Source organism: Nicotiana tabacum, chromosome 18 (assembly GCF_000715075.1).
Source record: "Nicotiana tabacum cultivar K326 chromosome 18, ASM71507v2, whole genome shotgun sequence".
NCBI classification, from domain to species: domain Eukaryota; kingdom Viridiplantae; phylum Streptophyta; class Magnoliopsida; order Solanales; family Solanaceae; genus Nicotiana; species Nicotiana tabacum.
This window is the reverse complement of record NC_134097.1, coordinates 8,899,669-8,971,757: the sequence shown is the minus strand read 5'-3', so window position 1 is coordinate 8,971,757 and position 72,089 is coordinate 8,899,669. Positions and strand designations below refer to the sequence as shown.

General features: G+C 34.7%; 4 protein-coding genes across 4 annotated transcripts; 2 read left to right on the top strand and 2 right to left on the bottom strand.

Moving 5' to 3' along the window:
* Positions 1 to 33,400: 33,400 nt before the first annotated feature.
* Positions 33,401 to 35,167, bottom strand: LOC107769442 (CBL-interacting serine/threonine-protein kinase 6-like). Its single transcript, XM_016588658.2, has one exon. The coding sequence runs from the start codon at positions 34,824 to 34,826 to the stop codon at positions 33,528 to 33,530; it is 1,299 nt and encodes a 432-aa protein (XP_016444144.1). The 5' UTR covers positions 34,827 to 35,167; the 3' UTR covers positions 33,401 to 33,527.
* Positions 35,168 to 39,540: 4,373 nt separating this feature from the next.
* LOC142172410 (uncharacterized) lies at positions 39,541 to 40,053 on the top strand. The gene has a single exon (XM_075236016.1). The coding sequence runs from the start codon at positions 39,541 to 39,543 to the stop codon at positions 40,051 to 40,053; it is 513 nt and encodes a 170-aa protein (XP_075092117.1).
* Positions 40,054 to 40,886: 833 nt separating this feature from the next.
* LOC142172409 (uncharacterized) lies at positions 40,887 to 41,399 on the top strand. Its single transcript, XM_075236015.1, has one exon. It carries the CDS (start codon positions 40,887 to 40,889, stop codon positions 41,397 to 41,399), a length of 513 nt encoding a protein of 170 aa, XP_075092116.1.
* Positions 41,400 to 47,594: 6,195 nt separating this feature from the next.
* On the bottom strand, positions 47,595 to 47,906 carry LOC107820346 (putative mitochondrial protein AtMg00820). Its single transcript, XM_016646610.1, has one exon. The coding sequence runs from the start codon at positions 47,904 to 47,906 to the stop codon at positions 47,595 to 47,597; it is 312 nt and encodes a 103-aa protein (XP_016502096.1).
* Between the last annotated feature and the right edge of the window lie 24,183 nt (positions 47,907 to 72,089).

Sequence of the window (72,089 nt, the reverse complement as noted above, 5' to 3'; positions counted from 1 at the left end):
GTCAAGTGATCGCAGGAGCGGAGTCAGGCTTTTAATGAATTTCCGTAGAAGTGGAGCCCGGTTTGCAGATGCGGTTCCGCAGGTGCGGAGCTAGGACCGCATGTGCGGTTTTAACTGGGCAGAAAACCCCAGTACCAGGCTTGTCTTCTATTTTCACTTTTGGACTTGGGGAGCTCAGGAGAGAGGTGATTTTACGAAGGTTTTCAAGGAGGACGTTGGGGTAAGTGATTCTAACCCGTATTGGTCTAATTTTCGTGAATCTATGGCTTTATTCATCATTTAATTAGGGATTGGAATTGAAAATTTGGGGATTTAGGGCATGGAAATTAGAGAGTGAACTTTGGGGTTTTGGAAAGGCAATTGAGGTCGGATTTTGGTAAATTTGGTATGACTAGACTCGTGAATGAATGGGCTTTCGAGTGTTGTAATTTTTGTTGGATTCCGAGACGTGGGCCCGGGGGGCCGGGTTTGAGCCGATTTCGAATTTTGGCTATAATTTGGTATTTTCTTGTGGAATTGGTTCCTTTAGCCTATATTGATTGTATTGTATTGCTTGTGGCTGGATTCGGGACGTTTGGAGGCCGATTTGAGAGGCAAGGGCATCGCGGAGTAGGATTTTGCTTGGTTTGAGGTAAGTAACGCTTCCAAACTTGGTTCTGAGGGTTTGAAATCCCAAATTTTATGTTATGTGATTGGTATTGAGGTGGTGCACATGCCAAGTGACGGGCGTTCGGGCGTGCACCGTGAGAATTATGGCCTGGTGATTCCATGGCACCGTTTAGTGACTCTATTATGTTAATATCCATGCTTTCATCATGTGATAAAGTAATTGAGCTGTAAATTATGCTAGATATCATGTTTAGGCTTTATGCTGGTATTGTCGGGACCCTTAATAGTCGTTTCTTGCTGGCATCTCATTATTTTCATTCATATTCCGTACTCAGTCATGTTCATGTATTTTTATATTTTATCTCAGTCTCGATTAGTTATTGAGTCATCATATCATTGTTCCGGGTTTATTTTCATGACATTGTGAGCCCGTGGGTGAGGCTGGAGAGGTTGATGACTGAGTGAGGCCGAGAGCCTGGTTATGAGTGATAATTATGGGATCGGGCTGCACGTCACAACGGTTATATTGATAATTATGATAGCGCTTGGGCTGTAGGAGCCCCTCCGGAGTCTGTAACACAACCCCAGTGAGCGCGGATAATATTATTGAGGGATGGATTTCCCTGGACATGGATTTGTCCGAAGTACTTGATACCTGGAGATGGATTTCTCCACAGGTTTGGATTGCCCCTTTTCCTCGGTACTGGTGACTTATAGTCAGTGTTGTATATGTTCCGGGATGGATCTCCCTGGGCCGAATGGCCATATACAGTACTGAGTGGTTGAATACTTGAGAGTGGAGCACATGGTGCATTTCATACATTCTGTGCATTGGCATGTAGCGATAGCTGAGTTGTATACCTTACACTGTTTAGATATGTATTTCCTTTATTGTTTGAGCTGTATATTTGACTTGAAAGCATGCCTACGTTTCTACACATTTATTTCGGTTATACCTGTTGAGGTTGAGTTCGTCACTACCTTTTAGTCCAAAGTTTGGACTTGTTACTTACTGAGTGGTGTACTCACGTTACTCCCTGCACCTCGTGTGCAGATCCAGGTGATACCGGTCGTAGCGGCGGTTGCTGATTGAGGATCCTAGAGGTTTGGAGACTATCAAGGTAGCTGCACTGCATTCACGGGCCTTGACTCTCCTTCTTTATCTTTGTCGTACTTTCAGTTTATATCTCTAGACACTGTAGTAGACTGTAATTCTGATCTAGACGCTCATGTATTCAGTGACACCCTAGTTTTGGGCTGGATTGTATCACTTTTGAATTTTCTTATGTTTCAAACAGTTTTTCTTTAATGTTAAATGCTTCCGTTAACGTTTTTTTCAAACTTATTATTGGTGTTGGGTTGTTGAGTTGAGGCTGGCCTAGTTCCACAATAGGCGCCATCACGACGGTTGATTTTGGGTCGTGACAGTGATGGTGAATGATCTCAGTTTATATGTGCTATTGGGTTAGAAAAAAAATTCTTTCGGTTAAAATTTCGTTGGCTCTATTTTTTCCGACGTAGAAAAGATTTTTCGACGATATATATTTTTTCGGATCTGAGTATATTTTGTTTTGCATATGAATAAATCTTTAAGATTCACCAATTCGTCTAAATTTCAGGACAAAGTATCCTGAATTTTTGTATCCTAAATTGTTGAGCTGTTAATTTGAAATTCATGACCTAAATTTCTAAACTGTTAATTTGAAATTCAGGACTAAGTTTCCCGAATTTCTGAACTATTAATTTAAAATTCAGGACATAAGATTCGAATTTTTGGACACAGTTTTCGAACTTTAGGACACTATGTCCTGAAATTTGAGCGAATTGATCAATCTTTAAATACATTATAAATTGTGAATATATTTTTAAACTAACATATTTAAAAGCGACTATATGGGGTTATTTCCTGCAATCTATATATATCAAGAAAAATAAATAATGAATCGATTGCAAAAGAAAGGAAAGAAGGAGAGTGGTAGTGGTTGCATTAGATAGCCGCAATTCTTGGTGAAAAGTCTCAATCAAAGATGTTCAAGATCTTTAGTAACATCTCCCCTAAAATTATCTGTTAAATCACAAGTCTTCTAGAGGCTCTAGCCTCCACTCCCTCCAATTTTTAATTTAATTTTATAATTTTGTGTTTATAACTTTTTAGCTCAAAGACTTTCATATCCAAGTCTTTTTGTCGAGTCAATGACTTTGTCAATGATGAAATAATTTGGCATTTGACATATTATTCCAAAAGCTCCTTCCACAATGTATTGATGATAACAAATTTGAAGACATCTCTAGTTTGTTTGCCAATTATTTGACAATGATGTCACTACAATCATAGATATTATATCTGAATTTAAATACACGTCTAATTATTAAGATAACATTATTTTATTTTTGAATACTAATAATTAAAACCGTTATTTTCTCAGTGGAGGCAAATGGTGGTCTTCTGATGGTGGTGGTTGATATAGCCAGAGGCGGAACCAGGATTTCAAGTTTATGGGTTCGAAATTCTAATCGTTTTAAGTTACTGAGTTCTAAATTAATAATTTATACATATTCAATAAATTTTTTAAGATAAATACAGAGTTCGGACCAAAATTACTGAGTTCAGCTGAACCCGCTGACTACACTCCGGCTCCGCCCCAGATATAGCGATGGTTTTGTGGTGGAGACGACTGGTAAATATAGTATATAATGGTGGTTGGTTGTGGAGATGGTTGGCAGTAGTAGTGGTTAGCTTGATAATAAATAGATTAATAATAATATATGTTACTCATTCACATAAACTTTTAAGGAGTCTGTGTGGTTTGAAGGCAAGTTATGATATGAGTAGTTATATTGGGATTAATTATTTTGATATTATTTCTTATTGATTGTTTATTATGTATATATATAAATTCTGGAATTGTTAATTTTATTGTTTATTTTGGAATAATTTATTTTATTGTATACCCTGAGATGAGCTAATCACTAGTTTCTTGATTGCCGCCCTCGCCTGGTTTCAAGGAGCTTGGCTAATCACTACCTTGGATAAAGTACTGCTTAAATTTCACTTTAACAATTTTTAATTTCAAAAAAGCAAAACGCATGCCCCCTCTTTAGAATTGCACGTTACTCTCTCCTCAATCTTACTCTCTCCTCAATTTTACTTGGCATATATATTAAAAATATATTTTTATTTTTATTTGTCACTTTACACATATCAAAAAAAGATAATTTTTTTTTCCTGTTATACCCACAGTATTTATTACTCATTTTAAATTATTTTCTCAAATCCAATAAAATATGCATCAATTAATATGAGTATCATGATAAATTATGCATTTCATTTATTATTTTTTAAGGAGCGTGAAAAGTCAAAACGTGTCAAGTAAAAGTAAACGGAGAGAATATTTTCCACAAATAAGAAATACCACTATATTATCTTTATCAATTTATGTGATGCTATCACAAGGACGGATTTAGAATAACCTTATAAGTTAATTCAAACTCAACTTAATTCTTGTATATGCGTTAAAAATACCACTAAATAAATATATGTAATAGACTTCGAATCCAATATATCAAATGACCGGTAATGGAATATCAATCTCGAATTCATAAAGTGCAACTCATCGATCCGTCTCTGATATCACTATTTAAAGATGCAAAGGAGCTTTTATTTTACCATAATATCTTTTAGGTAAAATGTCCTATTTTGCTCTTCGGCTATTCAAAATGGGCTAATTTGCCATCCGTTTTATTTTGGCAACAAATAATCCTTATCGTTAATTAAATAGTTCAAAAAAATGCCCTAGCTGTTAGATTTTGTCCCCAAACTACTTGAAATTAGACAATTTTTTTTTCGTTCCCTACAGTTCAGTCAATATTAACCCCAAAACTTTGAAACCAATAAAATTGGACCTCTAATCATTTTAACATTATAAAAATCATCCGTAATAATTTTTTTTTCATTTGCCTCGTGGTTGCGTAATGAATATTGAATCGGTATTAAGTTTTTGTTCTTGATTGTAAATCTTCATAAATAAATTTCGATTTTAAAAGAATACTTTTAATTAGGGCGACTTATATAATACTTCACTTATTATGTAATTTTTAAAAATATAAATTCTATTTAAGAATTTTAAGAATTGCATTTAGATTTACTCAACAATTCAAATAATTTTATCTTAGAACCTTGAGTCAAGCCATATATCGTATGAAACATAGAGAGTAAAAGATGGATTAAAATGGAAAACATTAGAAAATATATAAAAGGAAAAGTGGGGTTTTTCGCATTAAAAAACATAATTGTTGGGTGCTATTTATTTATTCTGTCTCCCTGGGATGACGCAGCCATAGCTGGTCCAACTTCCGATGATATATTCATGCGGTGGTCCCACATCTCATCAACGGTCACGAATCATCCACAACAGTAAGTCAAATATAGATATAGGCTTGTTTGGTTCGAGAAATTTAGAAAATAATCCTAAATAAAATCTCATATTAAAATATACTGTTCCTTTTTTTTTTTTATCACTATTTCCTTATTAATCAGTTAAAAATAATTTAACTTAACTTTTATTTTATTCTTAATGATAGATTTCTATAATAACACAAAGATTATAACATGTTTAAGATCATATTTTTTAAAAGTTTTATAACACACATAACTGCTATAGTGTATTTAAGATTTTAAGATTACAATTTTAAAAATCTTTTTAATTAAACTTTATTCCCATTCAAATTATACCATATAAATTAAAACAGAGAGCATAGGTTTGGCTGGATTTTGGAAGGACAAAAAAATAATTTATGCATAAATAAGGAGTAAAGTCCAATGGTGTATACTATTACTAGTTGAGTGGGTTGAAGACTATGAGATTTTAAGTTCAAATTCAAACAAGGTAAAAATATTAGTAAATAATTTATGTTATTTGTTCAAATCTTAATGAACAAAGTTGTCTGATAACTTTATTGATTGAAGAAAAGTAATAAATACTCGTAAAATTAGTTGAGTTGCAGAAATAACACGATTATCAAAAACAAATTAATAAAGGAGTATAGTGTTTCACTATCTTGTATTCAAAATTTACTAGTCCAACAAATTTACAATTATGTTGCACAAATCTCACTAAAAAGTCGTACTCTATTAATTTTACGAAATTTGAGATCTAACATCTCCACAATTGACATTTGTGGGTTATGTTTTTTGTCCTTTAACTAATTGGATGAGATACCATATCAAACCAAAACAAATTAGTCAACTAGCTAGTGGTGAGAAAAAGAAGTCATTTTGTACTACTACTGCCCACATGCCACAGTACCCCATTATCTCCTTCCCTTTCTTTCTTCCCCCCTTACATTATATTTTCTCTATCTGTCAAAAGTTTCGTTTCTTTAATGGGGTTTTGTGTATGTTCTGTCCACTGCATGTACCTAGAAAAAAACACATCATACTGAGAGAAAAAAAAAAGTAAAAGATCTTTTTCCTTTCTACTACTACTAGTACTAGAGTTTAGGGTGTGATGTATTCCAACACAACTCAGATATACTCATAAAACCCTAATTGTATCTCCTGCTAACATAACGGGTAGCGGGTAGCAGGTAGCAGATTCAGAATTTAGACGCTGTGAGTTTTAAGTCAGTAGATGTATGTTCTAGGTTTTTTCCATAAAAGGGGTTTGTGTTTTGGTTTTAGATCTGACTTCAGCAACACAATTCAGATGTATGGTAATGTTTGTGGTTGGGAGAGAAGCAAATAAGAGAAGGGGGGACAAGGAGAATCAAGACTGACAGAAGAGAGTGAGCACACGCAGGCAATTGTATAAAGATGTATACACACTGTCATTTGCGTGTGCTCACTTCTCTTGCTGTCACCTCTCTCTATACTTTCCCCCATTTTTTTTGTTTTGCTTTGCTTCCACCACTCAAACCACTTACACTTGTTCAAGATAGCAGCATATATGATCTGTCTTAAACTAAGGTCTGTATACACTATTCTTTTTATGCCGAATTTTATTGTTATTGTCAGTATTTTTCGTTCTGATCTTCTCGTGTTAGCTATCTAACATCTGACTCAACAAAAAAAAACAGTAGCTATAGATGGACACGACATTCAACACTAGCACTGCCATATATGCTATGTTGTTAACTTGTTAACCAATAAAAAAACTGCACCACAATAAAAATTGACAGTCAAGATTGTTGACGTGTTTTTCTCTTGTTCTCTCTTTCATTCTTTCCTTTATATTATTTATGTACCAGTTTGTATTTATCAATTCATGTTCTCTTGGTGGGTTTTGGAGATTAGACAGAAAGAAGCTGAAGTTGAAAAAATCAGAACATTTATCAGATCAGGTAAGAGTCTGAGACTTTTGAGGTTTTGGGGTTTTATTATGTAGGTAAATCTCTGTTCCTTTTTAAAAAAAATCCCATTTTAATATTGTACTTAGCGTGTCTTTTCATGTAGTTATTACTATCTCTGAAGAAGAGGACGGATTTAGATTTGGGAGGTACGCCTGTTACTGTTTTGTCTTAACGGATAACTAATTAGTTATCCTTCTAGAGTACAATTCCGGTACATCTATATTTGCAAAAAATATATAAAATCACTGTTCTGAATCTAACAGAAAATTCTCTTCTTTCTTCCTTTTCTCATGTAAAAGTTCATTGATCTATTTCTTGATTTAACTCTTTGTTTTCAGGCTTTATTTTTTTGTATCTCGAGTGTAATCTGAGACTTAAATGAGCATAAAACTCGGGTAAAAGGAGGACCCTTTTGGAAGTATACTTTATTTGTAAAGATATTCTTGTTTCTTGTATGTGTAATTTGAGTTTGGAAGTTGATGATTCTTTAATTCATTCTTTAAGTATGGGGTAATTTGGCTAAATTTATGTGGGTTCTTGTAATATTTTATGTAGGTTTTTTGAAACTCTAATTATCTGTCTTTAGATTTAGGAAATGATATGCCTTAGTTTATTGTTTGAGGATTAGGAAGAAAATTACAGTAAAGCGTAGAACTTTAATTTGAATTCGACTTCTATATTTGATATGATTTTGCTTCCAGCATTTTCGATGAAGGTTAGAGAAATATAAATAATTAATGAGCTTTAATTTTCACAAGTTTGAATTTGATTTACTATTTTAAAGAATTCATTTGTTCTTTGTTAAGTGCAGTCCTTCGTTGTAATTACACTTAAATATTCTAACCCTTTTTGACAGCCACTATTGCCTGCCGGGGGCGACATCAAACAGCTTTACTATTTCTTCTTTTGATTTGCAGGTATTTAATTTAATCATGCTTTTCCTCTATTCCGTTGTCTTAGTAAATTTAAAATCTCTCAGAATCCATGCAAATTTAGTGAATAATAGGGTACAAATGAATGAAAATTAAAAGATCTATATAACCAATATCAATTAGTTGGGATTAATATGTTTAGTTTACAAGGTAGGGTAAGGTCTGCATACATACTTCCGTCCCCAAACCTCACGGTGTGGAATAATACTGGGTATGTTCTTGTTGTAATATGTTTGGTTTAGGTTCAATGCTTTCTTGAGTCTTTTAGTCTCGTCAGAGAAAATGTGAGAACTTCTAGAACTTTTTATTTTTATTTTTATATAGTATTGGGCTTAGATTAATTAACTTAAATGAAGTGATATGAATTCATCTAGTCTACCCCTTGTTTGGAATAAGCATTGTTGTTGTCGTTGTTGTTGTGGCATATGTTTTTCATTTTTCTCTCACTCCTGCAATTGGTGAATTGTTTGATAACGGGATTGGCTTTGCACCACTTACATTTTTGTGTTCTTTCTATTTCTTGTTGAGATGTAGTATTCATAGAGCTTTTTTTGGGGTCAGTTTAGTCCTAGTTTATATTCGGTGACTGCATATGTTTGACACTATATCAGATTTTAGGATTGTAAACTTGAGCTATTACTTTCTTGAATAGATTAAGTTATATACACCTGACATTGTAAGATTACACTACTCTTAGTGAAGTTTAGCCTATTATATCATGCTAGCAGATTACCGATTAATGTTTATCGTATAAATCTGTTTGTAATTATCTTTTAAGTGACTTAATTGTGGAAATATTTATACATGAGTGCATAAGGGACTTAGAGGGTGTTTGGCTAAGCTTATAAGCTGGTCAAACTGGCTTATAAGCACGTTTTGGTTTTTCTACGTGTTTGGTAAACATCCAAAGTGCTTATAAACCAAGTGCTTATAAGTTAAAATCAGCCATAAGCCATAAGTTGGTCACCCCCAACTTATGACTTTTCAGCTTATAAGCACTTTTAATTTGACCAAAACTTTTACTAGTTTATCCTTAATAATATTTTTTAATTTACAAAATATTTTTTCCAAAATAAATTTTTTAATTTTCTCTTCATTTCATATTCGTTGTTTATCATTCTCTCTACAAAGAAACTTTTGAATTCATAATGTTTTATAAAAACTTTAAGAGTATTTTAGTCTTTTTAACAAAATAACAACTTATCAACACTTTTCTACCAAACATATCAACTGCTTATTATCAGTTTCAGCACGTCTATCCAAACACGTAAATGCTTATTTTAAAAATCAGTTTCAGCACTTAAAAATGCTTTTGAACACTTCAAGCTTATCAGCTATTTATAATCAGGTAATCCAAACGGGCTCTTATACGCTTTCTTGAATATTTTACAAGTATATAAAAGGTCCAAAAGGAGTCTGATAACTTTTGCACTTGCTCTAAGTACATGTTGTTCCATCAATTTTCAAAAATTGTATTATGAAAGTAATTCCACACTTCTCTCAAGTAATTGTTTGGCTTCATCTAGTTTGTATGTTGAACAACTATAGATACTGCATGTAGACTTCCAAAAGTATTTAGCAGATTATGAACTTGCTGAAGTGAGTAATTTATGAGTCTCCATATGTCTGAAATTTGGTATTGGGACAACATCTCTAGAAATCTGGTATATTTTATTTATTTGTTTTAGTAGTAATTGACTATTAGCTGTGACTATTGGGAGGGGTAAATGGTGTTACTGTAGCTTGTGATAGTAAAGTTGCTTATTCACACCAATCTATTGGAGAATATGTTAGATATATAGGCATTTTGTAAGGACTTGGTGCAATTTTTATAGCATCTTGGTGGAGGAAATATTGTTTGAAAACTATATTTGGCATGGTGTAATGGTACATCTATAAATTCCTAGTTGGGAAGTTCTTTACGCCTAACTCAATTTTCTTTGAGGGAGAATTAACAACTATAACTTTTTACTGAAGATGGAGAGCTAGCAATGAATTCTCTCAACAAAATTAAGGAATTAAAAACATTCGAATATGGGAAGCAGCTCCACTCCAGTAGAAGTGGGATGTTTGTTATACTCGTGTGAGTGTTAGATGCCGTGAATTCTAATAATGTCCTTCAGTACACAATTTTTATTGTGATCTTTGCTCGTTGGACTCGGATAAGTATTCTCACTAGGTTAGCAAGAATTTTGTATTGCCAGAAAAGAGACGATTTATATAGCGGACACCCCAACTTGTTTTGGACCGAGGCATAGTTGTTGTTGTAAGTAGCTTTCTCCCGGCCCTAATGTTATTGGTAACCAAGTAGCTCTTGCTTGTACATTGCAGAATATAAAGATGAACTATAGGCATGCCAAGCATTTCATATTAATGATAAGATGAAAGGCAGCCAGGGAAAAATGCGCGAGGTTATGCTGGCTTTATGGAGGAATTTTTTGATACGGTAAACCTCACCCGCTCCCCCTTAAACCCCTTACCCAGAAGCTTAACGGTGACCTTTTTCTGCTTTGTTCCCTCGTTGATACGAATACCGCTAGGCTTTCCTCCCTCCTTGGCTTGTTTTTTAGACTTGTTGTGCAAAGATTCATGATTTGATCCTCTAACACTTTAGGTAGTAGTAAAGCAATTTCAATTTAATTAGCTCTTACTTGAATTAGAATTATTATCTTCTCTTTTGACTATCCGACATTTTTTTGGAGCTTGAAATGTAAGTTTATACCATTTTACTTGATTTTAGAACTTGTCATCATGCATTGCTAAAATCTCTCCACTCTAGCTAGTCATACTTCCAACATCGTCTCTCTTGTAGTTCATTGATGTACAAGAGTACAATGCTTGATAGCATGATGATTCATTTAGGGGTCGTTTAGTTGGGAAACAAGTTATCCCAGGATTAATTATCCTGGGATTGTTATCTCACCCTCCAATAGGAAAACAAATAACACTATAATTCCGTGATAACTAACCTCGGTATTAGTTATACCGCAATTTTATCCCAACCAAACGCGGGATAAGCTCATTTCAAGTTTAATCCGAGAATTAATTATCCCTTATCCCTCGTACCAAATTAAATGAGTCCTTAGTTTCTTAGTTTCACTTAGGTGAATCTGACGAGATGATAAATATCTGACCACTTGTTGTCAAGACCAGTATAACATTGATGTGACTTGCAAATTTTTGTATAAATTGTTCTGTTAATCCATCAATCAATTAAACTACACCCCTAGAATAACTAGTTGGTGGTATCTATACAAATCTTGGATATTGTTAGGTCTAATTTAACTCCCAAAGTTAGCTCATGAGGTGTGATTTACTCGATTAGATCATATAAGGAGAAAACATCCACTCCGTCAACCGATGTGGGATGCTATAACATCCCCTTGCACGCTCAGAGATGGATAATTAGAGCGTGGTTATATAGGGCACAAACATTAGGAAACATATCAAGGGAGGAGCCTGGTGCTAATACCATGTTAAGAAAATTGACCTTTAGTATATGTCAACCCCAAAAAGATAACTAATGAGATGAGAAGTGTCCGAAACTATATGAGGAGACAGCAAGTCTTCAACCAATGTCTGATACCTTAACATATATCAATAAAATGATATTTGATTAATTAACGAAAAAATTGTCTCTTTGAGCTACTGGTGCTGGACCAAAATTGATTGATGATCGCATTTGTAGCGCAGAGAGCTATATAAACATAGATAAAAGACAGCTCGGTGCACGAAGCATCCCAAATTTCATGCAGGGTCGGGGAAGGATCGCACCCTAAGGGGTGTGACGTAGGCATCCTACCCTAATGCAAGTATTCCACGGCTCGAATCCGTGACATATAGGTCACGTGTAGACAACTTTAGCAATGCTTCAAGGCTCCTCTTCAAGCTAAATAAACATAATAGGAGTAAAAAGGACTAATAGAGATGGCTTTTGCATATGGCTAGTAAAGAGTTTCTCTCAATTCGGGGGGAGGGGGCCGGGAGGCGCGAGGAGGGGGAGTTACTTTTTAGCGAGATTATGGACTGAGTGGCGGGGAGAGTGTTTTTATTTACCAACTTCAAATGTTGGATTCCAAGATTGTTTTCTCCAGTTGTTTCTATTCTTTTTTTGTTCTTTTTCTAAATTATGCTACTTTTTACTGCGCTAGGATACTTCTGGCTACCTATCTCCTTGGCTGAGCTTGGATTGTTCTTGAATCTGTAAGTTTGTTTGGCATCATTTACAAAGTTGTTACAGGAGTATGTGTAATTTAACATCTATCTGAAGTTACAATTGTTATGCAAATAGCATAAAAAAAGTAAACTGCAAGATAAGCATGTAAATTTATATTTTGTCCTTCAAAATGCGTAAGTTATTTTTGGTCATCCAATTACTCTGAAACTAATTGTCCCCTTAAATCAAAATTAGATAACTGCAATGAGTCATTGGGATGACTCACTAAACATGCCCCCCCCCCCCACAATCAAATGGCCCAAACTCACCGTATTGCCAAAAGAAATATAGTCCTATTGCTAGTTTATGCTAAGTTGGAACTTGGAAGTTGAATCTTTTAAAATCCAAAACTGGATGTAAGTTCCTGAAACACAAAAAAGGGAAAAAAATTCATGCTACTGCTAGAGATGTTGCTAAGTGGTAAGAGAATCCCACTTCTAATGAAGCGATTCAGAGTTCGAGTCATCAAGGAGAAAAAAATCGGGAAAATCACTATTATCCCCTTGAGAGGGGGTTTGTGGGGTGGGGTTTACCAAATGAAAAGGAAAAAAATAAAGAAGAAGAAACACAACATTTGGGCATTTTGCGGTTGGGATCTACTAGATGTCGTATTGCCAAAAGATATATACGGTCAAACATCTCTATAACGTCATCCTTATATAACAATACTTCACTATAAAAGTCAAGTTTTTTCCAGAACCAAATTTCATGTTGTATTATAATCTATGTTCTCTATAACAACAATTCGCTATAACATAAAAAAATATCCAGAACAAACGAGATTGTTATACAGAAGTTTGACTGTATAATCCTATTGTTAGTTTAATTATGTCTAGTTTGTGGGGGTGAGGTTTACAAAATGTCGTATTGCGAAAAGAATATATTCCTATGGCTAAGATGAAATTAACAATCCATCTCACTTGGATATATTCAAAGGTCTATATTTAGTTCCATACTATGTTTGACTCTTTAGCAGTTGATTCTATGTTTTCATGCCCTATGGTACTCGGACTCTTCAAAATTGTTGTTGGGTATGTGTCGGATCATCCAAATTTAGTGTATTTTTGGAGGATCCGACACGGGTGCGGCAGCACTTTTAGAGAGAACATAGTTCATGCCTACACTTGCTGGTGTAGAATGGTTTTAAACACTGTAATGCCTTCCTTTCAATTGACTTAAAGTTATGATTGCTTCGTAGAATATACAACAGCAGAAGATAATATACAGGTTAGGAAGGATATAGAGTATTCCCTTCACTTAAGTGGAAAAATTTAATGATGATTGGTGTTTTGAAGGAAAAAAGAAAAAGGATCAGCAGGTTGTTAATCTTACGGGAAGTTACACGTTTGGCCGCTCGACCAAAATCATTTACATTTCCTCGTCATCATACATTTATTATACATCAATTTATACACAATATATACATTTTTTGGCTATTATTTTGCGCAGAAAGCTATTTAAGTTAGTTTCTGTTTATCTCTTATGCATTAATTTGAGAATGTATATATAGCTAGTTTCTGTTTATCTCTTCTCCTACACTCCATATATTCTCAGTGGCAATCACTTAATAAGGTTAGGATCACTGCTAGCAGTGTTTAAGCAGAAGAAATTCCCATTTTCAATGTTTCCTAATGCAGCAGATTTGTTGTAAGTTGAGGCGTTAGAGTCTTCGGTGTTTGCTCTTCAATGGTCGTTACTTTTCAATGCAGCAGATTCAAGTTGCTACTTTTCTTTTCAGGGGTCGTTTTGTGCGAAGACAAGTTATGCTGGGATTAGTTATACCAGGATAAGTTATCCTGCTATTATTTTTTATTGACTATTTGGTATGTTGTATTAGTCGTGCGATTATTAATTTTACTGCTTTATCCAGGGATAACTTATCTTGGGATTTTTATTCCACCATCTGGCAAGTATAGTTATTCTGATACTATTTTTTATTTTGGGATAACTTATACTTGGATTAGTGCCAAACAAGGAATAAGGCGGTCTAAATTTTTATCCCAAGCAAACGACCCCCCCCCCCCCCAGTTTTATTAATGTCTCACTTGCTTTACTAATTTACTTCATCTTGCTGCTGTAATTTTGTTGATTCTTTTTACTGTGAAATAGAACATAACCTTTGGAGTAGAACATACTAAAGCACAAATGTAAATTTGCCGGAACATGAGGCATAGGCGTATTTACTACGTATATCTAACTGGACAAAACTTTGACTTTGAAAATTGTTTGTAAATTTGTAGGGTAAGAGACGTATAAGCCGTTTCAATCAATTTAAACTTCTTGTATTTGGTACATAACCTATCACTATTAGTAACTCGTAAATTTCCGACAAAAAAAAATTATCGAAAATTTCCGACGGAATCAGTCGGGATTTTTTTTAAAATATCAATTGTATTTTTAAAAAATATTTCTGACCATATTTCCGACCAAATTGGTTGCAATTTTTGGCGCAAAAGCCGGGAACTTATTTCTGACCGAATTTGTCTGTATTGAATTTTTAAAATTCTGACCGTTCGACTCGTTTGACTTTTATAGCGACCGATTCGGTCGGTAGTTTTTTGTTAAAAAAAGATATATTTAATGATATTTCCGATAGAGTTTGTTGGAATTTTTCTAAAACCCTACCTAGCCCCCGTTCCCCAAAAACAGAACCCATTTTTTTCTTTCTTCCTCCTCTCATCCTCCTCCTCTCGCCCTCTCGTCCTTCTTCACAATTCTCCTCCTTATAGATAGTGTATTTTCGCTATCTCTCGGTCTCTCGCTCTCGTTTCCTCCTCACTCTCCCTCCTATGTTTTCCCCTTAATTTTTTAACTTATTTTTCTATTTTTCAGAAGTGGTTCCGCGGAGACAGCGACATCTTTCTTCTCCGACATTTTTTCCGGCGAGGTAAGTACTTTATTGACATATATCTAGTTTTCATTGTTAAATTTGTAGCTATTTTAATTGTTATAGGCTTATTAGATTTTCTATATATGAACATCCTAGCTAGTTGAATTAGGTATGGTTGAAATTTTAGGGATTTTAATTTTTGTATGCTTATTTGGTTTAGGTATGGTTGAATTGGCATTGTGTAAAATTTAATTGTATATGTCTCTTTGTATGCTATAAGTTTTTAGGGTTCCCTATATGAAAAATATAACATCATTGCCTTGAATTTATCTATGACATATATCTAGTTTTCATTGTTAAATTTGTAGTAATTTATAGTTGTTGTAGGCTTATTAGATTTTCGATATATGAACATCCTAGCTAGTTGAATTAGGTATGGTTGAAATTTTAGGGATTTTAGTTTTTGTAGGCTTATTTGATTTGACAAGAGTGGGTTGCTCTAGTGGTAAGCACCCTTCGCTTCCAACCAAGAGATTGCGAGTTCGAGTCACCCCAAGAGCAAGGTGGGAGGTTCTTGGAGGGAGGGAGGTGAGGGTCTATCGGAAACAGTCTCTCTACCCCATGGTAGGGGTAAGGTCTGCGTATACACTACCCTTCCCAGACCCCACTAGTGAGATTATACTGGGTTGTTGTTGTTGTTGTTGTAGGCTTATTTGATTTAGGTATGGTTGAATTGGCATTATGTAAAATTTAATTGTATATTTCTCTTTGTATGCTATAAGTTTTTAGGGTTCTCTATATGAAAAGCATAACACCATTGCCTTGAATTTATCTACGGAATGATATATTAGCTTTTAGTTTATTGATTTTATTGTATTAACTAGTTATAGTTTAAAGCTTTGGTGTAAAGCTTGTTGTACTAGGTTCATTGTTGCTTGTTAGTTTTACTATTAGAATGATATTAAATTTAAATTTTTTCAATTTCAACATTAAAATTAATTTGTAAATTTGAGAAATCATTAGTTAATTTAGATTATATGAATATTTAAGAAGATATTCAAATTTAATTATTATAGTTAAAGACTTATATAATTTAGAATAGGGAGTAATGTGAGATTTTGAGTGTTAAAATTATTAATTTAAAATTAAAATATATCAAATAAAGTGCTTTGACACAATGATACGTATATATCTAAAAGGAGATTTTGAAAGAGTATAACTTTGTAATCAGTTTAAATAAATCAAATTGTTTTAAATATCTCATTTCTAATTGTGCGGGATTGAGGGATGAATTTATTGAAAGGATTACTGAGTTTATTGCTAAAGCTCAAACACTTGATGATTTTCTTATTGGAGGAAGGATTAGGTGCCCTTGTGTGAAATGCAAGTGTGTTAAGTTATTGAAAACAGACGAAATTAAAGTTCATCTCTACAAGAAAGGATTTGTAGAAAATTATTATATATGGAGTGTTCACGGGGAAAATCATACTAGTTTAGATGATGTTAACTTTCAGAATTTCTTTTGGTGGTGAGGGTAGCCCCATAGCGGAGTGTAATGTTGAAAATTCTTGATACACTGAAATGATGAGGAATGCTTTTGGGATGTTTCCTGGGTTCAATCCGAACCAAATGATGAGGCTAAGCGCTTCTATGAATAGTTAGAGGAAGCTAGTCGTCCATTGTATGAAGGCTCGATGCATTCCAAGTTGTCTGTTGCGGTTAGATTGCTAAATATTAAATCGGATAGTTCTATTTCCCAAGCGGTCATGAATTCTATTATTGGGCTTATGAATGAACTTAATTTGAGCAACGTTGACTTACAAATAGATTTCTACACTGCTAAAAAATTGGTTTCTAAGTTGGGCTTTTCATTAGAGAAAATTGATTGTTGTGAGAAAGGTTGCATGTTATTCTATAAAGATGACGCATCTCTAGAGAACTGTAAATTTTGTAATCAGCGTCGTTTTAAGGAAGTCACAAATGCCAATATAAAAAAGAAGGTTCCAATTAAAACGATGCATTACTTACCTCTTATACCTAGGTTAGAGAAGTTGTATGCATCAATGAGCTCTGCTCCTCATATGAGATAACACTATTAACATGAAGGCCACCCGGTATTCTATTCCATTTGTTAGATGGAGAAGCGTGGAAGCATTTTGATAGGGTGTTCCCCGAGTTTTCTAGTGAACCAAGAAACATTAGGTTGACATTATGTGCAGATGGATTCACTCCATTTGTTGTCTCTGCTGCACCATATTCATGTTGACCAGTGTTTGTTACCCAGTATAATCTTCCACCCGAGTTGTGTATGCCAAGTCCATATATGTTCCTAACTTGTATTGTTCCAAGTCCACGCAATCCGAAAAGTTTGTTTGATGTATACTTGCAGCCTTTGATTGATGAGATACAATTATTGTGGCATCAAGGTGTGGAAACATATGATATATCAACAAAACAAAACATCAGATTGCATGCTGCTTTGATGTGGGCTATAAATAATTCCTGCTTATGGAATATTGTCTAGGTAGTCGACTGCTGGAAAATTAGCTTGCCCTTGTTGTATGGAAGACATAAAAGCATTTACTTTGAAACATGGAGGTAAAAATACATGGTTCGACTGCCACCGTAGATTCTTGCCAATAAATCATGAATTTAGGCGAAATACAAGTGCATTTATAAAGAACCGAACTGATTTTGAGGAGCCACCGACCTCCTTGTGTTCAGAAGAATTTTGGAACAGAGTAAGGAATCTGCCTAAAGTAACAGAGTCTCCACCATCTAAGATACCAGGTTATGGTGTCACAGATAACTGAACTAAACAGAGCATATTTTGGGAGTTACCTTATTGGAAGCATCATCTTCTTTGGCATAATTTGGACCTCATGCATATCGAGAAGAATTTTTTTGACAACTTATTTAACACTGTTATGGATGTTACTAACAAGACCAAAGATAACTTTAAGGCCATGATGAACTTAAATGAATATTGTAGGCAAAGTGAGTTATATATGACATACTTTAACAACAAGATTCAAAAGCCCAAAGCCAGTTACACGTTCATTTTGGATGTGAGAAGAGAGATTTGTAGTTGGGTTAACAATTTGAGGATGCCTGATGGGTACGAATCAAATTTATCCAGGTGTGTTGACATGAAAGAAGGGAAGTTGGCGTCAATGAAAAGCCATGATTGTCATATTTTCATTGAAGCATTGATTCTTATTACATTCAATGCATTGCTTGATCGAATATGAAAACCGATTACAAAGATAAGTTGCTTTTTCAAGGATTTGTGTTCTAGCACATTGAGGGCGGAGAACCTAATTTATATGGAGAGTAACATTATTTTAACTTTAAACAAGCTGGCAAAAATATTTCCTCTTGATTTTTTTTTATGTAATGAAACATCTTCCAATTCACCATGCACAAGAGGCACGACTTGGAGGGCCAGTTCAATGTAGATGGATGTATCCCTTAGAGAGGTAATGCCATTTAATCATTTACCTTTTGTATTTGCTTTCAAGATTGTTTCGTCTAAAAATCTCACTATGCAGGACTATTGGCAAATGTAAACTGGTCGTAAAAAATAGATCAAGAATTGAGGGTTCGATATGTGAGGCATATGTGGCTAAAGAAACATCTTATTTCTGCCCATATTATTTTGAACATGATGTGCCATGTTTGAGAAATAGACTGAATCGGTATGATGATGAAGGCGAAATCGATCCTTTGGTACCACCCTTTTCTATTTTTAATCAATCAGGCAAATGAGGTCCAAAAAATAGTCCAAAGCGAAGGTTGTTTGAGATGGAGCTAAAGTCAGCTACAACACATGTATTGTTGAATTGCCCTAAGGTCCAACTTTATCATAGGTAAGTATATATATGTATATATTACAGACTTTTATATTAGATCTACCACTGATTTAACTAATAAAAGTAATAATGCAGCTACTTTGTGGGTACATATAGGCAAGATATTGTTTATCCCAAGTTTTTACAGGTTTACAGAATTTGTAAGTATTACTTACGATTATTTGACATGATTTTTATTATATGCAAATTAATTATATGTATTTTAAAAATTCTAAATTATATTTAATTCTATATATAGGTTCATGATCCAACTAATTGCATTAATGACCTATTTTTACGTGATATATCTTGGGGACTTGACTCTAGAGTCAGAATGATATCTAAATACTTGGTCAATGGGTACAAGTTTCATACAGAAGAATGGTCTAAGGGAAAGAAAACCAACAATAGTGGAGTGTGGGTGAAAGGTGATGGAGATGTTGATTATTATGATATGCTTCAAGATATTTTGGAATTGGAGTATACTGTAAGTTGGTTGAAAAAAAAGTTGGTACTCTTTCAATGTAAGTGGTATGATCCAACACCGAATAGAGGTCCAAAGGTGCATGTTCAGTACAAAATAGTTGAAATTAAATACATGGAGCAACATACACTTTATGATCTCTTTATCATTGCACAGAAGGTGAAACAAGTGTATTATGCTCCTTATCCTTTGAGCAAGAATAGTTTGCATGGCGGTTAGTTTTGAAAATAAATCCCGTGGGTAGAGTGGAAGTCGAAGATGCATTAGATGTGACGTACCAGAATGACATTTCAAGTGTTGAATCAATATTAGATGATGAATTAGCAGATGAATTGCAGCATAATAAAGGGATATATGAAGAATTTGATCCTTCTGTCCTTGGACCAAATGATGACGAAGATAGAGGTGTTGAATATGAAACAAGTGACGAGGAAGAATTACTAGATGACAATGAAACATGCGATGATGAAGACTTAGATGATTACTATATAGATAGCGATGGGGACTGACTTGTTATTCTTTTTTATGTTGTTCTTCCTTCAATCATTTAGTATATTCGAAGAATAGTTGTATGTTTTTTATGACATGTTGAGGTTTTTATGTTATTCCTTTAATTATCTATTATGTTTCAAAATTATTTTATATTTTTATGACTTGTTAGGTGATTTATTTATTTATTTAGTCATTTAATTTGTAGAATAATTATTTTATATTTACTATCACTTGTTGTATTTTTGTTTTGTATTTTATTATGATTATATTAAAGATATGGCATCTAAAGGGTAGGAAAAGATGAAATCTAAGAAGAAAAAACAATCTGTTCCAACTACCTCAAGTATGCCAATATGACTCCTCCTCTTCCTCGCCATTCTCTTCTTCGTCCTCCTCAGTCGACTTCATTGCCATCTACCATGTTCACTATCCCCCTCAATCTAATAATTTAGTTCAGTATTATCTATGCCTGCCAAAGGAAGGCAAAGTAATACTGTTTTTAACTTTATACCCACACCTTCTATACCATCTTCTTCATCGGGCTTTTATGGTAGTCAGCATGGTGGCTCACCAGCTGCTGCACCCCCGAGCTTTCATGGTAGTCAGCATGATGGTTTGTCTTTTGTTGCTCCATCATCTTCCACTCCATCATCATCATCCACTCCTAGCATATCTAGGTTTGATATTGGAGGCTCTCGCCCAATTACATCTAGTGCTATTTCTACACCTTCTAGTAGACGCAGGCAGAATCTTGAAAGGGATGTACAATATGATAGTTATAATCGATTGATAATCGTCCCCTATGAGGATGGGTAAGAAGGTTCTTATACCATTTTTAAAGTTTTGAATGTACTTTTAGATATGTTAACATTAAGGAATATTTATTTATAATTAAAACTTTTGAAACTTTAAGATGTTTATTAATTATATATGTTAACTTTAATGCAGGTTTTCGCTATCCTTTTAGTCTACACATTTGGTTGTGGATTCTATGAAGCCATTTTATCATGAGTCGCAGAATTCTTGGAGACAGATACCGTACAACATCAGAGAGAAAATGTGGATTCAATTTAGGGTAAAAATTGATTACATTTATTTAATAATTATCGTCTTCATCTAATGTTACTTCTTTTATATTGCAGACAAAGTGTATATGGCATCCTCAGCATCAAAATGAAATAAATGATATTTTCGAGAAGAAGGCTGCTAAGCAGATTAAAGATACTCCGTTCGCTGCTCGGCATGCTGTTAAAATGCCGGAGTGGTTGAGAGAAGTTGTTTGGAAGAAACTTCTTGCGAAATGGAATACCGATGAATGGAAGAAAAAGTGTGAACAAGCAAAGGCAAACCGTACCTCCGAGGAAAAGGAAAGAGGGCGAGACATGATTCACCCATATTTTTTGTTATGAAGGAAAAGGAAAGAGGGCGAGATATGAGTCACACTGAGATCTTCGAGGGGACGCATAAGAAAAAGAAGAAGGACAGTACAAGAGAACACTGAGTGGAGACGCGTGCGTCAGACACATATGTAAAATCCTAACGTCATAATTATTTACTGTTTATTAATATTAGTTTGTTTATATAATAATTATGTTTTCATTTAAGGAAGATTATCATAAAAAGGTGGAAGAATGACAACAAACTTAGCCTCCTTCAACTCAACCAACCCCCGATGATATGACTTCATTGTGGACAGAGGCAGCGAGTGGAGTAACAAAGGCAGAATCTACAGACTTGGAGTACGCCGACCTACATGTCATCCAAACCCATTCTTAGCCAATTCTTCTTTTTCGCAAAATCAAGAACAAATGGAAGATATGAGAAAAGAAATTCGTGATTTGAAGCAACGATTGGACTCACAAATCGGAACATATATTAAGATGCAGAAATTTATGAGAAAACATGGGCATGATCTATCTGATGATGAGGATGAACAAACTGATTCTGATCTGTAGTAGTTTAGGTGTATGGTTTTGGTAGATTGGTAAACTTGATTGTGAGAGACAAGTTTATGTTTTGTTTTTAAACTTGAATATGGGCTACTATTAGGATGTTTTTATGCCCAAAATCATTATGTTTAATGGATTTGTTGGTTTAGATTGTGTTAATGGTTGAATTTGTTGGTTTAGATGTTATATTTATTGATTGGTTGTTGGCGTTTGTATTGTAATTGTTTGGCAAATGGTGTAGCTCAAAATTGAGCAGAATTCTGCCCAATTTTACAGAAAATTCCGACTGATTTACGACGGAAACAATCAGACAATTGCCAAGTTTTTTCAAAAAATATTCATATTTCCGACCGATTCGGTCGGAAATGATAAAAAAAATTAATTATTTTTAACAGTTTTCGATGGATTTAGTTGGAAAAAATTAATTAATTTGGCCGGTAAATATTTATTTTTATTATTTAATTTTAAATAAATATTTATTTTAATTTAAATTATTACGACTGATTCGGTCGGTAAAATGCCGACCACTTTGGTCGGATATTTGAACATAATTTGGTCGTCTGACCTTTTGAACGTTCCGAGTATTTTGGTCGGAAATCACCGACAGATTCGGTCGAAAATTATTTTCCGACCAACTGTTTTCTGACTAACCAATTTTGGTTGGAAAGTAGTCGGAAATTCATGATTTCCGACCTTTTTGGCGGTCAGAATTCTGACGTTTTCTTGTTGTGTATGTTAATATGATAGTTTATTATTGTAGGGTGTGCGACTGTGGGTGGTATTATGGTAAAATGACAGTCCGGTGCACAAGGTATCTCGCATTCACGCAAGGGCCCGGGGAAGGGCCGTACCTCAAGGAATGTGATGTAGATAATCTATCCTCCAAGTATTAGTGTCTGCTTCCACAACTTGAATACAGCTTTACCATTCCATATAATTGACTATTGTTGTTACACAAAAAAACGTTACATTGAACTATTCTACTTAATAAGCAATAGTATGTTCCTACTAACATATGTGTAGTAATACATTTTTTGTAATAACCTTTTCCAAATTTTCTTGTTGCTATCTCTGTAATACTGAAATAAAGATGGTTAAATTGGGATGAAAAGAGTTTATAATATGATACTAACTGTTTAAAGGAAATATGGTTAGTAAGTTTTGTGACAGGGTGAGTATTTTATAATCTTGCTTCTTTTATTCGTTCGGGGTAGAGAATCGACAAATTGAATGACATTTATCAGGCGAGGCTTGTACTTACCTCATATTTTGGACACTCTTTTAAAGAATGCCGAAGAATTGGGCCTTAAACTTAATGGGTATCTACTTGGACATTTTTGGACCTTTTTACTGCAAGTTGGGCCTTTTTACTTTAATTGCATATCGTTTGTGGGCTGTGATGTACATTTTCTAAAAATAATTTGATGATTTGACCTAAATAGCCAACCGACTAAATAAAATACTATTGTGTGTGTGTGTGTGTGTGTGTATATATATATATATATATATATATATATATATATATATATATATATATATATATATATATACACACACACACGAAAAAGTAATAGTGAATCCGGCATATTATTTGTGTAGTAAACTTTTTTTATTTTCTTCTAAGTTCTTATTTTTATTAAAACTATCGGATTAAATTTAGGTCTTTTAACATATTTATCCGATCGGTCAAAAATAATTATAGTCATATATTTGGCTAGTGACTATAATTATTTTTGACCGATCGGATAATCATACCTAGTCTATAATTAAATAGAACAGTCCAACTTGTTGAGGTCCATAATTGACAGTAGTTTAAGGAGATTGTCAAGCTCAATTAAATATTTCAATCATTGCCGTCTAAATAATTATTATAATTCTGCTTAGCTTTGAATAAAACCTGCATCGTCCATTTAAAAAACTCCTTATAATATTCCAAATACATAAATTTAAATAATTGACTGTTAATGATAAGCTTAAGTTCAAAATATATTATTAATAAAATTGTCACCTCAGATCTAAATATCTCCCCAAATTGAAGATTATTGACCACAAAAGCATTCTGGCCTTACACCTATGTACTTTCTCTATTCAATTTAATAAATTTATGAATAATTTGATATTTTTAAAGTCTTAAGAAAATGATTAACGTAAACGTCATGTTTTGTTTCAAAAGTACAAGGTATCATTGTTGTTTTGAGTAAGTATAATAATGAAGATTCTTTGTCGCCTTAGCGGGCGTTTGGACATAAGAATTGTAAAATTACAAAATAGGGTAAAATATTTTTCAATTAAAAATAGTATTTGAAATTTAGAGTTGTGTTTGGACATGAATATAATTTTGGGTTGTTTTTAAAGTTTTGTGAGTGATTTGAGTGAAAATTTTAAAAAATAATTTTTTAGAGTTTTTCAAATTTTCAAAAATTTCTAAAATACATTTTCAAGTGAAAATTGAAAATTTTATGAACAAACGCTGATTCGGAAAAAAGTGAAAAAAATTTTAAAAAAAGAAAAAAATTTCTTATGTCGAAACGGGCTCTTAATTAGATTGTCATTTTCAGGAGTCTAATACATGAATCCAATTTATATTTATATTATGCCATATAATTGGTCCATAATTTAAATTTCTGGGGGGGTGAGGTGTGGTAAAGGGTTACATGTTAATTGCAGAATATAAATGGAAAATATTGAAACCCGATTAAATGGAATATGAGCAAAAGAAGTAATGATTTACATATTGAAATATTCAAAATTATATGGGAGTGAACACCAAATATAAAAACCATTGCATTTTTATATTCCCCTGTGGCTTCTATACCTTTGTCTTATAATGAAAATACTATTTTAGGACATTCATATAAAATAGAGATGATATGCCTAGTGTACTATTTGATGCACAAACAAGTAAAAATTAGAGATATTTTTAGAACGAGATTTGTTTTTAATACACCAATAGTGTAAAGTACTTCTCTATTTTATACCATTCCATTACCTAAAAAAATAATTGTAAATAGCTGTTCATAATAAGTAGAATCAATAATATAGAAAATATATATGATAATTAAGTAACCCACTACAACAAGTTAAATTACATTAATAATATAAATATTCTTTTACTCAATTATATAAATATAAGTTAAAACTGCTCTGAATTTAAAATCAATGTGTTCAAGACCAGTTTATCAAATTGTCTGATTTTTTCGTTTGTGCTGTACATATTGTTTCTTGGTTATTAAATTTTTTTCGTTTGTGCTGTAATATCTATGTCTAGATCTACCTGTGATATAAAAGATCTAAAGTTGCACAATTGAGACAATTATACCTCTCTTTAAGAGTTGTCACATTTAGATTTTTCACAAACAATAAAATGAATCACTACTAGAAATTCGGAAAAAACCGACCAAGAAAAATCGACCAACTTCGGTCGGTCAAAAAACCGGCCAAAAACCTGACCAACTTTGATCGGTTTTTCAAAATATTTTATTTTTTAACTTTTTTTTAAGAAATCGACCAACTTTGGTTGGTTTTCTTTGGAGCAAAAATGCGGGAAACTATTTTTGAGTCCCGCGAAATTTATTTTTCAAGAAACCGACCAACTTTGGTCGGTTTTTCAATTAAAATAAATAAAAATTAATATTAAAAAACCGACCAAAATTGGTCGGTTAATTCGGCCGGTCATTTAAAAAAACCGACCAACTTTGGTCGGTAATTTTTACTTTTTAATAAAATCGACCAACTTTGGTCGGTTATTTTCGTGCGAAAATACAATTAAAGAGTATAAATCAAATAAAAGACAGTCTTAAAACAAAATGTACCAATGGTCTAGTGATAGAATAGTATCTTGCCACAGTACAGACCCCGATTCGATTCCCAAATGGTGAATCTTTTTATTACATAATTAAAATACCGACCAACTTTGGTCGGAAAAAACCGACCAACTTTGGTCGGTTTTTTTTTTTTGCAATATTTTTTTTTTGAATTTAATTGACCGACCAAAGTTGGTCGGTAATTTCCGACCAACTTTGGTCGGTATGCCTTTCCGGCCACAAAAATACCGTCCACACGTAAATGGTCGCGTTTTGGTCGGTTTTTTTGGTCGATTTTTACCGGATTTCTAGTAGTGAATTCCGACCAAACTAAATTATATTCCTTTCAATTGTTTAGCTGTTTGGATCATGAACAACAACAACAACAACAACAACAACAACAACAACAACAACAATAATAACATACCCAGTATTATCTCACACCGTGGGGTCTGGAGAGGGTAGTCTGTACGCAGACCTTACTCCTATCTTGTGAGGATAGAGAGGTTGTTTCCAATAGACCCTCGGCTCAGGAAAGCATAAACATCACATTAATGAAAATATAGACAAGAAGGGACAGTACCAAAAAGTCATATAAAAGTAGAATAAAAACAACAAGATAGTAAGATGATCAACAATGAAAAAAAAAATAATTAGTCATAAAAACATACTACCAACAGAAAACGAGATTGCGTGTCAATACTATTGTTATGAACACTCTAGACTACCTACTCTAGTATCTTAATCCTCGATCTCCATACCTTGTTGTTTAGCTATTTGGATCATGAAGTTTAGGTTTATCAAGCTTGATTCATTACGCACTCCCATTATTAAAAAATTAATCCCTAGTTTTATAAGTATCCAATGTTCAGTTTTACAAGTAATTTTTGGTATCAACAATCCTAAATAGTAGGACGATCCTCTGAATCCTGAATCTTGAACCTCTCGCTATATTAGTATATTTGAAACTTTTTAATCGGCTAGTTATAAATAGCCCCAAAGTTATGCCACAAAAGATTATCTTAAATTTAGATAGAAGTATTAATGGTGATTTTCTAATCTCGGTAGAATTATACGTGACACAATGAGATAGAAAATGATAGAAATAAAGACAAAAAACGGATACGGTCAATGATCCCCTAAATTATGAATTAAAGAATTCAAATCTATCATATCTCAGGAGCAGTAGAGGCAAATCAAGGATTTTTAGAATAATGGATGCACTGCTAAAAAAGGAGAGAAAAAAGTATTAAGTGAAAATCGATTCATGTTCCTTTCGATCAGGGGAGCTCAAGAACAGTAGAGGCCTAAAGCCAAAGTTTATTAAGAGGCCTTTTTTAACAAATATTAAGAGGCCTTAAACTTTTAAAAATATCATATTAAGTAACCAAAAAAATAAAAAATATACTACTATAGGTAAAAAAAATTAAATTCAAAGAAAAAGATAGTAGCAAGTTAGAATAATCGAACCTAATTCTAAATATTGATAACTTGATATCAGAATGAGATTTTAATAATTTTAATTTGTTTGTTGTAATGCTTAAGAACCAGAGAAAGAACAAAAAATACAATTTTAATTTATTCAATGCCTTTCGTTTGTATTTTTTTTAGAAAATAGACAATTTATTAATGAAGAAGGAGAATTTAAAATACAAGATCTATTATGAGATAGAAAAAAAAATATTAGTATTAAAATATAAATTAATCACCAGTCACCAATAATCACGTTGATTAAGTAATTCATCTTTTTTTTATATAAGAATCTTATACTTTTACCATGAATATTAAATATTTTCTACAAAAATTATCATAGATTAACCTATTTTTACTATTAATTAAAACAAATGTGGCCCTAGAAACTTAGGGGCCTAAAGCCCTTGCTTCAGTCGCTTGGCCCTTGAGTCGGCACTGCTTTCGATAAATAACTTCAACCATTTTGGAGCATAAGCCCAATAAATAATAATTAAATCAATACTAAAAATACGTATATAAAATATCTAATTTGACGGAAAGATTAAGGAGCCCTTTAATATGAGCTATAAATTCATATGCTAGTAGGATACAAACTTACAATCAATCAGTTAACAATCGATCGCTAAACCACTGAGTATATATATAGCTAAGAAACAAGAGGAGATTCAATAGAGGTCAATTCTAGTGGTGGTCGGTATTTTTATGTCTTTCACTTCTTCAGTTCAATATACGAAGGAGATGACTACCAGTTCAATAATCAACAGATTTGGCTATACATTGCACTCCTTCCTCTTAGCATTTTCATACGATTTTCTAAATTTCTACTCCTTTGTTCTGCATTGTTTTAACTTCAAACAAAGCAACTGTAAGTGTGATTTGCTACCGAACTTTGTGTTCGCTGAAACACTGGGGTTTGAAGTACCGCTACACCAGTGTGTGATTCGTTCTATCCTGGGAGGAAATAATCCATTACCTTGGGTACTAGGAGGGGATTAAATTCCTTAAGGAAACACTGTGAATTCAGTGGGCTCGAATTAATTACTGTTTCATTACGTTAATTTATATTTTGCAGAATTATTATTTATAAATACAGCAATATTGGCGGGACTAACACAATATACCAATCTAATTTCGTATATTGTTCACATCTACCCTTCGTTATACTATTGTGCCACATTTATTCTTATCGTTAGTCAAACTTTTTAAAAATTCCCTCCACATAACGAAAAGCCACATTTATTGAACTGAAGAAGTGAAAGACATAAAAATACCGACCACCATATATTCATTTATATATTTAGTTAAAATTCTTTTAATATCCTTATTGTATGTTTATTATATTCTACCTTTTCCAATTTCTTTTTTCTTCTTCTAGCTTTTCTCTTTGTTTTTTTTCGTCATATCGAACTGTACCGAGTATTCACCATGATTTTCTTTCTACCATGACTTAAATATTTATAGTATCTTATTAGGTTGACAATTCTGAAGTCTTAAGGCACCTACCAAGGTATTTCTTCCTCCAATTGTGAGCCTTTGTTAATGAGTATTTAAGCATTATGATTTTCTTATTCTACTTTAAGCACTATGAGTATTATCATCAAATCACGCCTTAAGAACCAAAGTTAGAGTCCAAACTATGGGGTGTGATACTCATAATTCTTAGTAACAACTCAACTTATAATGAACAAAAAATATAAAATAATTAGAAGAGATTCAATTTAATATCAAGCTACAGTCTAAGGAATTCATCAAGAATAAAAGAAAGTACACCACCAAGTTGGAAAGTAACTTAACAACATAAGCACACTAACTTCATGTATTAACCAAACACAAGTATTGTTAAAGTATATATATCAGTTCTTACTAACATAAAAACCAACTATCAAGTGTGCATTACATTAGACAAAGGGATGCCGTATTATAACCACACAAAAATACAACTGAAAGTGATAACATGACATCCTAATGCCACCATGTACAACTAAGAACCAAAATATAAGTTTTTACTAATCCCATAGCCGCCATCATTCTCACTCTCTCTAAATGAATAAAATGTGTTAAGACGTCTCAGAAATTTAAGTTCCGTATTTTTATATGATGGGCTTAACGGGTTGTGGGTTCATGTATTTTTTTTTTAAAATAATTTTTGTTAATTTGATGATTTTCCGTTAGGTGAAGGGTAGTTTTAAAAAGTTTGACTAACGGTAAAGATATATATGGCCTAATAGTATAATAGAGGATAAATATGAATAATATACCAAAATAGAGGTATATTTGATCCTTTTTCGTGGCCAAAAACTAATTAAACAACAAATATTGGAACATTTCTAGCTAGAGCTAAAGCAACCAGCCAAAATCTAGCTAGTGATGTCAAAAGCTAGAAGTGTCATTTTCACTAATCAGACTGTTCGATTGCTAAGATAACAAGTGGCATTTGAATTAGTCACTAGTATCTAGGTGAAACTTGACGACTAGAATTGACCTCTATTGAATCTCCTCTTGTTTCTTAGCTATATATATATACTCAGTGGTTTAGCGATCGATTGTTAACTGATTGATTGTAAGTTTGTATCCTACTAGCATATGAATTTATAGCTCATATTAAAGGGCACCTTAATCTTTCCATCAAATTAGATATTTTATATACGTTTTTTTAGTATTGATTTAATTATTATTTATTGGGCTTATGCTCCAAAATGGTTAAAGTTATTTACCGAAAGCAGTGCCGACTCAAGGGCCAAGCGACTGAAGCAAGGGCTTTAGGCCCCTAAGTTTCTAAGGCCACATTTGTTTTAATTAATAGTAAAAATAGGTTAATCTATGATAATTTTTATAGAAAATATTTAATATTCATGGTAAAAGTATAAGATTCTTATATAAAAAAAAGATGAATTACTTAATCAATGTGATTATTGGTGACTGGTGATTAATTTATATTTTAATACTAATATTTTTTTTTCTATCTCATAATAGATCTTGTATTTTAAATTCTCCTTCAGTTCAATATATGGTTGTTTTAAATGGTTATAATTTGTGCAAATACTTTGCTTTATTGAAGCTTTTATTAAAGCCTTTATAGAATACAAGAAGTAAGAAAAACTGTATTCACGAAAACGACGTGAAAATTATTCATCGGATGAAAAAGGACACTAAACGATAAATTAAACCCAAAAAAGAAAAAGTTAAATTAAGTTAATAATTTGACTCCATAGTATATCTGACGTGGCCTTTTCTTCACTTAGAGATTTTTTCATCTTTGGAGTACAATAATTAAGAAAGTTGCTTTTTCGTATAGTTTTCCATTTTATCTTTTATTAGTAATTAGTAATTTATATACGGAAAGCAGAAAAAGCAAAATTGCTTTTTATCTTTTTCCAGGAAAACCTTTGAGAGTTGAGAAAGCACTGAGTCACTTCACAGAAACAGCTAACTATAACAAGAAAAATAAATAAATAAATAAATTGGTACACAAGAGTTGTGGTGGAGTGATAAGTATTCCTTCATTTTTAAACAAAGATATCGGATTCGAATTCGGACTCGTCTTTGTTAGGGAGCATTTTACTCCAATATGTGACATCCTGACACGAATTCGAATTTAGGCGGGTTCCAATGCGAAAATTGGATACCAGGTGGAAAAACAAAACAAAAGAAGAAAGAAAAAAAAAAATGGCACTTCATACTCCCTCCGTTTCAATTTATGTGAACCTGTTTGGCTGGGCACGGAGTTTAAGAAAAAATAAAAACTTTTAAAATTTGTGGTCCTAAACAAGTCAAAAAGAGGCTCAGAGTATTTGTGTGGTTATAAAAGATTCTCGTTAAATGTAGAATGGTAAGTTTAAGCAAATTTGTTTTCAAATTTAGAAAGGGGTCATTATTTTTGGAACGGCCAAAAAGGAAATAAGTTCACATAAATTGAAACCGAGGAAGCAGTTCATAGAAAGACAAAAGAGAATACTCTTCGGAGCCCGTTTTGATAAAATTGAAAGAAAAAAATTATTTGAAGTTGAAAATGAAAATAAGTTTGCGAAAGTTTTGATATTTACGAAGGTAATTAAGCAGCTGAAGAAATAATCACATATAGATAAGAAATATGGTAATTTTCAGGCAATTTTATTTTCTTTCTTTCTGTTTTTAATCTTTTGGTCATATCTTTTGCTACTTAACTTAGGCTACTGTTTCATAATTAATAAGAAAAAACTACAAGAAGAGTGACGTACTAGTTTTTTATGCATGTGACAGGATAAAATTTGAGCCCAATAACGCAATTTTAATCTTCAAATAGATCAAAATCTACATCTCTCTTATTTTCTTCATTGACCAAATTTGATTGTCGCTTCTAAATTGACTAATCCACTCATTGAGTTGTAAAGGAAGTACTCCCTCTATTTTAATTTAGATATAATATATTTCGTTTATTCAGAGTCGGTTTAATTAAATTTGAATCTAAATTAGATTAATTCAACTCAAAATTTTAAAATTTAAATTTAAATATTCAAAAATCGTACGAGAAATACTATAAATTATAATTCTTCCCATGTCAATATGACTAATAAATATATTTTAAAATATTGGTCAAACGTCGCATAATTTGACTCTCGATAAGTGAAAAGTGTTATCTAAATTAAAACATAAAAATACTAAATTAGGCACCCATCAACTTATCCTTCAAAATTTCAATTTTTTTAAATTGTAATTTAACTTTCAATCTTTTTATGTTAGTGAAAGATGGTAGATAAATGATGAAATCGTCAAAGTGTGCATTAACTTGAACAACCATTATTAAAAAGAAAGAATGTGGTCTAGTGGTAACAAATAAAGTTTCATGTTCAAATTCTAATAAAGGCAAAACATATATAATTATTTGATACTTGTACGGGTGTAAGGTAATAGACATCCAATAAACTTAATTGAGATACGCATAAATTGGTTCGGACACCATAATTATACTAAAATACTATTGCTTTGGTGGGCAGAAAGTGGAGATCGTTCAACTCACCCAAGTAAAAAAGGAAAGCTAACAAGTTCATAGCACCTTTCAAAGTCGCAAGGGGAAAATAATAAAAAAAAGGTAGCCTTGTGCACTAAGTTCTTGTTACATGCGAGGTCTGGAGAAGGATCGGATCACAAAGGTCTATTGTATGCAGTCTTACCCTGCATTTCTGCTAAAAAGTGTTTTTACGGTTCGAACCTGGCAGTTACCAGTTACAACAAGGTTATCCCGTTCAACAAGAGGACAATAATAAGCTACTGAATTCTATGGACCATTTTCCACCAGAGGAGTGTTATCATTGGACTAACAAACAGCTTAGCATCACAACAAACACAAAACCATCAAAGCACACATATTTTGAACAGAGAAACAACCGAAAGGAGATGTAAAAGACAAAAGACATTAAGTTCAACAAACTTTCTTAGATACATCAGCCTCTAATTTCAAGAATATCCTACCTCCTTCTTGACACATAATCTTGTTTAGTCATAAGCCTATTTTTTTTGGTCTTTCACTTATGTGTTTTTGTTCCACTTCTTTCCAACTCATTTTTTCGATTCAACAATTTTAACATTGCGCCCTTCTCTAGGGTGACAGATGGAGTACTAGAGACTCGACGATTTCAATCCGGTAGGACCCTCAGAATTACTTGCAATTACCTTTTAGCGACCTGATTGTGTTAAAAAAATTACCTCTACTGTGTAAATCTTACAATAAACTCGTGGTACTTGAGTTTGTAGCTAGATAGGGCTGATAAGAGTGGTAATTGCTCAAATCACCTAAATATAATAATAATTGAGCCAAAAATAAAAAACTAACTAGTTCACTGTACCTTTCACAATCATCACAAGGGAACAATATGCTGTTGAATATTCTGGGCCATTGCCTACCATAGAAGTGTTATTTGACATAAAATTTATCAGTTACCGTGCACGAAATATCACATTGACGCATGATCCGAAAAGGGCCGCATCCCTAGGGATGTGACGTAAGCAACCTACTTGATGCAAGTATAAGTAGCTGATTCTACGGCTCGAACTCATGGCCTATAGACATAAAATTTAGAAGTTAAAGAACAACTCGGTGCATGAAGCATCTTGGTCACGCAAGATCCGGGGAAGGACCGCATCCCTAGGGTGTAATGCATACAACCTACACTGATACAAATATCAGTAGTTGAAACTCGAACTCATGACCTATAAATAACACGAAAACAATTTTATCGTTCATATAATTTATAAGAAAGAAAAAAACAGTTCTCACTAAAACAAATAGTTCTGCAAGTTGCAGCGGTTCCAGAAAATTGATTGAATATTCAGAAATCATACAAAACAAACATCACAACAAACACAAACCATTAAAACACACAAAATCATGGAAAACAGACACAACCAATAGTAAATGCAAAAGACAACACATTCAGTTCATGAAACTTTCTTGAGATTCAACCTCTAATAATTCTAACAACATGAAAATAACAAATAATCAACAATTCCCAATATAGGGAAATTTGAATCTGAATATTCTACACCCTTTTTATTTATATAACCTCAAGCAAGTGTAGAATTTCCAGTAGCTGATGTCCAAACAATATCCTTAAGTGCAGGTCTAAGCTCTTTGCTGCAGAATTGATTGTACTCCAAAGTATCACCACTTGCTTTTTTCACCTCCACAACAAGAAATGAAGATGTAACAGCAAAAATATCAGCAGAAATTCCTAATTTCCCTTTTCTCCCACTTTCTTGCCCTTGTAACCTAACACAAGAATCACTTTTTTTAATACTAAATCTTGAAGTTTTAGCCACTTCTTCTAGCTTTGATATCACACTACTTGCTGACTTTGTTGTTGCAAATCTCATTTGCTCCTTCTCCATCTTCTTCTTCTCTTCAAATAATGGCGATAAATCGAAACCTTCTGATAGAGAAATGATATGAAAAGCGTTTAACGTCTCTACTTCTTTTGCCTTTTCGACACAATTAATATCATCCCCAACTGAAAATTCTTCCTCCTCTTTGGTTTTTAAAATCTTTGGCATTGATTTTTTAAACCAAGTTGACTCCATAATCTTAGAAGTAGTGATTCTTGAATTCGGATTTGGATCCAACATCTTGGTTATTAATCTTCTAGCCTCTGATGAAAACCAAGGTGGACATTTGAAATCACCCCTATAAATTTTTTTATACATAGCCATAATATTTTCATCTTGAAATGGTAAAAAACCAGCTAAAAGCACATAAAGAATTACCCCACATGACCAAATATCAGCTTTTGCACCATCATAGCCTTTTTTACCAATCACTTCAGGGGCTACATATGCAGGAGTTCCACATGTTGTATGTAATAGACCATCTTGTCTTAAATGGTCAGTAAATGCACTTAGCCCAAAATCTGTTACTTTGAGATTCCCTTCTTCATCTAACAACAAATTTTCAGGCTTTAGATCTCTGTGATAAACGCCACGGCTATGACAAAAGTCAATAGCCGAGATTAATTGCTGGAAATAGCCTCTAGCCACATCTTCCCTTAATCTCCCTTTGGCTATTTTTGCAAATAATTCACCCCCTTTAACGAACTCCATGGCGAAGTAAATCTTCGTTTTACTCGCCATGACTTCGTTAAGCTCAACGATATTAGGGTGTTTCACCATTTTCATAATGGAGATTTCTCGTTTGATTTGATCCATCATACCAACTTTAATCACTTTTTCTTTGCCCACAACTTTCATAGCCACACTTTTGCCATTTTGCACGTTACGTGCATGGTAAACTTTAGCAAAAGTTCCATGGCCTAAAAGGCGTCCGAGCTCGTATTTTCCGTACAAAGCCATGCATTTCTCCTCAGGTGCCATTTTTTGGAACAGAAAAAGATTTTGGATTAAATTTGTAAAAAAGAGGCTAAAGATTGAAAAGGGTCTCTGTTTCTGTAAAGAAAAAAGGAAATGGTTGACAAAAAGGGGGGAAACGGGTGATTGGTTCACCCGTCTTCGACGTGTTTCCGGTGGCAATTCCTGCCGCCGGCGACTGGTTTTTGGATTTTTCCGGCAGTCAAAAGGGGATCAGAAAACCGAGAGCCTCTCATCTCTCTGCATTCCCGAAAGAGAATTAGGGTAATTTTAGCTAGGGTTTACAAGAAAAAACCAGAGAATCAATGGTATTTTTTTCTTTGTTGTTTCTCTAATCTTTCTGAATGGAGGCCCTTAACATAAATTTATAGACAGGTCAAGGGTACAATCGTCATTTCTTACGGAAAATAGTTTTTACGATCCGATGGCTACGGTTTTGGCTGATTTGACACGTGTCGAGATCTGATGATGTTAAAGGGAATCTGAATGATATTTTAGGCAATTATAGAGTGACACGTGTACAGACAACTAGGACTCAGGTAGCTTGGCTTGATCAGTGACGTGAACAAGTTGGTCACTTCGAGGTTTGGTAATCTTATGACTATTTTACCCCTGCGTGGCGAATCGCCGCATTTGGCATATTATTCAATAATTTCAGGGTTTTAAAAAGTTAAATAGCTAAATATAAAGTAACTAAAATGGTTATGATTTGACTTTATAGGCTGAATTATTGAGGTTTTATTTCAAGGGTGCAGTTGTAAAATACTCCATTTGTTTCGATTCATGTGAACCTATTTCTTTTTTAATTTGTGCCAAAAAGAATTATCTCTTTCCTTATTTAGAAACAATTTACGTTTATGCAATGATTTATACTTACACAAAATATATGTGTTTTATTTTACACCACAAGTTTAAAAGTCTTCTCTTTTTTCTTAAACTCTGTGTCCAGTCAAATGTGTTCACATGAATTGAAACGGAAGAAGTAGAACATTTTTAGCCAAGATATTAAAATTAGTGGGTCTTACTTGATCTTTAGAAGGTTTGTTACGAAAATAAAAAAGTTACTAAAAAATTCAGTTCAAATACTAACAAATACTAGTATCTACTTCATATTATACTAATTTATGCTTGTTGTCCTATCTTATTTCAACCATCTAGTTTTGGAGTACGTGATTTTTTTACTCAAATTATATTTTAAAATTATATTAAAAATATGAAAAATCACACATTTGTAGATTAAAAAAAGTTTTAAAATATTGTATTTCTGTTAATATGCTGCATTTAAAAAAAATGTTACTAAAGAATGACATTTTGATGTATTCCCTTTACTCTTTGAAATCAGACGGGCAGGGGCGGAGTTAGGTGGGCGAAAGGAGGTTAAGCCGAACTCTTTTCGCACGAAAATTGCACTGTATATATAAACTCAAAATTTTTTACATACATATATTAGAGGTTAAATTTACTTAATTTTTTGCGTGTTAACTTTATTTATAGGGAATTCTACCTCCACAACTGCAAATGGGCAACAAGAATTAGAATCAATATATAACTTATTGAAATTTTTATTTTTATTTCTATATACCTCTATTTATATATTTATATAGAAGTTCTAGTTGTATTAGCTAGGTTTTCACCTTTTGATTTTCAACCTTTTTCTTTTTTGAATTTTCCGAAACTTAGAGCCAAAAGTTGAAGTACTTTAATACTATTGGTGGCAGATTGCAATAATTGAAATAATCATACTAGGGACAGGATTGTGACTGACAACGAGAGGGTTTGCTGACGTGTAATCTGGAATTTATCGCTCTCCTGTGGGTCCCACTAAATTAATCCTATAAATCTGAATCAGAGTAAAAATTAATTATTACAATATTAATAATAATGATTTAATAATATTATACCATTGAATTATTTCATGAATTTCACCTGTGGAGTCAATTGATTTTGTGGCGCTTTATAAAATTATTTTTAGTTTTATGATCATATTTTTTTTCCGCACATGAGGGATTTTTAATTTTACAAAATCTGTCTTTTATACATTAAGAATTTAAAAAGATTATTTCTTAATCTTAAAATTAAAAAAGGCATGATGTACAAATAGCCCGCTGAAACAGCTATACCTCTTTCTCTTTTCCCCTTTCTTTAATTCTATATTTTACATTAAAAACAAGGTGCTATATAAAATTCGATTTAAGCTTCTTATTTTATTTTTAATTGCACGTTAATTATCACAAAAATATTATGTTATATTTAAAATTATAGTTTTCATATATTTTTTTTATATTTCATGCTCAGTCAAACACCGTCGTATAAATTAAAACGAACAGAATATTATATTAGAATAATTCGATAGGTGGATTACTTATCTGTGTCTAATTGAGATTCTAAAATAAACAGCTAGTACTAATTAATGTGTTTCTATATTTATAGAGAAGCAGCTATTCACAATTTAATTTCCTGATGTATTTAGAAAAAGAATCTCAAACTTAATCCAATTATGTAGTTATTCTTATAGTAACACATTCATTTGGATGTTAACGAAGCACCTTCTCACCTAACAAATATCAATTTAATTCTTACCCAAGTTATTTGTTGTCCTAATTCTAGTCATACTAGTATTACCTTACATTTATAGTAATTTATTTCAGTCAGAAATTAAAATATAAAATTTAGTAAACTAATTATGTCTTGTATCCTAGAAAATTCATTTTACCTTTTTTTTGTTTGCTGCAGAAAATTCATTTTCTTTCTTGTAGCGAAAAAAGAGCCACTTACTCTAAATACCAAATACAAATGTCGAATTTTGTCTAAGATTTCTTTTACCTCTTAGAGACGAAAAAGAAAGCTACAATTCTTTATTAAAATCGAACAAATCGAAAAATCGAACCTAAAAAAAAGAAAAATTGAGTCATACCGAATTTAGTTATATTTGATATTGATATAATATTTTAATAAATTGATTATAAATGTATTGAACAAAAATATTTAAAAGTGGTACCAAATTACCTCTTTATTTAAATCGAACACCTCTTTCTTTTTTTCCCCTTTCTCTAACTCTAAGTAGGGTTTGGACATAAAAATGATAATTTTTGAAAAAAGTAGTATGTGGAGTTAAGCTAAAAAATAATATTTGAAATTTAAAATTATATTTAGACATGCATTTCACTTAAAATAATATTATAATTTTGTGAGTGGAGAAAAAAAAACCGAACTTTTTTGAAAAGTGGTCAAAATTTTATGGACAAACAGATTTTTGAAAAAAAAAATTTAAAAAGAAAAAAAGTTTTATGGACAATCCGGACCTAAAATTTACATTAAAAACTTGGATATAATATGATTTAAGGTTCTTATTTTATTTTTAATTGCACATTATTTGTCACAAAAATATCATGCTATATTGGAGTGCATCCGATCCTAGAGGTCCTTATGTTTTAATTATATATATATATATATATATATATATATATATATATATATATATATATATATATATCATACTAAGTCAAACACCACCATATAAATTTTAACAGATGAATTATTATACTAGAAAAAATAGATAGGTGGATTATTTATCTGTCTCTAATTGAGATTTTAAAATAATAACTAGTACTAATTAATGTGTTCTTATATTTATAGCAAATACATCTATTCACAATTTAATTTCTTAATATATTTAGAAAAAGAAGATTAAACCTAGTCCAATTATGAAGTTATTCTTATAGTAACACATTCATTTAGATGTTAACAAAGCACCTTCTCACCTAACAATCTAATATTTACCCAAGTTATTGGTGGTCCTAATTGTAGTGGTACTTGTACCTTTCATTTATGGCAATTTATTTCAGTCAGAAATTAAAATATCAAATTTAGTAAACGAGTTATGTCTCGTATCCAAGAAAATTCATTTTCTTACCTTCTGTTATAAGAAATATCAAATTATGGTGGATGTCTACTCTTCCTCCATGATATTCATCTCAAATGCTTAATAACATATTTAATGACATATTTTCTATGTTTAATGACATATTCAATGACATATTTTCTTCACTTTTCATGCCTATATAAAAGCCTTATAATAGATAGGAAAATACACACAATTGAAGAAGAAATAAGAATCTCTTCTCTCTTTCTCCATATATCTCTTAGCTTGTTTTCCTTGTTTCATATTGTTACTTTAAGTTATATTTTATAACACCTTATCAGCACGAGACTCTACCGTCTCAAAAAACTCTTTGAGAAGACTAAGGTATTACTTTTCTCCTCTTTTAATTATGACTAATATTATGAAAAGAAAGTTCGTTCCTTGAAATTTCGGGTAAGAACTATATGACATGGATGTTGGATGCTGAAATCCATTTAGATGCAATGGGTCTTGGAGATGCCATTAAAGATAGAAATAAAGCATCTACCCAAGACTGTGCTAAGGCCTTGATTTTCTTGCGCCATCACCTTGATGAAGGGTTAGAAGATAGAATATCTCACAGTCAAAGATTCACTTATTTTGTGGAATGGCTTAAAGGAAAGATATGACAACTTAAAGTTGGTCACTCTTCCACAAGCACGATATGATTGGGCTCATCTGAGACTCCAACACTTTAAGTATATTTCTGAATATAATTCTGCGATATTCAGAATTATTTCTAAATTGAAACTCTGTGGAGATACTATCACTAATTATGATATGCTTGAAAAAATGTTCACAACATTTCATGCCTCCAATATGGTCTTGCAACAGCAGTACCAAGAGAAAGGTTTTAAGAAGTACTCTGAGTTGATTTCTCTTCTCCTTGTGGCTGAACGAAACAATGACTTGCTCACGAGAAATCACAAAAATCAACCCACTGGGTCTACACCATTGCCTGAAATGAATGAGGTGTATTCCCATAATTATAAGAGTGAAAAAGTTCGTGACCCTGTTCGTGGTCGTGGCTATGGCCAAGGAAGAAATTTTCCTAGTGTTAATCACCCCTCGAAGAAAAATAACCACCAAAAGTGGAAAGGGCCAAGGGCAAATGGTTTAGAAACTGAGTGTTATCGTTGTAGTGGAAAAGGACATTGGGCAAATATTTGTCGCATACCAAAATATTTGGTTGAGCTTTATCAAGCATCTCTAAAGGATAAAGCTCCTGAAGCTAATTTTGTCTCCCACTTGGATGTGGCAGATTTGTTTGAGCACCCTGATGGAAAAATAAACCACTCGATCGGTGATGGATCTATGGTTAAAGATGATTGAGCATTTTGATTTTTATGTTTTCCTATTCGTAGTATCTAATGAATAAACATCTTATAATTTTTATTGCACTTAATAATACTTCTGATGTAGTTTTTAAAAATATATGTATTTTCTAAATTTCATAAATTTCACAAACAAGGAGTAATATCTAAGTAATTAGTGTCCTAGTCTCACTGATCTTTTACTTCCTTTTGATTTTCCTTTACGTTACTTTAATTCTCTTTAAGAAGAGGTTTACAAGCACCCTGGAACAACTTTTGTTACTTCACCCTTAAATTTTTTTTCATGTACTTATAATTGTATTATTTTTTTTCATGTACTTATAATTGTATTACAAAAAACTCTTTGAGAAGACTAAGGTATTACTTTTCTCCTCTTTTAATTATGACTAATATTATGAAAAGAAAGTTCGTTCCTTGAAATTTCGGGTAAGAACTATATGACATGGATGTTGGATGCTGAAATCCATTTAGATGCAATGGGTCTTGGAGATGCCATTAAAGATAGAAATAAAGCATCTACCCAAGACTGTGCTAAGGCCTTGATTTTCTTGCGCCATCACCTTGATGAAGGGTTAGAAGATAGAATATCTCACAGTCAAAGATTCACTTATTTTGTGGAATGGCTTAAAGGAAAGATATGACAACTTAAAGTTGGTCACTCTTCCACAAGCACGATATGATTGGGCTCATCTGAGACTCCAACACTTTAAGTATATTTCTGAATATAATTCTGCGATATTCAGAATTATTTCTAAATTGAAACTCTGTGGAGATACTATCACTAATTATGATATGCTTGAAAAAATGTTCACAACATTTCATGCCTCCAATATGGTCTTGCAACAGCAGTACCAAGAGAAAGGTTTTAAGAAGTACTCTGAGTTGATTTCTCTTCTCCTTGTGGCTGAACGAAACAATGACTTGCTCACGAGAAATCACAAAAATCAACCCACTGGGTCTATACCATTGCCTGAAATGAATGAGGTGTATTCCCATAATTATAAGAGTGAAAAAGTTCGTGACCCTGTTCGTGGTCGTGGCCATGGCCAAGGAAGAAATTTTCCTAGTGTTAATCACCCCTCGAAGAAAAATAACCACCAAAAGTGGAAAGGGCCAGGGGCAAATGGTTTAGAAACTGAGTGTTATCGTTGTAGTGGAAAAGGACATTGGGCAAATATTTGTCGCATACCAAAATATTTGGTTGAGCTTTATCAAGCATCTCTAAAGGATAAAGCTCCTGAAGCTAATTTTGTCTCCCACTTGGATGTGGCAGATTTGTTTGAGCACCCTGATGGAAAAATAAACCACTCGATCGGTGATGGATTTATGGTTAAAGATGATTGAGCATTTTGATTTTTATGTTTTCCTATTCGTAGTATCTAATGAATAAACATCTTATAATTTTTATTGCACTTAATAATACTTCTGATGTAGTTTTTAAAAATATATGTATTTTCTAAATTTCATAAATTTCACAAACAAGGAGTAATATCTAAGTAATTAGTGTCCTAGTCTCACTGATCTTTTACTTCCTTTTGATTTTCCTTTACGTTACTTTAATTCTCTTTAAGAAGAGGTTTACAAGCACCCTGGAACAACTTTTGTTACTTCACCCTTAAATTTTTTTTCATGTACTTATAATTGTATTATTTTTGCTGCGTAATTATTTGTATAATAATTAAAATTTGCTAGAAAATGCATTAAAATGTCACTATTGAATTATTGGTTTAACTTTATTTCTTTTCCCTTTTCTCTAAAAATACTAATATTTATTCATATACTTCTTTTGTATGTCAAACCATGGGAAGCAAATATGGATATCTTTCAAAGCAAACTTGGATCAAAGTTCAATTATAAAAATATTTGCTTAATTGATTCATGTACAACACATACAATATTCAAAGAGAAGAAATATTTCTCTCATTTAAGTATGTGTAAGGCAGATGTTACTACAATTTCTGGTAGTAGTAATCTAATTGAAGGCTCTGGAAGAGCTAATATAACTCTGCCTAAGGGAACAATACTTATCATAGAGAATGCAATGTTCTCCTCCAAGTTCAAGAGGAACTTGTTGAGTTTTAAAGATATCCGTCGAAATAGATTTCATATTAAGACAATAGATGAGAATAATCTCGAATATCTCATCGTTACCAAGAATGTCTCTGGCCAGAAAAGGGTTTTTGAGAAGTTTCCATCTTTATCTTGTGCCTTGTATTGGACAAGAATTAGTGCAATTGAGGCACATTCTATCGTAAACCAAAAGGTTTCTTATTTCAATACTTTTGTACTTTGGCATGATCGATTGGGACATCCTGGATCAATTATGATGAGACGAATTATAGAGAACTCAAATGGACATCCATTAAAGAATTTAAAGATTCTTTTAAATAATGAGTTTTCTTGCACTTCTTGTTATCAAGGCAAGTTGATTATTAGACCATCACCAACAAAGGTTAGGATTGAGTCCCCTGCGTTTTTGGAACGTATACAAGGGGATATTTGTGGACCTATTCACCCACCTAGTAGGTCGTTTAGATATTTTATGGTCTTAATAGATGCATCTTCTAGATGGTCTCATGTGTGCCTATTGTCATCTCGCAACCTGGCGTTTGCAAAATTAATGGCACAAATAATTCGATTATGGGCACAGTTTCCCGATAATCCAATTAAGTCTATTCGACTTGATAATGCTGCTGAGTTTTCATCCCAAGTATTTAATGATTATTGCTTATCAATTGGGATAAAAATGGAACATCCTGTAGCTCATGTTCACACTCAAAATGACCTTGCAAAATCTTTGATTAAACGTCTGCAATTGATAGCAAGACCGTTACTCATGAAAATAAAATTACCCACTTCTGTTTGGGGTCATGCCATTTTACATGCGGCAATGCTAATTCGTCTCGGACCGATAAATTATCATAAATATTCCCCGTTGTAATTAGTTTTGGGTCATGAACCTAATATATCCCATCTAAGAATTTTTGGATGCGTTGTATATGTGCCTGTAGCACCGCCATATCGCACCAAGATGGGTCCCCAAAGAAGGTTAGGAATATATGTTGGGTTTGAATCGCCCTCCATTATTCGCTACCTCGAAACATTAACGAGAGATTTATTCACTGCTCGATTTGCAGATTGTCGATTCGATGAGGCATTTTTCCCAAAATTAGGGGGAGAAATTGGTGAAATCAAACGGGAAATTTCGTGAAAAAATACATCATTATCTTATCTTGATCCACATGCCTCTATTTGTGAAAAAGAGGTGCAAAAGATTATCCATTTGCAGAAAATAGCAAATCAAATGCCAGATGCATTTACAGATCTGAAAAGGATGACGAAATCACATATCCCTGCAGAGAATATTCCAATCTATATTGATGTCCCTGTTGGACAATCTTCTAGTGTCATAGCTAATGAGTCAAAAGCACGCCTAAAGCGTGGCTGGCCGTTGGGTTCTAAGGATCGAAATCCTAGAAAAAGGAAAATAAATGATCAATATGATACTACAAATGAGTCTCATAAAGAAACCCATGATTTAACCAATCCTGAAATTCATGAGGAAATCAATGAGCCTGAAACTCAAGAAAATAAGGAACTATCAATAAACCCAATTGATATTGAGACAGATTTGAATCGATTGAATATAGTTGTGGATTATGTATTTGCATATAATGTTGCATCTAGCATTATGCAAGATAATGAGGATCTTGAACCTCAATCCGTTGGAGAATGTCGACAAAGACGTGATTGGCCAAAATGGCAAGAAGCAATCCAATCTGAGTTGGATTCACTTGCGAAACGTGAAGTTTTTGGGTCTGTAGTCCAAACACCTAATGGTGTTAAACCTGTTGGCTATAAATGGGTCTTTGTACGTAAAATGAATGAGAAAAATGAGGTACAAAGATATAAGGCACGCCTTGTTGCAAAAGGATTTTCACAAAGGCCTGGTGTCGATTATGAAGAGATGTATTCTCCTGTTATGGATGCTATAACGTTCCGTTATCTTATTAGTCTTGCTGTCTATGAAAAACTTGGCATGCATTTAATGGATGTGGTTACAGCCTACCTTTACGGCTCACTTGATAATGAGATATACATAAAAATTCCCGATGGATTTAAAATACCTGACGCATATAATTCAAAGTCAAGGAAAATGTTTTCAATCAAATTGCAAAGATTTTTGTATGGTCTAAAGCAATCAGGAAGAATGTGGTATAACCGCCTTAGTGAATATTTATTAAAGGAAGGTTATATAAATGATGCCATATGTCCATGTGTTTTTATAAAGAAAACAACATCAGAGTTTGTTGTACTTGCCGTATATGTTGATGACATAAACCTTATTGGAACTCCTACAGAACTCCAAAAGGCAATTGATTATTTAAAGAAGGAATTCGAGATGAAAGATCTCGGAAAGACAAAATTATGTCTCGGTTTGCAAATTGAACATTTGGCAAATAGGATTTGTTTTCATCAATCTGCCTATATATAAAAGGTATTGAAATGGTTTTACATGGATGGAGCACATCCATTAAGTACTCCGATGGTTGTTCGATCACTTGATGTGAATAAGGACCCGTTCCGACCTCAAGAAAAGAATGAAGAGTTTCTTGGTCCTGAAGTACCATATCTTAGTGCAATTGGTGCACTAATGTATCTTGCTAATACTACAAGGCCTGACATAACTTTTTCAGTTAATGTCTTAGCAAGATATAGCTCTGCTCCTACAAGGAGACATTGGAATGGAATCAAACACATATTGCGGTATCTAAAAGGGACTACCGATATGGGCTTATTTTATGGCAATGATTGCAGTCCCGATCTTGTTGGTTATGCCGATGCTGGGTATTTATCTGACCCACACAAGGCTCGATCTCAAACAAGTTATGTGTTTACATGTGGAGGCACTGCAATATCTTGGCGATCGACTAAGCAATCAATCGTGGCTACTTTATCTAATCATGCTGAGATAATTGCTATTCATGAAGCAAGTCGAGAATGTGTATGGTTGAGCTATGTAATACACCTAATTCGAGACAAATATGGTTTGAAGTGTGACAAACTACCCACAATTTTGTATGAAGACAATGCAGTATGCATAGCTCAATTGAAGGGAGGATTCATAAAAGGAGATAGAACAAAACACATTTCACCAAAGTTATTTTTCACACATGATCTTCAAAAGAATGGTGATATCAGTGTGCAACAGATCCGTTCAAGTGATAATATGGCTGATTTGTTCACCAAATCTCTACCAACGTCAACCTTCAAGAAACTAGTGTACAAGATTGGGATGCGAAGGCTCAAGGATGTGAATTGATGCTCTCATCAGGGGGAGTTAATACGCGGTGTACTCTTTTTCCCTTACAAGGTTTTGTCCCACTGGGTTTTCCTTGCAAGGTTTTAATGAGGCAACCAAAAAGCGTATTCCTAAACATGTGTACTCTTTTTCCTTCACTAGGATTTTTTTCTAATAAGGTTTTAACGAGACACATTATCTATGGACATCCAAGGGGGAGTGTTATAAGAAATATCAAATTATGGTGGATGTCTACTCTTCCTCCATGATCTTCATCTCAAATGCTTAATGACATATTCAATGACATATTTTCTTCACTTTTCATGCCTATATAAAGGCCTTGTAATAAATAGGAAAATACACATAATTGAAGAAGAAATAAGAATCTCTTCTCTCTTTCTCCATATATCTCTTAGCTTATTTTTCTTGTTTCATATTGTTACTTTGAGTTATATTTTATAACACCTTATCTTTTTTTATGTATGCAGAAAATTCATTTTCTTACTTGTAGCTAAAAAGGTGCCACTTACTCTTAATACCAAATACAAATGTCGACTTTAGTCTAAGATTTCTTTTACCTCTTAAAGACAAAAAAAGAAAATTGCAATTCTTTATCCTAGTGGAACAATTTGAAATTATCGAATCGAATAAATAGAAACCAAAAAAAAAGAAGATTGAATCATAACGAATTTAATTAGATATGGTATTGTTAAAATGGAGATGTGGACTGTCGCCATTGATGGAGAAGAAGCAAGCTCGAGGATGAAGAAGATTAGAGCAAGAGAGAGAGAAAGAAAGCAATTCTCAGTATTTCTTATTAACCAACTCAAATGTACTGTACAATGCTATATTTATACAAAGGGATTAATCAGCTAACTAACTTCTCTAACTACCTATTTATTACAAATTAACAGCTCATTTATAGCTCACTGACAGCTAACTGTTTCCTAACTAATCTTCTAGAAGTGTACTTCCTTAAATAGCACTCTGTACAACTACTCACATCTGATCTAATATTTCAACACTCCCCCTCAAGTTGAGAATAAAAAAATGTTCTTACTTCCCAATTTGGATAACAGTTAGGCATGTTGCTGATGTCCCAAGGCTTTAGTTAGTATGTCAGCTGGTTGTTCTTGACTAGATATATGTGAAGTTCTGATAAGCCCCTTTTGACTTTTTTCTCTCAAGAAATGACAATCTATCTCTATGTGCTTTGTCCTCTCATGATACATGGGATTAGATATAATTTGCAATGCTGCTTTATTATCACAATACAAATCCATAGGCATCTGCAAATCTATCTGCAATTCTCTCAACAATCCACTAAGCCAAACCAGTTCTGCAACTGTATGTGCCATGCTTCTATACTCAGCTTCTACTGAGCTTCTGGAGATAGTATTTTGTTTCTTTGCCTTCCAAGAAATAAGAGATTCTCCTAGTTTGATGCAGTATCCTGTTATTGATTTTCTTGATATTGGGCAGGATGCCCAATCTGAGTCACATAAGGCTTTTATTTGCTGGCTGCTTCTCCTAGACATTAGGATGCCAAGACCTGATTGTTTCTTTATATATCTCACCACATGTAGTGCAGCTTCATAGTGAGACTTCTTTGGAGCATGCATAAACTGACTTAAGCTTTGAACAGCATATGAGATATCTGGTCTGGTGATAGTGAGGTACAATAACTTCCCAACTAGCTTTTGAAATCTCCCCCTGTCTTCTAGTATCTCATCAGTAGTATTGGTAGTCACACAAGCATCAAAATTCACACTTGTTAGTTTTAAATTTTGCTCCATTGGAGTCTCTTTTGGCTTTGATCCTCCCAATCCTACTTCGGAAATCATCTCAAGAGCATATTTCCTTTGTGACATCAAGATGCCTTCAGCAGACCTGGCAAACTCTATCCCCAAGAAGTACCTCAATTCCCCAAGGTCCTTCATTTTGAAACTCCGGTGAAGTGTGTTTTTAGCATGCTGAATTTCTTTCATATTTTTTCCTGTTACAAGTATATCATCCACATACACAAGTACAAGAACAAACTTATACTTAGTGAATTTAGTAAACAAGGAGTAGTCATGCTTGCTTTGACAAAAACTAAAATTCAGAAGAGCTTGAGTTAGTTTCAGATTCCATTGTCGTGATGCCTGTTTCAGGCCATATAGAGATTTAAGTAGCCTACATACCTTATGCTCTCCCTGGATACTAAATCCATGTGGCATTGTCATGTACACCTCTTGTTAAAGATCCCCATTGAGAAAGGCATTATGGACATCCATCTGATAAACTGGCCAGTGTTTAAGAGTTGCAGTATCAACAACTGCTATGACAGTAGTGAGTTTAGCAACAGGAGAAAAAGTGTCATGAAAATCTAGATTTTCTTGTTGTGTATAGCCTTTGGCAACTAATCTAGCCTTAAATCTTCCTACTGTACCATGTGCATTATACTTGATTTTATACACCCACTTACACCATATAGGGACCTTGCCTGCAGGTAAATCAACTACTGCCCAAGTGTGATTTTGTTCCAGAGCCTCAATCTTAAGATTCATTGCTTCAACCCATCTCTCATCCTAACAGCTTGAGATAAGGTAGAGGGTTCTGTATCTGAAGAGAAGGAGGCAATAAAAGATTGAAAATGAGCAGGTAGGTGTGAATAGGAAACAAGCTGTTGTATAGGGTAAGCAAAGGAAGTAGAAGGAAAAGGAGGATGTACATAGTATGTGAGCCAGATGGAAAGGTTAAGAGGTCTGTCTGATCTTATGGGTGGATCAAGTATAGGTTCAGGGGAAGGAATGGAAGTAGTAGTGTGAGGAGGCAAAGGAGAAGGTGTAGAAGAAGGAGATGAGTGATTCAGGGAAGTTGATGCTGAATCCATCAGGGAAGGGAGTTCAGGATTAATGAGTGGTTCAGGTGCTGATAAAGAATCAATAAAAGTCTCAGAGAAAGAGTCAGGTGTAGACAAAGTAGGAAAAGACATGGAAGGAGAATTGAGTGTGGAATTTGTGGAGGATAGGAACTGAGACTTTGGGTGTTTAAAAGGAAAGATATGTTCCTTAAAGACAACATCTCTATTGACAAAACAACTTCCCAGATTCAATGTCAAGCAGCCTATAACCTTTATGAGTGGAGGAGTATCCCATAAAGATGGCAGGAGAAGATTTTGGAGAGAAATTGTCACTGTAATTGGTCTTTGTGGCATAGCAAAGGCACCCTATAGTTCTCATATGGCTAAGGGTAGGTGCTGAAACATGGAATAGCTCGTAAGGAGACTTTCCTTTCAAAATAACACTAGGCAATCTGTTGATAATATATGTAGCTGCCAGAATGCACTCACCCTAGTATTTCAAGGGTATGTGTGCTTGAAATCTTAAGGCCCTCCCAACTTCAAGAAGATGCCTATGCTTTCTTTCCACCACTCCATTTTTCTGTGGAGTGTGGACACAACTACTTTGGTGAACGATGCCTTTAGATGTGAAGAGAGTAGAACAAGGATCATTAAAGAATTCATGACCATTGTCAGATCTAAAGGTCTTAATAGTGGTAGAAAATTGGTTTTGTACAAGTTGAATAAAATCATTCAAGACAACAAATACATCACTTTTCAACCTTAACAGAAAAGTGCATGTCATTCTAGAGTAATCATCAACAAGAGTGCGAAAATATCTAAAATCATTATAGGTGCAGACCCTATATGGTCCCCATACATCCATGTCACATCCCGAACCTGGGGGCGAGACCGGCACCGGGTGCCTCACCTAACCTAGCGTACCAACTTGCGACTAAGGGATTCTGAACATATAATCTCATAATTTGACCATGAGACCACATTGCAAGACAATTTGTGAAGCAAAATATAAAACTGAACGGAAACTAGCGCTGACTAAACATCAATCTAAAGTTGGGCCGACAAGGCCGTCATAACTACTACAACTGACAAACCAACAAAATATAGATACCAGTCCTACAAGCCCAACATATTGAACTAGCTGACATGATATGTCTATAAGCCTCTACTGATAGATATATTGTGATCGGAACAGGACCCCGACCTACCCATAACATATATACATACAGAAGATGTACACAAAACCCTAGACCCGATAACTCCGAAGGACGTGGAGCTCACCGATCAGGCTGAACTCGGGAAACTCCTACTGAGGAGGTCTACCTGTCTATCTATCTGAACTTGCACGCATAAAATGCAGCGTCCCCAGAAAAAGGACGTCAGTACAAAATAATATACCGAGTATGTAAGGCAATAACATAACTGAAAGCTGAAACTGAACTGATAATATAATAACTGAAAGTAACTGTGAGTCAAAGATGATGTGGAGATATACTTACCTGCTGATACTGACTCAACTCCTTCAATATAGTTAGTAAAATAAATGTCTGGCACCTATAAGGCTCGGTATGTGTAACTGCTCGGCCGTAGTAGGCTCGCTCATAGGCGCTCGACCATACTAGGCTTTGTATCTCGACCATTTTAGGCTCGCTCATAGGTGATCGGCCACAGTAGGCTCGATATATAACTTACCATCTGATCAGAGGTTGCCCAATAGGGGCCTGCCCATTGATTATAGCTCGATGGTGGTGAAAATACTGTAGTATTGTATATATATAGACTCTATGCTCTCTTGGCTAAAAGAAGACAAAACTAAACTGAATATGAAGTCCCAAAAAGGGAGAATGCTGTAACTTATGAGACTAGGATAATGTACATAAAGTCAGGAATATGAACTTCTTTTTATGTCTCGTTATCAAACACATATAGTTACTGGATCATGTCTTGTTATCAAACATATGTAGTTACGGGATCATGCCAAAATGAAAGAAAGGTTTAGCCTTAACATACCTTATCACAATCTTTCCAATCACCAAGTTGAACTCGCCTCTTTGCACCTTAATCTACAACAACAATAATAATACTATCATTAAGTTACGAAAGGTACAACTATCGCACAACGAACGACAAACTTATTTTGTATTAAAATGGGCAGCATCTCCGCTATAATTCTTACTTTCTCCAAATTCAAGATAACACCAACAACACAAGAACGCAACAATAACAACATATATACATTATTTTCCAACCTTATATACACCACAAAATACTACAAAATAGCCCAACACACCCCAATCTCTTCATACACAAAACGACCACCGTAGTAGTGTCAAATAGCCCGAAAACATTACAACGAACGACTAGACCACCACCCTGCATTTATGTGGTGTTTATCCTCACCCTTCCTCCTCCAAAACCCCACAAAATAGTAGTAAAACATACAACCCAACATCAACACAAAATAGTCCACAAAAAAGTCCAAAAAATAGTCCGCTACAAGTGAATAACTCGAACTCACGGCTTCCGATCACCGCCCCGTGAATTCTTACAAATATAGAACGACTTACCATGAATTTACAGCAGAAAATAATGGATGAAATAGAGCAGTAAACTTACCTTATTTTTTGCATAACTCAACTCCTATCTTGGCTCTTCAAACTCTAGGTTTTACCTCCAATTAGAACTTGAAAGGGAGAGAAAATCAATTGGGGTTTGTGGGCAATTTTTTAGAGGATTTTTGCAGAGTTTATGTCTGGTTATTATGCCCTATTAACAGTCTAATATATGAAGGAGATAAGCCTTTAAAAATTCCTCTTTGGACTACCCGAAATGGCCCATTTTTGGACTCTCATTTAAGCAAGTAGGTGACAGTCTGAGCAGTCTTGCAAAAATGCCCATATCTCTCTACTCCGATATTATATTGACAAACGGTTTAATGCGTTAGAAAATAGACTTATAGATATTCAATTTGATGGGTGGAACACCCCATAACTCGATGTATATTGGGAGAAAATCGCAGTTACATATGACCCAAAGTTTCAGTAAAATTTATGAACGTAACTTATGATGACTTTCATCGACTTTTGTACCACAACTCGCTTGACTTCAAAACATAACACACGACTATCATACGACTAACATAACTTATAACATAACATCTTTATCATGTTAATCACCCTAGTCTCACCCCAAAAGTACATGTTATAACATTCCCAACTTGTCAACTTTCGACGAAACATTATTTTCTTCAATTCCTTTAGCTTCTGAACCTTCCAACCCTCTTTGTACTTGTTGTTCATGATCTTCAATATTTGTAACCTCTGAGGTAACTTACTTTATATATTTTCAAATATGATCTCATTTTTGGTCCTACATTAGTTTCTCACGGCGCACTTTTACGTACAAAAATATAGGGTGTAATATCATTTCCCCATTGGGAGCATTCGTCCTCGAATGTTTACTCTTAGAGACTTTGAAAATATTTTGCCAGAGTCTCCTCCGTACACTAGACTAAAACCAACTTGCACGCAGCCAGAAAATATACTATGCATGCCACACATGGCCAATGTCTATAAATAGCAACCCTTTGCCTCACACAGCCGTAAATCATAAATACTGAAAGTCAAGAAATAAGAGCTTACCTGATGACCTACTAGCCTGAATAGAGCTGTGCTGTAGCATCCCATCTCGAGCCATATCTTCAGTTTGAAATAGGTGGGGGTATTTAGACTTTATTTCTTCCTCCGTTTCCCACATCATCTCTTCCACATTCTTGCTTCTCTATAAAATCTTCACGGAGGCAACCTTCTTATTTCGTAGCTTGCAGATTTGTCGATCTAGGATGGCAACTGGAATTTCCTCGTATGAAAAGTCCTCCGTAATATGTACATCATCCGTGGGCACGACTCTGGTAGGATCGCCAATGCACTTTCGTAGCATAGATACATGAAAAATCGGATGGACTGACTCCAATTTTGAGGGCAATTCTAACTCATAAGCTACTTAGCCCACTCTCTGAATGATCCTATAAGGCCCAATATACCATGGGCTATGCTTGCCTTTCTTTCCAAACCTCATCACGCCCTTCATAGGTAATACCTTTAAGAATACCCAGTCATTAATCCCGAACTCTAAGTCTCGTTATATGACTTCTGATGACTCTGAGCTGTTAACAGGCGCTCCCGAATAAGATTTACTTTCTCTACGGCCTGTTGAACCAGGTCTAGCCCATGTAACCTAGATTCTCCAACATCAAACTACCTATAGGAGATCTGCACTTATGCCCATACAAAGCCTCGTACGGAGCCATCTGGATACTGTAGTGGTAACTGTTATTATATGCAAACTCGACAAGAGGTAGATGTTCATCCCAACTTCTTTTACAATCCAACACACATGCTCGTAACATATCCTCGAGCGTCTGAATTATGCGCTCGGCTTGTCCATCAGTCTGTGGATGAAAAGCTGTGCTGAGATTCACCTGAGTCCCTAGACCTCTCTGAAATGACCTCCAAAAATGTGCTGTAAACTGGGCCCCACGGTCAAATATAATAGATACGGGTACTCCGTGTAGCCTCACTATCTCCTTAATATATAACTTTGCATAATCTTTTGCTATATATGTAGATCTGACAGGTAGAAAATGAGCTGATTTCGTGAGCCTATCGACTATCACCCATATAGAATCGAACTTACGATGATAACGAGGTAAACCAATGACAAAGACCATGTTTATCGCCTCCCATTTCCATGTCGAGATCTCTATAGTTTGCATTAGCCCTTCGGGCTAATGATGCTCTACCTTCACCTGCTGCCAACTAGGACACTGGACGACAAACTCATCAATGTTCTTCTTCATATCGTTCCACCAGTACACATCCTTAATGTCATGATACATCTTCGTCGACCCAGGATGAATGGAGTACCACGAATAATATGCCTCTGATATAGTCCTGTCTCGTAGCCCTGCTACATCTGGAACACACAAACAAACCATGTATCTGAGAACCCCATCTCCCTTGAGCTCTAACAATGACTTCTTCTGCTGTAGAACTCGCTCTCTCAACTCGACAAACTCTGGGTCCTCATACTGTCTTTCCTTGACTTCAGCTATGAGAGATGATTTTGCAGTGTTTTGGAGTACAACTCCACCATCGTCAGAATCTACTAACCGAACCCCCAAACAAGCCAATTGATGAATCTCTCTAGTTAATTGTCTTTTTTCGACCTCTACATGTGCTAAGCTACCCATAGATCGGTGACTTAAGGTATCTACTACAACATTAGCTTTCCCTGGATGGTAGAGAATGTTAACATCGTAATCTTTCAATAACTCAAGCCATCGCCTCTATCGCAAATTCAACTCTTTTTGCTTGAAGATATATTGCAGGCTTTTATGATCTGTAAATACATCAACATGAACACCATATAAATAATGTTGCCATATCTTAAGTGCATGAACAACCACAGCTAACTCGAGGTCGCGGGTTGGATAATTCCTCTCGTGCTTCCTTAACTGCCTTGAAGCATACGCAATTAATTTCCCATGTTTCATCAGGACACATCCTAAACCGACACCTGAGGCATCACAATACACGGCATAAACCTTTGGACCCTCTGGAAGTGTTAGAACTGGTGCTGAGGTCAACCTATTCTTAAGATCTTGGAAACTCCGCTCGCAAGCCTCCATCTACTGAAACTTAGTTACTTTCTGCCTCAACTTCGTCAATGGTGCCGAAAGGGAAGAAAACCCCTCTACGAACCTCCGGTAGTATCCTGCTAAGCCTAGAAAGCTATGAACCTCTGTCGGAGTGGTAGGTCTAGGTCAAGATTTCACGGCCTCAATCTTCTAAGTGTCTACCTTTATACCTTCATCAGATACAATATGCCCCAAGAATGCTACAGACTTCAACCAGAACTCACATTTAGAAAACTTAGCATACAACTTACGATCACGGAGGGTTTGGAGTACCACTCGCAGGTGGTCCGCATGCTCATCCTTTGAACTTGAATAAACGAGAATATCATCAATAAATACTATCACGAACAGATCTAAAAATGGCCGGAATAGGCTATTCATCAAGTCCATAAATACGGCGGGTGCATTCATCAACCCAAAGGACATGACAAGAAACTCGAGTGGCCATATCGGGTCATGAAGGCTATCTTCGGAATATCTTTCTCCCGAACTCTGACCTGGTGGTATCCCGACCTCAAATCTATCTTTGAAAAGAATTTAGCCCCCTGCAACTGATCAAACAAGTCATAGATCCTTGGAAGTGAATAGTTATTATTAATAGTTACCTTGTTCAGCTACCTATAATCGATACACATCTTCAACGAGCCATCTTTATTCCACACAAATAGTACCGGTGCACCCCAAGGTGAGGTATTGGGCCTGATGAAACCTTTCTCTAGCAAATCTTTTAATTGCTCCTTCATCTCCTTCAATTCGGCAGGTGCCATTCTATACGGAGGGAAGGATATTGGTTGAGTTCCTAGAAGTAAATCGATGCTAAAATCAATCTCTCGCTCTGGAGGAATACCTGGAAGCTCATCTGGAAACACATCTGCGTACTCTTTGACTAGGGGAATAGACTGAAGTGTAGGTATCTCAACATCTGCATCTCTAACTCACACAATATGATAAATGCACCCTTTTGCGATCATTTTCCTCGCCTTCAGATAGGAAATAAATCTATCTCTGGGTGTCGCTGTATTACTTACCCATTCAAGGACTGGCTCACCCGGAAAATGAAATTTTGCTGCCTTTGCCCGGTAATCAACTGTGGCATAGCAAGCTGCCAACCAGTCCATGCAATGATAATATTAAAATCCATCATCTCTAGCTCAACTAGGTCGGCTGAGGTCTGACGACTACAAACTGTCACTATACAACCTAGGTAAACCCGTCTAGCAATAATCGGTTCTCCGGCCGGTGTAGATACCGCAAAAGGATCACTTAGTATTTCAGGCACTATACCAAACTTACCCGCAACAAATGGGGTAATATATGATAAAGTAGATCCTAGGTCTATCAAGGCATAAGCATCATGAGAGAAAATGGTCAATATACCTATCACAACGTCTAATGAAGACTCCTGGTCCTGTCGACCCGCTAAAGCATAGATACGGTTTTGATTACCACCTGAACTGGAACCTCTACCTATGCCTCGACCTCTACCAGCCGAAGACTGAGACTCACGCCCTGAAGGATGCACAGACATAGATGATCCTGTTGCTGAACTCGTTGGTTGTGCCATACCCCCAGAATCTCTATTTGGGCAATCTCACATCATATGCCCCGGACGCCCACATGTATAACGAGCATCAGAACCTGCTCGGAATTGGCCCAAGTATCCTCTACCACAGATGTCACACCGCTGAGGAAATGACCATGTCTTCCTTGAACCTCGCTGTTACTACAAATCCGACGCCCGTGAGCTCTCACCTAGTCCTGACTAAGTATATCAGTCATACCTGTAACCCTGTAACTGAGGTGGCGGAGGCCTAGGTGGCCGTCTGAAGTACTGGGGCCTATAACTACCTTGAGACTGCTCTTGAGACCTGGGAAATCTCATCCTCTTACACTGCCCTTGCTCAGTCCTCTCTGTACCCTGCTGCCGACGCCTACCCCTTTCTATATTCTAAGCGAATGCCTGAATTCGGGAGATATCCATACTATTCTGCAATGCAGCGGTGGCACATGCCTCGGTCAACTCTGGGGCCAACCCTGCTATAAACCTGTGGATCCTATCCCGCGTAGTAGCAACTATGGATGGTGCATATCTGGCTAATGAGTCAAAACGGAGACTATACTCTCGAACACTCATATTGCCTTGCTTGAGGGCTAGAAACTGATCGACTCGAGCCTGTCGGATCTCCCGCGGTAAGTACTGGTCAATGAAGGCATCTAAAAAATTCTCCCAACTAGCTGGAGGTGCATCACGTGCCTTGGACCTCTCCCATCCCTCATACCAAAGGATGGCTATATCTCGGAGTCGAAAAGCTGCTAGCTCAACTGCCTCTTTCTCTGTGGCATGCATAACCCGAAAGATCCTGTGAAACTGATCTATGAAATCCTGCGGGTCCTCCCTCTAATCCGTCCCCGTGAACTTTGGGGGACTCAAAGCAATAAACTCTCAGAACCTTGAACTCTAAGACCCCTTAGAAGATCTTGCACTAGCTGATGCCTTAGCTTGTTGCCGGGTAGCTACCAACTGTGTCAACAAATGCACTGCACTTCTCATGTCCTGGTCTGATGGAAGTGTGGGGGGGGGGGGGGAACTGGATGTGTGGTCGCCCTAGGAATCTCCTCAGGTGGTGGAGGAGCCGGTAATGGCTGAGTGGGGGTCTCGCCCTGGGCCTTAGACTTGGACCCATCTACTGGGGGTACCCTGCTGGTCCCCTCACCTGTTGCTGCATCTCCCCTCTGGCTAGCCGTAGTCTTCCTAGTCACCGTCATCTGTGTATGCAACACCAACACGTAAGTTTAACTCAAATTTCCTATAACTCAGTTCTACATCACGATTTAGATTTGAAAGAAGGGTAACCAACTCCTAAATGCCCTGTAGCTCCCTGCTTATATAATGTGGTGCACAACACATCTATAAACAAGACCCTACTAGACACGGCTTGTAGACTCCCTAGGACAGAACTGCTCTGATACCAAGTTTGTCATGCCCCGAACCTGGGGGCGAGACCGGCACCCGGTGCCTCACCTAACCTAGTGTACCAACTTGCGACTAAGGGACTCTGAACATATAATGTCATAATTTGGCCATGGGACCACATTACAAGACAATTTGCGAAACAAAATATAAAATTGAACAAAAACTAGCATTGACTAAATATCAATATAAAGCTGGGTCGACAAGGTTGCCATAACTACAACAACTGACAAACCAACAAAATATACATACCAGTCCTACAATCCCAACATACTGCACTAGCTAATAGGATATGTCTACAAGCCTCTACTGATAGATGTATTATGATCGGAATAGGGTCCCGACCTACCCATAACATATATACATACATACAAAAGATGTACACAAAACCCTAGACCCAATAACTCAGAAGGACGTGGAACTTACCGATCAGGCTGAACTCGGGAAATACCTACTGAGGAGGTCTACCTGTCTGTCTATTTGAACCTGCACGCATGAAATATAGCGTCCCCAGAAAAGGAACGTCACTACGAAATAATGTACCGAATATGTAAGGCAATAACATAACTGAAAGCTGAAACTGAACTGATAATATAATAACTGAAAGTAACGGGGAGTCAAAGATGATGTGGAGATATACTTACCTGCTGATACTGACTCAACTTCTTCAATATAGTAAGTAAAATAAATGTCCGGCCCTATAAGGCTCGGTATGTGTAACTGCTCGGCCGTAGTAGGCTCGCTCATAAGCACTCGGCCATACTAGGCTCTGTATCTCGGCCATCCTGGGCTCGCTCATAGGCGCTCGACCATAGTAGGCTCGGTATATAACTTACCATCTGATAAGAGGTTGTCCAATAGGGGCCTGCCCATCGATTATAGCTCGATGGTAGTGAAAATACTGTAATATATATATATATATATATAGACCCTCTGCTCTCTTGACTGGAAGAAAATAATACTTAACTGAATATAAAGTCCCGATAAGGGAGAATACTGTAACTTCTGAGACTAGAATAATGTGAATAAATTCAAGAATATGAACTTCTCTTTATGTCTCGTTATCAAACATATGTAGTTACAGGATCATGCCAAAATGAAGGAAAGGTTTAGCCTTAACATACCTTATCACAATCTTTCCAATCACCAAGTTGAACTCGCCTCTTCGCACCTTAATCTACAACAACGATAATAATACTATCATTAAGTTACGAAAGGTACAACTATTGCACAACGAACGACAAGCTTATTTTGTATTAAAACGGGCAGCATCTCCCCTATAATCCTTACTTTCTCCAAATTCAAGATAACACCAACAACACAATAAAGCAACAATAACAACATATATACGTTATTTTCCAACCTTATATACACCACAAAATACTACAAAATAGCCCAACACACCCCAATCTCTTCATACACAAAACGACCACCATAATAGTGTCAAACAGTCCGAAAATGTTACAACGAACGACCAGCCCACCACCCTCCATTTATGTTGTGTTTCTCCATACCCTTTCTCCTCCAAAACTCCACAAAATAGTAGTAAAATACGCAGCCCAATAGCAATACAAAACAGTCCACAAAATAGTCCACAAAACAGTTCGCTACAAGTGAATAACTCGAACTCACGGCTTCCGATCACCGTTCCGTCAGTTCTTACAAATATAGAACGACTTACCATAAATTTACAGCAGAAAAAAATGGATGAAAGAGAGCAGTAAACTTACCTTATTTGTTGGATAACTCAGCTCCTATCTTGGTTCTTCAAACTCTAGATTTTACCTCCAATTAGAACTTGAAAAGGAGAGAAAATCAATTGGGGTTTGTGGGCGATTTTTGGGAAGATTTTTGCAGAGCTTATGTCTGGTTATTATGACCTATTATCAGCCTAATATATGAAGGATATAGGCCTTTAAAAAGTCCTCTTTGGACGACCCGAACTGGCCTATTTTTGGACGACCCAAACTGGCCCATTTTTGGACTCTCATTTAAGCAAGTAGGTGATAGTCTGCGCAGTCTCGAAATAATACCCATATCTCTCTACTCCGATATCGTATTGCCAAAAGGTTTAATGCGTTAGAAAATAGACTCATAGATATTCAATTTTATGGGTGGAACACTCCATAACTCTAAGTATATTGAGAGAAAATTGCAGTTACATTTGACCCAAAGTTTCAGTAAAACTTATGAACGCAACTTGTGATGACTTTCATCGACTTTTGTTCCACAACTCGCTTGACTTCTAAACATAACACACGGCTATCAAACGACTAACATAACTCATAACATAACCTCCTTATCATGTTAAGCACCCTAGTCTCACCCCAAAAGTACATGTTATAATATTTCCAACTTGTCGACTTTCGACGAAATATTATTTTCTTCAATTCCTTTAGCTTCTAAACCTTCCAACCCTCTTTGTACTTGTTGTTCATGATCTTAAATATTTTTAAACTACGAGGTAACATGATTAACTTACTTTATATATTTTCAAAGATGATCTCATTTTTGGTCCTACATTAGTTTGCTCACGACACACTTTTACGTACGAAAATATAGGGTGTAACAATCCATGTGTATAAGCTCAAAAATATTAGTGGACTTAGTTGTGCTAATAGGAAATGGTAACCTAATTTGTTTAGCTAGTGGACATATATGACAATCACAATTATTGGATGTTGACAAATGATTTTTTACAATAGGAATTTTCTGTAAAACTATAGAGGGTACATGCCCTAATCTCTGATGCCACAAAGCAGTAGAGTGAGTTTTGATTGAGGAAGACAAGCATGTTGAAGCAGGAATAACAACATGTGTGAAAGGATTGAGTATGTACAGTCCACCCTGTAGTCTACAAATCCCTTTTACCATGCCACTGAAGAGGTCCTGAAATAGACAAAAATTTGGATAAAAAGTGACTGAACATTGTAATTCCTTAGTGTATTTAGACACTGATAAAAGATTGTATTTAAACTGAGGGATATAAAGCACATTGTGCAAAGTTTGGGTATTGGATATAGGACAGGACCCTGTATGAGTGATATTTGTACTATCTCCATTTGGCAAATGAACAGAGGTAGTACTACATGAGGAAACATGTAAGGGATTGGACAACAATTCTAAGGATGAAGCCATATGATTTGAGGCACCTGAATCAATAATCCAATAATTACATTTATTAGTAGATTTACCTGTCATATTGGCCATCTCAATTGCTTCAGGTTTTTTCCCCTTGTTCAACATCATGAGAATATGTTGGTACTGCTCAGGGGTAAAAACAGGTGCAACAGGTACTGCATTAGTAGGTCCAGCATTCCCGGTCTGAGTGTTCTGTGAATTCATGGTTCCTGCCTTCTGCAATTCCTCTTTGACATGCACATTTTGTGCCACAGTTGTAGAACCCTCATACACTCCCTTTTTTCTTATTAGTGAACTTGAACCCGGGTGGATAACCCACCAATTTGTAGCAAGTTTCTCTCGTGCGGCCCTTCATATGACAATAATCACATTGCAGATGTGCATTTCTTTTAGGTCTCGCATTCGAGGCATTGGCTGAAATCAAGCCACTAGCTACACCTTCCATAGGTGCACTTCCCAAAATTCCACCATTCATTCTCTGACTCTCCTCCTGTACGATCATTGAGTAGGCCTGGTCTAACGTAAGTGTAGGGTTCATCATCAGAATTTGGCTTCTTTGAGGAGCATATGTATCATTGAGTCCCATTAAAAACTTAATAATTTTTGTTGATGCAGAAATTCAACAAAGAGTCTAGACTTCACACAGTCGCACCCAGGGAAAGGGATTACTGACTCAAATTCACACCAGAGATCAAATTCACCCAGAGCATATGTATTATTGAGACACTAGAAATACCTTGACTCAATAGACTAATTTCCCTGTTCATATGATATACTTTAGTCGCATTCACTTTATCGAACCTGTCCTTAAAGGCTGCCCAAACTTTTTGTGCATTTGAGGAATATACTATGTCTTTTCTGATCTCTTGTGTGACTGAACTTATGATCCATGATTGAACTATTGCATTGCACCGTTCCCATTGGTATGTGCGAAATGCATCACCTTCATATTTCTCCCTTGTACATGTTCCATCAATGAATCATATATTATTATTTATTAACAATGACATCTTCATTGATCGACTCCATTCCGAGTAGTTTTCAGTTCCGATTAACAGTTGTGGAACAAGTGTCAGCCCTGGCATATCTGAAGGATGCACATACAGCGGATCGCTGCAATCTAGCTGAGGATTGATTACATGTGGTGTTCCAGACGAATTCGCTGTCACACTTTGAGGAGAATCGCCAGCCATTACTGCGAATTTCTCAGAAACTGAGGTAGAATCAAAAAAGGGAAAAAATTTGACCTAGGAAAGATAGAGGTGAAAAATTGAGAAATTGATGATCCTCAGTGACTTCTCTCTTCAAATCGCAGTGAACGTGTTATGATACCATGTTAAAATGGAGCTGTGGACTGTCATTGATGGAGAAGAAGCAAGCTCGAGGATGAAGAAGATTAGAGCAAGAGAGAGAGAGAGAGAGAGAGAGAGAGAGAGAAGAAAGTAATTCTCAGTATTTCTTATTAACCGTCTCAAATGTACTGTACAATGCTATATTTATACAAAGGGATTAATCAGCTAACTAACTTCTCTAACTACCTATTTATTACAAATTAACAGCTCATTTACAGCTCACTGACGGCTAATTGTTTCCTAACTAATATCTAGAAGTGTACTTACTTAAATAGCACTCTGTACAACTACTCACAGCTGATCTAATATTTCAACATGTATTGATATAATATTTTAAGAAATTGATAACAAAAATATCGAACTAAAATATTTAAAAATCGTTCCAAACAACAGACGTATCCTTATTGTAAAGCATTTTGAAGAAAAAGAAAAATTCATTTCAACAAAGATAGTTCACTAGTTAATAGAGACGGAACTATTGGGGTTCATCAGATGCCATAATTTTGGTAGAAATTTAGTATATGTATGCGTGTGTATATTTAAAAATAATTATATAAATAACTTAACATTTGGAATACTGAAAGCCTTTAAGGGGCACTGATAAAAATAACGGTGCCTCTCTCGCGTAAAAATCCTGGGTCCTCCTCTCCTCTGCTGGTCAAAATGTTACAATTCACATCGTATTATTTTGAGTTCGAATAAATCCTCATTACCACTACGTACCCAGTTGAGTTTTTCTCTTTCTTTATTAACTACGTTTAAAAAAAAGAAAAATAAAAAAGGCTCGAAGAGAACTAATTAATTTCTGGAATTAATTAATTAATTAGTGAAACTCTAATCCTCTCTGTTCCCTTAATAAGTACAGCAAATCGCAGCGAATATCCAAAGCACATGATAGATCCACTGCACCACTAATCAATTAAAAAGAGAAACAACCTTTGCCACTTTCAGAAGATAACTCTTTTTTCCAACATTTAATATTGTTGAAAAAAAAAAATCATAAGGAATCATATTAATCCATGTGACAAATAGCAGAAATTGCTTGGAAGTTGTAATTATTCTGCAGATTCATATCAAGTAGATGATTTTGGACATGATTTTATTTAGAAGAAAAAGTCAAGAATTAGAAGAAAAATGAGGTCATTCAAATTAAAAGACAGTGTGCTTCATCTTTGGCGGCCAAAAAATAGACAAGTTTGACACATTTTTGTACGTAGTATTGTTGTCTAGAATAATTTTCAATTTATTAATCCCACAAATCAAGCTATTTTTCTCATTTTTCCCCATTTTGGCTACTAATTGAATGACACGAGATGATATACGATAGCTATAATTTTAATTAAAAAAAGGTACAATAAAGAAACCTGTAAATACCTTTTTTAACTCATATCAATTAGGTGGGATTAAGTTTAAGCAGCAGTTGTGGTTCTTCCGAACCCGATAACTAATAATTTTGGTTCAAACGGTGTATATATTTTAAATATTTTATTAAATAAGTATAAATAATAAATTTTAATACAGTAAATCAAAAGGGTTATGATAGAATTTTAAACTTGAACTCATAAAATTTAGATCCTAGATTCACATATGAGTTTTAGTCACGTTAATATGTTTACTTTAGGTTTAAAGTTTAGTAGGAGTTTTTTAGTAAGAGATTTATGTATTAATAAAATTGTAATAAATTTCTAGTGCCAGCTAGAGAAACTAATGTTTTCTATTATTAGATTGAAATGAGATTAAATGGAGCAACATGATATACTAGGAATTCATATAGCTGATGTAAATTTGTTTGGGTATGTTTAGTTTTAATGTATACAAGTTGTATTAATTGATAGCTCCAAACTTGCTTGGAATGTTTGCTTTTAAATCCTGAAAATTCATAAAACTTGTTGTTTATACAATAGCAAAAAAGAAAAAATACTTATGTTTATGAATTTCCAGGATTTAAAATACAGAAATAAATATTAAATTCCTTAAGATTGTTATTCCCGGTCAATATTGCTGTATTTGTAAATATTAATTCTGCAAAATATAAGTTAACGTAATGAAATAATAATAATAAATTCGAGCCCACTGAATTCACAGTGTTTCCTTAAGGAATTTAATCCCCTCCTAGTACCCAAGGTAATGGATTATTTCCTCCCAGGATAGAACGAATAACACACTGGTGTAGCGGTACTTCAAACCCCAGTGTTTCGGCGAACACAAAGTTCGGTAGCAAATCACACTTACAGTTGCTTTGTTTGAAGTTAAAAAACAATGCAGAACGAAGGAGTATATACTCAGAAAAACGTATGGAAGTTCTGAGAGGAAGGAGTGCAATGTATAGCCAATTTGTTGAGCGAATTGTATGTTGAGTTGAGTATCTTTCTTCAACATTTGCTGCTCATATATATAGCAGCCAAGAAGGAGTGCAAGACCAAACGTCCACCCTTCATGGTGGAGCAAGCATTACATGTTTGTGGAGCAAGCACTTCATGTTTGTGGAGCAAGCACTTCATGGTGGGAAGACCATTATCCGGCTGCCAAATTATCAATACACGGATTGGAAAATATCCGTTTACAAATACGGATAATCTTACGTTAATATTTACTATTAACAAATAAATTTGGTCCAAAAAATTAATCAATCAATCGATCATTTGACCAAATCCAAATCCAAATCCAAATCCGAATCCGAAGCCGAAGCCGAAGCCGAAGCCGTAGCCGTAGCCGTAGCCGAAGCCGAGCCGAGCGAGCGATGACGACGACGGCGCGAGGTTGCTTTCTTCTTAACTCTTTAAGAGCTACAAGAAGAGCAATTATATATATACCCACCAAAAATATCTTCCACTTCCAATATGGGACAATGTCTCATTGTTAAGAGGGGAAAACTTAAAATTTTACTCAAAATTTCATTTTTCCTCCATTTCCCATTCACCCTCATTTTAAGAATATTACATCTTAAAATAAAACCTCAACAATCCCCCCACATGAATGGGGAATGGCTATATCACAGAAGTATGCATGAAAAACTGTGTGATTTACAAGCAAGGAGATAAGTAGGTTTCCCTTTGAACTTTCCGTAGTAAACTTATGTCGGATATACTCGGTCAATCGGTAGATTTGATATCTTTGAACCGTCGATCTTTGGTGTATACCTAGACAACCATAAGTCACACAATCAACCCTTAACCGTCTTTGGTTCTCATTGTTGTGTTCGTTTCAGCCATGAACACCGCCTGATTTTATAAGTGCGTAGAGAACTGGCCTTACAGAGTTCTCCTTGAAGCGGCTCACACTTCACACTTAAATAGGTGATTCCTAAACGTGTCATCCTGTAGATACACTATTTGATATACCCCGTATCAAATTTAGAAATCATTAAAAAGCCTTAATGCTTTATCCTTGGTACTGAACATTGTCTCATCACGAGAATGGACTAAAATTTTATTTGACAATGTTGAACCGTCATTAATGACTTTGTTTGATCTCTTTGAACCAAGATCTTGGGATCTCCAGTCTTCTAGGTAGAGTTACCGCCACAATGACTTGTTCTCGGCCATAGCCCCATTCCCCTTGATGATTTCTCAACTACCTCTCTAGTTAGGCCTTTTGTAAGTGGATCCGACACATTATCACTTGACTTTACATAGTCAATTGTGATAATTCCTCTAGAGAGTAATTGCCTAACGGTTTTATGTCTTCGTCGTATATGACGAGATTTACCGTTATACATGACGCTCCCAGCCCTTCCAATTGCCGCTTGACTATCACAATGTATGCATATTGGTGCCAACGGTTTGGGCCAAAATGGAATGTCTTCCAAGAAATTCCGGAGCCATTCAGCTTCTTCACCGGCTTTATCTAAGGCTATGAATTCAGCCTCCATTGTAGAGCGGGCAATACATGTTTGTTTGGACGACTTCCAAGATACCGCTCCTCCACCAATAGTGAATACATATCCACTCGTGGACTTAGAATCAGTTGAACCGGTGATCCAATTTGCATCACAGTATCCCTCAATCACCGCAGGGAAATTACTGTAGTGCAATTCAAAGTTCTGGGTATGTTCTAAATATCTCAAAACTCGTTTCATTGCCATCCAATGAGATTGGCCTGGATTGCTCGTATATCGACTCAGTTTACTTATAGCACAAGCTATGTCTGGTCGTGTACAATTCATGATATATATTAAGCATCCCAATACACGAGCATAATCCAATTGTGATATGCTTTGGCCTTTGTTCTTTGCTAATGCAAGATTCACGTCAATTGGAGTCTTTGCAACTTTAAAGCCCAAGTGCTTGAATTTTTCAAGTACTGTCTTAATATAATGAGATTGTGACAATGCCAGACCTTGAGGAGTCTTATTGATCTTAATTCCCAGAATTAAATCAGCAACTCCCAAGTCTTTCATATCAAACTTGCTATTGAGCATACGCTTAGTAGCATTTATGTTGGCAATGTCATTACTCATTATCAACATATCATCCACATATAGGCAAACAATGACTATGTGATTTGGAACATTTTTAATGTACACGCATTTATCACATTCATTTATCTTAAAACCATTTGACAACATTGTTTGGTCAAATTTCGCATGCCATTGTTTGGGTGCTTGTTTTAGTCCGTAAAGAGACTTAACAAGTCTACATACCTTCTTTTCTTTACCTGGAACCACAAATCCTTCAGGTTGTTCCATGTAAATTTCTTCCTCCAACTCTCCATTTAAGAAGGCCGTCTTAACATCCATTTGATGAATTTCAAGACCATACACTGCAGCTAATGCTACTAACATCCGTATGGACGTAATTCTTGTAACTGGAGAGTATGTATCAAAGTAGTCTAGACCTTCTCGTTGTCTATACCCTTTGACTATGAGCCTTGCCTTGAATTTATCAATAGTGCCATCATCTTTGATTTTTCTCTTAAAAATCCATTTAGAACCCAAAGGTTTATTTCCAGGAGGAAGATCAACCAATTCCCATGTATGGTTGTTCAATATGGATTCTATTTCACTATTGACTGCCTCTTTCCAAAACAATGATTCCGAAGAAGTCATAGCTTCTTTAAATGTTTGAGGCTCATTCTCCAATAAGAAAGTCACAAAATCTGGTCCAAATGAAGTAGACGTTCTTTGACGTTTACTACGTCTTGGATTCTCCTGATTACATGTACTTTCTTTTGTTTCTTCCCGAGGTCGTTTAGATCCTTCACCAAACGACTCACATTCCTTTTTATACGGATATATATTTTCAAAAAACTCAGCATTATCTGATTCTATAACCGTATTATTATGAATGTCGGGATTTTCTGATTTATGAACCAGAAATCGATATGCTTTACTATTTGTCGCATATCCTATGAAAACACAATCAACGGTTTTCGGTCCTATCTTTACCCTTTTGGGTTTAGGAACTTGCACTTTTACCAAACACCCCCACACTTTAAAATAATTCAAGTTGGGCTTCCTTCCTTTCCATTGTTCATAAGGAATGGATTGTGTTTTGCTATGGGGCACTCGATTTAATATTCGATTAGCCGTAAGAACGGCTTCCCCCACAAGTTCTGTGGCAAACCAGAACTTATCAACAACGCATTCATCATCTCCTTTAATGTGCGATTCTTTCTTTCCGCAATCCCATTAGATTGGGGCGTGTAAGGGGCTGTTGTTTGATGAATAATTCCATATTCTAAACATATTTCTTCAAAAGGAGATTCATATTCACCACCCCTATCACTTCTTATCATTTTTACTTTCTTGTTAAGTTGCGTTTCAACTTCATTTTTGTATTGCCTGAATGCGTCTATTGCTTCATCTTTACTATTCAGTAAGTAAACATAGCAATATCGAGTACCATCGTCAATAAAAGTTATGAAATACTTCTTTCCACCGCGAGATGGTATTGACTTCATGTCACAAATATCTGTGTGAATTAAGTCTAAAGGATTTGAATTCCTTTCAACTGACTTATAAGGATGTTTACTACCATGTTTGCTTGACCCCTTTTCTTGTCTTTCTTCGGAGCACGACACTCCGTAGATTTGTGTCCGGTTTTCCCACAGTTGTAGCAGTTTCCACTGAACCGCTTCTTGCTTGGGTTGTATTTCGGACCAGAAGCCTTCTTCCTCTTTTTGTTAGCTTCAACAATATTTGCTCTCATTATTGTTGAATTTCCACGGCCTCTCCTTTCAGCAGCTTTATTGTCCTCTTCGATTCTCAACCGAACAATGAGATCTTCAAGGGACATTTCCTTTCGTTTGTGTTTCAAATAATTTTTGAAGTCCTTCCACAACGGAGGCAACTTCTCAATCATTGCTGCTACTTGGAATGCTTCGTTGATTACAAGACCTTCAGCAAGTAGATCATGAATAATCACTTGCAATTCCTGGACTTGAGTAATAACAGACTTGCTATCTATCATTTTGTAGTCCAGAAATTTTGCGGCAACGAATTTCTTCATCCCGGCATCTTCAGTCTTATATTTCTTTTCAAGCGCATTCCACAATTCTTTGGATGTCTCCATGCTACTGTATACATTATACAGATTATCATCCAGTCCGCTAAGAATATAATTCTTGCATAAAAAATCAGAATGCTTCCACGCTTCAATCACGAGAAAGCGTTCATTATCTGGAGTTTTATCCGGCAGATCAGGAACATCTTCCTTGATGAACTTCTGTAGACATAACGTAGTTAAGTAGAAGAACATCTTCTGCTGCCAGCGTTTGAAATCAATCCCGAAAAATTTTCCGGGTTTTTCTGCCGGTGCCAACGCCGGTGTTCGGCTTGTCGTTGCGTTGGCAGTCGCCATCGGAACAGCTTGGTTTTCGTTTTCAGTCATCATCTTTTCTGTAAACATCTTACAGTTGCTTTGTTTGAAGTTAAAAAACAATGCAGAACGAAGGAGTATATACTTAGAAAATCGTATGGAAGTTCTGAGAGGAAGGAGTGCAATGTATAGCCAATTTGTTGAGCGAATTGTATGTTGAGTTGAGTATCTTTTTTCAACATTTGCTGCTCATATATATAGCAGCCAAGAAGGAGTGCAAGACCAAACGTCCACCCTTCATGGTGGAGCAAGCATTACATGTTTGTGGAGCAAGCACTTCATGGTAGGAAGACCATTATCCGGTTGTCCGAATCCGAATCCGAATCCGAATCCGGAAGCCGAAGCCGTAGCCGTAGCCGAAGCCGAGCCGAGCGAGCGACGACGACGGCGCGATGTTGCTTTCTTCTTAACTCTTTAAGAGCTACAAGAAGAGCAATTATATATATACCCACCAAAAATGTCTTCCACTTCCAATATGGGACAATGTCTCATTGTTAAGAGGGGGAAACTTAAAATTTTACTCAAAATTTCATTTTCCCTCCATTTCCCATTCACCCTCATTTTAAGAATATTACATCTTAAAATAAAACCTCAACACTATTTACCTGCTTTCAATTTTTTGACCAAATCAATACGGAAAGATTAATTTTAGAGCTAAAATTAATTCATTACTCATTAATATTAATAATCAATTCTTTAAAAATCGCATCTAAAAGGTTAAATTTGGTTTGATCATCAAAACCGACCATTCCCTTATGTAATAGTACTTAAAAAATTTGTGAATGCTCAAAGTTGTTGAAGCTGACAAATTAATCACTTTCAACTAACCACTAAAGGCTGTGGAATAGATAAATTCCTTCACCTGTAACTAGAATTATATATATTGAATACGAGTTACGGGAATGGAAAAAATTTTATAAACAAAAAATATTTCTCCTTTAATGAACCTTACTATCAATTCCTTCATCTCTAACTCTCTTTTTTTTTTCTTAAGAATTTTTCTAATGGCCTACTGGTCTAATTGTTTTAATCTATATATATATATTAAATAAGTAATAGTGTGACATACATTAACCTAATCTCGATAAATAATTCATAAGAGACAAAAATCTTCTTTACGTAAACATATGAAGTGAAATTAATCTAAGCGAAAAAAAAAAATCGTCATATATTCTCCTCTTCTTTTACCTTTTTTCTAAGTGACCCCTAAATGACATTGAGGCATCCACTAATTTTGTCAAACCCTTTCTTGAATAATATTTTCACTAATTAATGATACATGATTAAATATACTAATTAAAGGGTCCATACTGTTTAAGTGATATATTTGCATGTCATGAGAGGTTAAACCAAAATTTAATTTAACTTTTATGAATTCTGTATTTTAGTACAACCTCTTCCATATTACTAATAACTAAATTTTAAATTTACTATGTGAACATATTTAATTATTTCTTAACACACATATATTATTTGAGCAAAACTTAGGTCGAGCCTACCCCGTCCTTTGTTATGAGATACTTAAATTAGAACTATGAGAGCAGATATTGACCAATGATGCAAGAAAAAAAAAACAATTAGACAGCTAAAAATGGTTAGATTCTTTAATCCCTACTTAACACAATACTCAATCGATTAGCAGAAAGAAATAAAATTTTGAAGGAGAAATCAATTTTATTAGGTGGTATCAATGTGCCTCATAAATTCATGTCGATAATCATATGCAATTATTAGACAAAAACCATGACCAAATTCATATTAATGGGTTCCTTCTGATTCAGGTTTTCGTCTATTTTCTATTTTTTTTAAAATGAAAGAAACGAAAGAAAAATGATAAAAGGAAACAAAAATGAAAGAAATCTTAATGGGTCATATGCTCTTTGGTTATAATTACTATTTGGGAATAAATTTAGTAGTGTTAGTAGTGACTAGTGACCTTTGGTCTCAAAGTGGTGCCCATCGCATCTGGCAACCGATGACTCAATTGGTACGAGAAATAAGAGATAATTAATATCGAAATTAAATTTGAGATGATTTTATTCTATATTTAGTTGGGATAAAATCGTGGTATAACTAATTCCGAAATTAGTTATTCCGGGATTGTAGTATTTTTTTATCCACATGGGAGGGTATGATAACTAATTCCGGGATAACTAATCTCGGGATAATTAATCATGAAATAAATTGTTTTACAGCCAAACGACACCTGAAGGTGGTATTCAGCACTTCCAAGGATGAAAAAGGATTTTAAAGTGAAGGGCAGCTCGATACACAAGACATTTCACTTTTATGCAGGATCCAAGGAAGGGCCGCACTGTTAAGGAATGCGATGTAGATCATCTACCCTAATGCAAGTGTTAGTTGCCGCTTCCATGACTCGAATCATTGACCTATAAATTATATAGAGATAACTTGACTGTTGCTCTAGGTCTTCCCTTCGGATTTTAAATAAAAAAAAAAAAAAACACCTCAATTGTGTATTTAATTTTGAAAGAAAAGGTCTTATATCCTTTGTCTCCAAATTATCTCTTACATAAACTTTTATCACAAAAGAGGGAGGGGAAGAATGATATACACACAATTAAGACTTTTTCAAATGCATTTCGTTCAAAGCCCAAACTAAGATATTTATAACAATTTCAGATAAACAGAGTTAATAAAACGTGGTTCAATTGATCACCTTATATTATGGGAAAAGTTGATTTTAGAGTAAATTATTATAATTATTTACCTAGATACAATGCATCATACACTATAACCATCATATTCCTTGGTAAGCATTCAAATTAAATTTTGAGTTATTGAAATAAAAACCCAACATCCAAAATACGAAAGGAACACTTCAATTTGTCTAGTTAATTCTTAATTATGGTAGCAATTTATATTGTTCTATATAGTCTGCAGACTTTAGGTTTAAACGTGATAATAGTAAGAGTTTAACTTCTATAAACGGATAGTGTTTAGTTTTGTTATACCATTAAATTAAGTAACCTAATATGAAGCTGCTTATAGTAATTCTATTTTCTTACTTAACAAACGAAGTAACTTTCCTTCTATAGTGGGTTAAAACACTCTAAAAATAATTAATACTATCAATATATAAAAGTTAAATCCTAATATAAAATACCTAAATACAACGAAAGAAAATGACTGGAAAAATTAAGAAAAGAAACTGGTTTCTTATTTTGTTTTAGGGAAAGTAATTTATCTAGTTAATTCTTAATTATGGTAGCATTTTATTTTGTTTCATATTATAGACGTGTTAAATTCAATTTAAAGACGCCACTTCTCAACTGCACACTTGAATGGACTATATAACTTTCTTTCAAAGATCATGTTTTGCATGTTTCTATATTAACTCTTTCAACCCTTTATTAAGAAATTAGAATCAAGTAATCAATTTGTTAAAATAACTATAAAACATTCATAGTCATATAAAACAGGATTAAGAAAAAAAACTCACTAGTTCCAGAACCGCCTTGCGTATAAATATTTGAATATTTAATAATTACTTATTAATTATGTACTTAGAGGAACAGTATCGATCATCAAGTTTCTTAACATATATAGAGACCGATTAAACACAACAATCAAACTTAAATTGATTCTTTCATTTTTGCATTGGAGAAACATCGTATAAGGACATGCATTGTTAATGTATTAGGGCGGAACTAGAGACCAAGGTGTGTATTCGGTCGAACTCAGTAATTTTGGTCCATAGTCTATATTTGTCTTAAAATTTTTATTTAATATATACAAATTATTAATTTAGAACCCAGCAACTTAACAACAACAACAACAACAACCTAGTATAATTTCACTAGTGGGGTCTGGGGAGGGTAGTGTGTACCCAGACCTTACCCCTACCCTGGGGTAGAGAGGCTGTTTCCAAATGACTCTCGGCATC

Coding starts and splice junctions, on each gene's coding strand:
- LOC107769442 (XM_016588658.2), bottom strand. CDS start 34,826: ATGGCACCTGAGGAGAAATGCATGGCTTTGTACGGAAAATACGAGCTC.
- LOC142172410 (XM_075236016.1), top strand. CDS start 39,541: ATGGTCTTGCAACAGCAGTACCAAGAGAAAGGTTTTAAGAAGTACTCT.
- LOC142172409 (XM_075236015.1), top strand. CDS start 40,887: ATGGTCTTGCAACAGCAGTACCAAGAGAAAGGTTTTAAGAAGTACTCT.
- LOC107820346 (XM_016646610.1), bottom strand. CDS start 47,906: ATGAATCTTAAGATTGAGGCTCTGGAACAAAATCACACTTGGGCAGTA.